At 36.5% G+C, this 72089-nt stretch overlaps 3 protein-coding genes across 3 annotated transcripts; 2 read left to right on the forward strand and 1 right to left on the reverse strand.

Annotated features, from left to right (window-relative positions):
* Positions 1-14386: 14386 nt before the first annotated feature.
* LOC110897405 (chloroplast stem-loop binding protein of 41 kDa b, chloroplastic) lies at positions 14387-19571 on the reverse strand. The gene is made up of 10 exons (XM_022144156.2): positions 19299-19571; positions 17778-17912; positions 17591-17677; positions 16278-16368; positions 16083-16137; positions 15925-15985; positions 15622-15843; positions 15420-15536; positions 15258-15347; positions 14387-14679 (listed from the first exon to the last, which is right to left on the reverse strand). Exons 1-10 carry the CDS (start codon positions 19410-19412, stop codon positions 14503-14505), a joined length of 1149 nt encoding a protein of 382 aa, XP_021999848.1. The 5' UTR covers positions 19413-19571; the 3' UTR covers positions 14387-14502.
* An 18617-nt stretch (positions 19572-38188) lies between these two features.
* Positions 38189-45278, forward strand: LOC110897406 (protein-tyrosine-phosphatase PTP1). The gene is made up of 9 exons (XM_022144157.2): positions 38189-39106; positions 40426-40522; positions 40609-40697; positions 41254-41394; positions 42272-42406; positions 43394-43542; positions 43652-43793; positions 44317-44402; positions 44928-45278. Coding segments are annotated over exons 1-9 (1062 nt in total). The 5' UTR covers positions 38189-38884; the 3' UTR covers positions 44929-45278.
* A 7054-nt stretch (positions 45279-52332) lies between these two features.
* On the forward strand, positions 52333-58107 carry LOC110897407 (protein-tyrosine-phosphatase PTP1). The gene is made up of 9 exons (XM_022144158.2): positions 52333-52521; positions 52614-52719; positions 54578-54666; positions 54904-55044; positions 55216-55350; positions 56073-56221; positions 56306-56447; positions 56654-56739; positions 58017-58107. The coding sequence occupies exons 1-8, from the start codon at positions 52390-52392 to the stop codon at positions 56723-56725; spliced, it is 966 nt and encodes a 321-aa protein (XP_021999850.1). The 5' UTR covers positions 52333-52389; the 3' UTR covers positions 56726-56739; positions 58017-58107.
* Positions 58108-72089: the final 13982 nt, after the last annotated feature.

Consider the following 72089-nt stretch of genomic DNA (forward strand, 5'->3'; position numbering starts at 1 on the left):
GCCGATACGAGAAGACTATAAGGTAGAAAAATTAGCCCGAATCTACACCAATGAGATCATTTGTCGACATGGGACGCCTTGCGACATCATCTCTGACCGTGATGGCCGGTTTACCTCGTGTCTTTCGGAAATGTTTCAATCTGCTCTCAGTACTACTCTTAATCTAAGTACCGATTTCCATCCCCAAACCGATAGTCAGACTGAAAGAACGATTCGTATCCTTGAGGACATGCTCCGTTCGTGTGTCATGGACTTTGGTGGTAATTGGGACGCATACGTACCTTTAGTCGAATTCTCATACAATAACAGTTATCATTCCAGCATTCAAATCGCACCATTTGAGGCATTATACGGAAGAAAATGTCGATCGCCTATTGTATGGCACGAGATCGGGGACTCGCAGATAACCGGTCCTGAGCTACTGCAAGAAACGACTGACAAAATCCTCCAAATTCGAGACAATGTGCTGAAAGCTCGGAGTCGTCAGAAAAGTTACGCCGATAGATGACGCAAGCCCCTTGAATTTGACGTTGGCGATCACGTACTCCTAAAGGTATCACCTTGGAAGGGTGTCGTCAGATTCTTCAAGAAAGGAAAGCTCGCGCCTCGATATGTTGGACCCTTTAAGATTCTGGAAAGGATCGGCAAAACGGCCTACAGACTCGAACTACCGGAGGGACTTAGCAATGTCCACCCGACTTTCCATGTTTCGAACCTCAGAAAGTGTCTGGCTGAGCATGATTTACAAGTTCCACTGGAGGATCTTCAAGTGGACGAAACATTACACTTCGTGGAGAAGCCTGTCGAGATCATCGACCGAGGAACCAAGCAGCTCAGGCGCTCACGCATTCCCATTGTGAAGGTCCGCTGGGAAGGCAAACGCGGCGCAGAGTTCACTTGGGAACTCTAAAGCGACATGAAGGCGAAGTACCCGCGGTTGTTTGTTACAGCTAAGGCCTAATTTCGGGACGAAATTCCCATAACTAGGGGAGGCTGTAACACCCCATGTTTCAAAAGTCAAAGTCAAAGTCAAGATTGAAGTCAAAAGAAGAAAAGATTGCTAATTGCGATCTGCCACTTCTTGCTCAACTACTATTTTGACTTCTTTGACTTGTAACTGAATCTCTATTTTATTTACTTTAGTTGTATTATGTGGAGTATCTGTGAATAATCGAGGTGTAATAGATATTTATCGCTTGTTTTATCGCTTTATCGCTTACCTCATCGCAATCGCATTCGCAACATGAATCATGCGTTCTGGATATTGTTTTACGTGTGTGTGCTATTTATGAGTTACTTGTGCATGTTTATTTATGTTTATGTGGTGGTGATTAATCGAAACGCAATCGCAACTCTATCGCAATCGAATCGCAGACGCTAAACGCCAGTTAATTATGATGATTGTATGTTAGATATAGTGTTTGTATGTTTATTATTAATCTATCGCATCGCTCGCTCGAAACGCATCGCAACGCTCAACACACGAATCGAAACGACAAGACTCAACACGCCGGACACCAGGAGCGAGTGGCCAACCGATCGAGTGGCCGTCCGATCGGATTGCCATCCGATCGAGTTGCCATCCGATCGGTGGCCAATCCGATCCATGAGCACTTTCCTCTTTTGGGAACCCTATAAATACCCTCCTGTCACATCATTTGTGATGTGACAGCTCCTCCACTCGACCAGCTCGCTCAAGCACGTATTTCTCTCGATTCCTCGCGATTCTTGTTAGTTTTCAACCTAAATCTTGTACTTCTATGAACTACACGCACTCCTCCATCTTTTTAACCTTTGAATCTTAACTTTTAACCGTGAAATCGGTGGATTTGAGGTGTTCTAGGGTGATGTCATCATGGAGTACTTATGAACTTCAAGTTTTGGTATCATTTCACTAAGAACAACTCAGATCTGAAGGATTTCCACATGAATCAACAAAGTTTTTGGATAGATCTACACATATTCATGGCTGAAAGAATTGAAAGATGGTTTTCTAACTTTCTTTCAACTCTTTTGCACTCAATGCACTCAAAACCGATGGAATCGAAGCTCGTTCTGATCTTCTACTCCTTCTTAGTGATGTGTTGGTTCAAGATTTGATTTCTATCTAAGAGACAACCGATTTCGAGTTAAGCATGAACCCCCGTCTCGAAACAGTTAACTGATCGGACTAGGGTGATTCCTGTTCTATCGGATCACTTGGGTCTTGATGGGGTTTCTGTTGTTTAGCACATTGTTGTATTGTCTCGAGCAAACCGCAAAACTTAACAACTTTCAAGTTAGCAACACCATCAGGTCACAGGACGGATTGCCGTCTGATCGGATTGCCATCCGATCAAACCACGATCCGATCGGATTGCACTGGAAGGATTCAACACTTAAACATTCTATTCAAATTTTCAAGAACCTGAACGTCGAACGGATTACCGTCCGATCGGATTGCCATCCGATAGAACGATCATCCGACCATGTGATGTTCGGAACTTCAACACTTAACAATTTTCAACATGTTCAATACATAGTCAGATCTAGCGGATTGCCACCTGATCGATAGACCATCCGATCGAGTGACAATCCTGCTGTGAACTTGTTCTCTGAGAAATGCCTTGCCGAACGGATCGTCATCCGATCGAACCGCCGTTCGATCGAACGACCTGAAAGGTAGAGATACTTCTCTGTTTTCAAAATGTTATGACGAAAACTTCAAAGCCATCATACACAAACACATCCTTACTAAACAAGATGTCAATCCAATTGAATGGTCATCCGATCGGATGACCATCCGAACGGATTGACATCCGATCGACTGGCCATCCGATTGGATTGCCATCCGATCGGATTGATCGGATTACCATCCGACACTTATCACTTTTGCACCATTTTACACGTCGCTCATCGTTTATGCTATCGTTAACTGTTCAGGCTAATCTCTCTCAGCGCTCCCTTCAATCCAAGAGAGTGTTTACTTGTTAAACACAATCTGTGAGTATGCTCGATCCCTTTTTGCTTTACGCACTTTTGGGTGTTACATACGTTATCTATATTCAAATCACATCAATCACACAATGCAAACACTATTTATGCGCTAACCATTATTGCATGCTACGTATTGTTCGATGAATGCTTGTATGTTATGTTAACACAGTGATTGTTGCATGACACCTTAGCAACGATAGTACTATAGTTTGGACTCAGCACCTGTCGTGGACAGGGGTTGTTAAGGGCTTTACTTCATGTATCCCAGTGGGGATATGTGTTGCGCATTCTACAACTCGCAGTCACGTCTGTGCATATTTCTCTGTCGATAACCTACTTGCCTTCATTTTATACATGTTCCATGCTGGTTATGCGTAAACAATTTCGAACTCTATTATGCTATATCAAACCTGTATGCTCACCTTTACACTATGTGTATTGACCTCTATTTTAACGTATGTGACAGGTGTTTGAGATGCTAGGATTGCTGTCCTCTACCTGCTTTTGAGGAATCAAGTAGGATGGAGTCTAGAAACAAACAAAAACAATTTAAATCTCAGTTGTCGGAACATGATATTTGTCTTTGAGATATTTGGTCTGTAATAAATGTTTACCTTGGTATGTTTATGGTATGGGACATAATATTTAAATATCTGGTAAAATAGTTGTTATGTATTTCTCCTGGACAATTTGTTTCACTCAGTGTCGTGCCCCGATGTTTCCATCATCGGTTGGGGTGTGACACACCTGGTTGAATAGTTGTTCAATCGGATGGTTATCCGATCGGACGGCTATTCGATCGGCGATCTGATGTTTTGCAACTTTCGTAAAATCAGCTAAGTTGAAAAGTTTTGCGGTTTAATGGAGACGACATGACGACGTGTTAAGCAACGGAAACCACACCAAGTTTAACCCAGCCGATCGGATGGGAATCACCCCGTTCGATCAGACTTAACTGTTCTTGAGGGAGTTTCATGCACAACCCGTGAATCGGTCGCCTCTTCGGTAGGAATCCATTCTCAGACCGGTTCTCCACTAGAGAATGAGTAGAGAGCCTGAACGAGTCCAGATTCTAACGGTTTTGAGTAAAAGTGAAAGATGTTGAATAAAAGTGGAAATCAGTTGGAAAATGTTTAGATTTAGACGAAATCAGAGTAAAAATATGTAGAAATCCTTTAGATCCGAACTGTTCTTGATGGGATGAGGTCACATTTAAGTGTTCATAAGAACCCGAGGTGACGTCACCCTAAAACAGCCCAAATCAGGTGATTTCAGGGTGAAAATTAGTGATTTGATGGAGAAGATGATGAGAAAGTGTGTAATGAAGATGGAAGTATAAGATTTCGGAAGAAAACTTACAAGAACCGCGAGGAATCGAGAGAAAAAGGGCCTGAGAGTGCGTGGGTCGGACGGAGCTGTCACATCAATGAACAGTTGATGTGACAGGAGGGGTATTTATAGGTGAAAGGGAGAAAGGCGGTGGAGGTTAAATGGGTCGGACAGTCGTTCGATCGGATGGCCATCTGATCGGATGGTCATCCGGTCGGATGTCCATTCGATCGAATGGTCGTTCGATCGGTTGGCTCATGCGAGTTAGTTTTCGACTTTCGTTTCGTGCGTTCAGCGTTGCGTTGCGTTTAGGCGAGTTGCGAGTAAGCGATGCGATAGTATTAAACAATAGTTACACAAATAACATAACTAACACATAAAAACATACAAGTATTGCGATGAGATTGCGTTGCGATAGAGTTGCGATTGCGTTTGCGAATAACATCCCACAATAAATGTAAGGCACACACACATAAGTAAGGCACATAAATACACACAGAACAAATACCAATAGTTGCGTTTCGAGTTTGCGTTGCGGAGTAACAATGCGATAAAGAGCGCTTTAGGTGCGTTAACTGTGTTTAATACAAGCGTTATAAAATGTGTTGTTAGTTTAAAATATCTTTTAAGTCGTTAACCAATATATCGTTTATCGAAAGTACAAGGAAATAAATAAGCAAGAAAAGACAGATCTGAATAGCAATCCGACTTTTACTTTGACTTTGACTTTGACTTGTACTTTGACTTTGACTTCAGAAAGTCGGGTTGTTACACCCCCCCATCCCCCACCAGGATAGAGTCGTTAACAATGATGTTGTCGCAGCCCCCGACCCCTACCCAGGGAGCGGGCACCGCGAGCATCCAGATGGGGGGTATCGGTGTTTATTAATTTAACAGCAGAATACATCAGGACCGTAGTTAGGAAATATTTTTATCAGAGTTAAACACCAAACTTTTTATAACAAATCATTGGGATAAACCCCAAGTTCATTTGACAATACATTTGTAGGGATAGACCCTAATTATTGAAAACAAAAACTCCTTTTTATTTAGATAACTTTTATAGCCACTTTTTCAAGCCTTCAGTGCTCTCCGGCTGGCTTCTATTGGCTTTCACATTGTGTTACCTGAAACGCGTTTAAAACATTTTTATCAGCAAGAAATATTGGCAAGTACATTCCATTTTGGTAAAACATCAGTTGTTTACACATTACAGTATTAAGGGCGATTACAATGTTTATATCTACACAATTACTCGGTCAGTATGTGTCACTCGATGGATCTATGACTATGGTCATATCACACATTGGATACTCGTGCCCAATTGTGAAGGTTATCAAGTACTGTATACATACCCCATAATACTGGCAGCAATTGTAGAATTACAAAGACTTAATCACTGTAATTGTATTTGAAAATATTTGAGGTTTTGGCAAAACATTTTGACTCACAAAAATGTACTCTCAAATAGTGAGAAAAAGTGAATGTACATACATTATTGACTTAGGTGATACTACTATAGCTTCCTGGTGATTCTCCTGGTTATTATCTATTAAAATTAAACAATGCACACGTGTTAGTAAAATAACCCAAATCATATTAACCGTATAACTCGAGACAGAACTCCAGTGACTTAGTCAGGCAGAGCCTTGACATGCATTACGGAGCCCTAGATCAATCGGGTGTAACACGAGACAGAATTCCAACGACTAAGTCGGGCAGAGCCGACATGTGTTACGGAATCCTAAATTGATCGTGTAGGGTAATAGCAGGGTTATAGTACTTACAACGAGGCTGAGCTTCGCTTTATAGTGGGTATTATGCCCGGGTATAATTTCTACCTACAGAATATTGAGAGAGAATTCGATTTTGAACGTTTGATCAAATGAGCCGATCGATCCATTTTATAGGCCAGATCTTTGGCGGCTCGCGCCCCGCGAAGAAGGCAAGGAAAGCCTTCGCGGCCCACGAGGACTGATGTGTCGATTATAGCCTTGACACGTGTCGACACGTGTCGGCATTGTGTGTTCGGCAAGTATAGGTCCTCGTGCCCCGCGACAGACCAAGGGGGTCTTTTGGTCGCGCCCCGCAAGCGACTGCCAAACTTTGTTTTTCTTGTTTTTAATAAGTATAAGGGTATTTCGGGTACGTTTTTCGTATATGGGCTATATTCGAAACGTTTTAGGGTTGTGTTAAGGGTTCTACGAGGGTTGTTATAGATGTGATTTTGGAGTTACGGGATGAGGATACACATTTTAGACTTTGATATGATCTTGGGAAACACATTGCTACCCTACTAAACTGGTTCACCTCGGATTCGGATGACGATTAATTTAATTGGATATTTAATTGTTTTGTTTAGTTTCAATTTGATTTATGTATTTTGTTTTTTAATTAATGAAAGTGTCTTTTGAATATATTTTTTTTCAAATAGATTTAGGTATTGTGTTGAGCTAGCTGACTGTTCCTTTGTATTTAGGTTAATATAAGTTGAATTAGGTTAAGGGGGTTAATAATAACATATGGTAATATCTTATTTTCACATGGTGTATACGTGCCATATAAGGTTATACGGCCCGTATAGAATAAGATAAACTAACAAAGGCTGTGGGTCATACACCATGTGAAAATAACCTTACACGGCCCAGATACTATACACCATGTGAAAATAAACTTTGGTCGTACACAACGTATACGATATTTTTATACGGGCCGTATAAGGTTATACGAGCCGTATAAGGTTATACGGCCCGTATACATCGAATTTCCTTTTTTTGGAGTTAATATTCACACATTAGGGTTTCTATTTCTTACTTTTTAATATTCACAAATTTCGATTTCTTATGGAAACGGTGACTATGGAAAGAAGGCTATTAGAGGGAACTATCCATTCTCATCTTTCACCAACAAGATCCAAATAGTCTATGTTCAACACCAAATCTCATTTGACCAACAATCAAGATGGTGGACCGCAACACCCGGGTTCCACCAATTTCCCTTGCGCCGACCAACGAAAGGCGACTTTTAACTATCAAGGAAAACTGGTTTCAGTTTTCTTTTTACTTTGAAAGAAATCCCATTTCATCAAATAGAAAGAAAACTCAGACAAAGACCAGTTGATAAACATAAAGCAACAACAACAGCAGTGGTGCATTTTTGTTACCATGAAGACGAAGAAACGAGGGTTTAAACATGAAGACGAAGAACCGAGGGTTTAACAACAACAAAAGCAGTTGATAAACATGAAGACGAAGAAACGAGGGTTTAACAACAACAAAGGATTCTGATTCAGATTCTTATGTCAATTTATCATAAATTTGATGTGTAGCCTTTACAAAGGTGGTGGGTTTGTTTACATTTGTTTTTACATACCATAAACCTTCACCTTTGTTCTTGGGTGTGGTTTCAATAAAGTTAATGAATTCCTTTGCCTGCTGAAAACCCTTTATATTTATTTCTTTGTCATGAATTTTCTTGTATAAATCTTTCGTTTCTGTTTCATAAAATTCAATTTTTGCTCTGTTATTTAAGCTCTCTTCAATCAGTAACTGGTTTTCAATTATAACTTTATTTAAGGTTCTTTGCAACTCATCAGATTTTTTGTTTTCTGATTTCTGTTTTTCTTGCAGGTTTAGAAAATCTGACATTAGTTTGTTTAATTTATGCTCAAGATTAAGATTATCTAAATTTACCTTCTGTTCTGACTTTTCAGGTTCTTGATCAGAAAGTGCCATGAGACAGAAATTTGCCCTCTCTTCTTCTTCTTCTTCTTCATCATAAGAGTCATCTGACAGCCATGTATCTGTCCCAACTATCAAACTGACTTGTTGTTGCTTTTTGGCTTCTTCCAACTTCTTTTCATAATAAGCAACATCCTTCAGTTTTTTGTTTTTTCACTCTGATGCATAGTGACCCTTTTGGTTACATTTGTAACATACAACTTCTGATTTTCCTTTATCCCTTGATTTTACTTCCATCCCCCCTTTATTACTTTTCTGATACTTGTGACTACCTCCCCTAAACCTCTGCTCAAAAGTTTTGGTGACCAAAGCGATTGCTTCAGCAAATGCAGAAAAATCTGATGATGTATCAGAATTTTCAATATTTTGGCAGTTTGAGGTTTGTGGATCACAGGTGGGTGTTCTTTGTGAGTTTGAGATTAGAGCTAATGACCCCCCCCCCCCTTTGGTTTGATTCTTCATATATTTCTTCTTCTCTGGGGACTAGAATAATATATAAGTCATGTAGACTCATATTTCCTAGTTCTAAAGTGGAGGATAAAGTCATGGTTAGACTTCTCCATTTTCTAGGTAGAGCATCTAGGAATTTTACATTCCTTTCATCATTTGATTTTACTATTCCAAATTTTTTTAGCTCGTTTAAAAGTTTTGCAAATCTATTATAAGTTTCACAAAGTTTTTCATTTGGTAAACTTTTAAATCTCTCATAAGAGGAAACATAATTTATTCTAATGTTCCTCTTCATTCTTTCCCCTCCTTTACAAAGATTTTCTAACTGATCCCATATCTCTTTAGCTGATGCACATGCATCCACTTGAGAGAATATGTCATTAGGAAGAGCCATAATCAAAAGTGATTTGGCCCTTTCATCTGCAGCCCCCATCTCCTTGTCTTCTTGGCTCCAGTGAATTTCACCTTTGGGAGCCAAGGAAGCAGGGATGCCTGGTGTTTGCTCAGTTCCTGGAATAGCTGGTATTTCAGTAGTTGGCATATGTGGACCCCTTTCAATGGATTGAAATAGAGCTCGGTCATGTCCATTAAGGAAGTTGACCATCCTGATTTTCCATTGTGGGTATTCCTCTCTGACCAAGGTCGGAGGTTTAGACATAGAACCAATATTGAAAGCATTATTCCATGTTTGAAAGTTTGCCATATTTAGAAAAAGGAATGAGCAATTGATCGTTTGAAAATAATTTATTCAATATGCTCTGATACCAATTGTTGGTCCCAGTTGGACTTAAAAACTTTCGTTTCTCGTAATATGGCAAGTGATTTCAACAGATGTGAAAATAATGTGCGGAAATAGAAATCAAACTTTCAAGAAACAAGAGCTACAGAATTTTCAAGTTTATATCACTTTGAAACAAAATGGTTTACAAGGTGATTGTGAGGTTATTAGCTATTACAAACGAATACTTGTGTAATTCTGAGGTGAAAGGGCAATGGAGTTTTGTAGTATGTATTGAATGCTAGGCTTAACTCATTGTTCTTTGCTGAAGAGCTTTCTATTTATAAAAAGCCTTGGGGCATGAATAAACATTTGTTTATTAATGCATTTGTCCTGCAAAAAGTAGCTTCTTAACATATTCATTGAATCCAATAATGTCAAGTTACTTCGCTAATTGTGGCAGGCTAGAACTCGTTCAGACAAGTGGTGTTTATCAGAATTTCTGATAACCATTTCATCAGAAATTTTGATGAACAAATCATCAGAAAGTCTGATGATCAGATTTACCAGAAACTGATGATATTAGAAATATCATCAGATCCATCAGAATGGTCTTTTCTGATAACCTTCTCTTGTTCTTGATCAGCTTCTAATTCTTTGATGAAGATGTGTTGTTCTTTTTAAGTGTCCTATCTCATTTCTTCTTGCTGTTTTGATTTCAGGACATTATCTTCTTCTTTAGATCAGACTGGTTATGTTTTTCTTCAATACTTACATAAAAAATTTCCTAACAGTAGGAGTTTTTTCTTAAAAGCTTAAAGCTAGAAGCTGCTAAAAGCTTCATGCCAAACATACCCTTATTAGGCATTTATTTAAAAAAACAGACGTAATACGATCAAAGGAAAGAAGTAATATTGTTTAATCAGTTGTAACTAAGAAAACAGGCTTCGTGTGTTGTATTGCTAAGCAAAGTTCATGTGTATAATCTAATTAACCAAGCATTATTTAACCAAAATGTTTCCCGCACATGATTACTATTCAATTTATTTGTGCTTATTTTAGTTGTACTTTGTGCTTTCTTGATGGTTAGTTAGATATCACTCTATACATACAAGCTTAATTTATAAGTTTTTATGGCATGTTGTATACTAGAGAAGTACTAGTAAAAGTACAAAATGATCCTTATTGCTTACTATTAAACTCTATTATATAATTTATAAATTTATTATTATTATTATTAATTCAAACCCGCTCAATAATGTTTTTTACTGTTTCAACTTAGTTGTTCTTTTATACGATAATATTCTATATTCCGCTCTAAATTTTACGAGTTAATACGTTACACCGCGCATGCGTGGTTCAACGTTTTACATCTATTTTTTCCGATTTAAGAGTCCACCGCAAGTTACGGGTCCTAAATACTAGTATAAATTAATACCCAAGTAAAATATATAAAAGTTACACAACCCAAAATCTGACCATAAAACCAAACCTAAAATCTAACCATAAAACCAAATCAATTACCAGTTTAAATAATTTCACAATTTCAAACCAAACCGGTAAAACATGTATCATTATTCCCATAACTAATGCTCATCCAAATTCTTAGGCTACATTATTAGTGGTATTTGGTTTTCAACGAAAAAAATAAGAGAAATTATTTGCTTGTTTGATGTTTTGGTTTTGTAAAAAAGATATATACACGTGTTGGGTTGAGATCCTGTACAAACAGTGCTAATTATAAGAACCGTAAGAACAGATCTGAACCATTGTTAATTTAAATCAAGGGTTGATATTGATTATAAATAAAACTCTTATAATTAAAAATTACTACTAACAAATTAGGGGTAATTTTGTAAAATTGCTAGTCATTTGACCATTTTCTATTAAATACAAATTCCACCAAGGTTTTTTAAACTAAAATAACTTTTATATACTTCATTATTTTTTTAAAAATATATACCATAAAATCAAGTATTTTTTTATCTTTAATATGGGTACCATATTGCTATACCTTTTTGTATTTATAAAAGTGTTTTTTAAAAAAAGTTAACAAAAGGTGTTTTATATTTGTGCTAATAAGGTGCTGATTATGTGTTAATTACAAAATAATACAAACAAACACCAAAAGTAGATATAATCAGCACATCTGGTGTGCTGATAATGGAGAACGATTGAAGATGTTGTGCTAATGTCGTTTATGTTGATAATGGAGAACGATTCGAGGACGATGTGCTGATAATGAAGAACGATTAATGATGTTGTGCTAATTATATAGTGTTGTGCTGATTATATTTTTTGTAATTATTTTTAATTAGTTATAAATAAATATGGTCAAAAAGTCTAAATTACCCCTAAACTAATTTTTTATTGATTGACACTTGTCAATTATGTATTGGTTCTTATGGTTCTTACAAACTTAAGTGTTTGTATTTGATCCCATTCCTACACGTCTTTGCCGGTTCTATAAAAAGAATATTTGTTTTGTTGGAAGACAACACGTGTAGATGTATCATTTTTATAACAACTTTTATGTAGAAAGAGATATGTTTTTGTTTGTATTTTCCACTATAAAAATTTATTGATCACCAATAATAAACAGGTGACCGAATAGGTTAGGTAACCGATATGACATGTGCAAAAACATCTTAGACTAGTGGGTATGGTTCGGCTCATCCCCACGGGGATGAGTCTTCACGTAGGCGCCACGTAGACGGCTCGTGGGGGATGAGCCAAATGAGGGATGGAGGGGGATGGAGGATGGGGCCCCACCTCATTATTTTATAATTTCATATTGTTTAATTTAATAACCAAGTTAATAAAAACTTTATAAAATTTAAAAAACACCACATAAAACAACATAAATAATTTCATTTCATAACATAAAAAAAAATTACATTCCCTAAAAAAAAAAACCGAAAATAAAAAAATAAAAATATTACGAAGGATCCATAGTCGGAGTGTAAGCGGGACTCGAAAAAAATTAGGTTGGTTCGGATTGGGATTATTCGGGTTGGGGTTGTTTGGGTTGGGGTTGTTTGGGTTGAATGGATTCATGTTTGGGAGAGAATGGTATAAAAAATATAGAGTATTTTTATAAAAAAGGATGAGAAATGGAGAAGAATGGGAGTAGAATGAGAGAAAATGGTATAAAAATGGATTGGGATTATGGTATTTATTTAAAAGGAAATTGAATTTTTTTTATTAAAATAGCCGTTAATCAACGGTCCTTTTTTTGAAAAGAGGAGCGGCACACCCGGCGGTGGGTGGCCGTTTGTGAGGGAAGCCGGGCCAGGGGGGCGGTGTGGGGGTCCGGCGCCGGGCCAAGCCGGCCCCCATACATTCCAGTCTTAGGCCAGGGGTGTGGCTTAATGTCACCTTGTCAACAAGGCAAACATAACGTCTCGGGGGCGTCATCGTCTACACCGAGCAAATGAAATGGGGGCGCCATCCTTCTTCCACCATGCTGCTAACGAGCAAAAAAGGGGACGCAGGTGGGCCCATCTCTTTTCAACCAATATTTTTTTTTATTTTGTTTAATAGAAGGGCTTTATTTAAAGGAATGAGCTTTAAAGCCCCCATATGACGTGACGCCTAATTGGATCTAACGTGGCGTGATAAAGCCCCTAGGGATCACACCCTCCAGCCTTATAGAAGTACTAAGATTTCTTATAGAAGTACTAAGATTTCTATTCAGAAGGGGATGACGGCACAGTTTGTTGCCCGTCTACCTGCCATCCTTATGTAATTTCCCTGTTGATTGGAATAAAAATATTTAATTTATTTTATAGCTAGTTATTATAAAATTTAATACTAACCATTTTTTAGGTTTTTTTATTTTAACTTATGCAACCATTGTTTAGGTTTCTTAATCATGTCAAAATGAATGTATTCTAAATCGAAACTAGTGCGATGCTATATAGGTTTACAAATTTTGGTTTGTTCTCGATTTCATTATTTGTTGTTACATGAGCTAAACATATATTTAGATGTTTAAAACGTATCATGATGTGGTGTTCATGTTAGTTGTTGCCAATATCAACCAACTAGTTGAGATAATTTTTAACTAGAGAATTTTGAAGTATATGAATATATATAAAAAAAAGTTAAATGTTCATTTTAGTCCCTATGGGTTGGGCTATTTTGACAGTTTAGTCCAAAGGTTTTATTTTTCGCCTGTGGGTCCAAAAAGGTTTCACCGTTGCCATTTTAGTCCATTGTGTTAACTTCATCCATTATGTTAACGGGAAGGGCAATTAGGTCGTTTTATGTGATTTTGTTAACTAGAAGGGCAATTCGGCAATATAAAATGACCGAATTGCCCTTCTCGTTAACATAAATAATTGATGAAGTTGACCCAGTGGACTAAAATGGTAACAGTGAAACCTTTTTGGACCCACAGACAAAAAATGAAACATTTGAACTAAGCTGACAAAATGACCCAAAACACAGGGACTAAAATGACATTTAACTCTAAAAAAAAAGAAAAGTTGGAAAATAGTTATCTATATAATTGTTTCCGGCTTAAACTATACAAGCTTGAAAACGGGTGTGATGAAGATCATTTGGCTAGGGTCGTCTTTGAGAATTTGGGGACTTTGTTCAAACCCCTTACTAAAGTCATGATAATTGTCAAACAGTCTTGACCAGTTTGACCCGTTTGAACCGATTTTTTGACTCTTTTTTTTTTCTAAAATCATTAGTTAGTTAAAGAAATTACAAATGATAAAGATGGTTCACAATTATAAACACATACATTATTACATATTCTCAAAATTACAAAAATATAATATAAATAGTAAAACTTAAACCGCATGTTTGGTTTACATGACATGTTCCAAGTTTCAAAACGAATAGAACTAAACAGTTAGAACGTCATAATCGAACGGTGAACCAAATCATTCGAATTCGAACTGGTAGACATGCTTCGGTTTGGTTACTTCGGCCAGTTTGAACGATTTCTGAACACCTCTATCCCAATCATCATCATCAATTTGAACCTTTTTATTATTATATAAATATTACACCTTTATTATAGAAACTTTGCTTATTTGACCCAATAGAAGATCAAATACATTTCAGATCCACCATTTTTTGCTTAAATTTGTCAAAATGACACATGTGTAAAGATTAACATAAAATTACAAAAAAAAAAAAAAAAAAAAAAAAAAAATTATTGCAAAGAACAACATTTTCATAGCAATTTGTCAAATGAATTAACAAACCCAACTTTGTTATACAATTACAACTGCTTCATAATCTTTCGATCGATGAGGCAAAACCGTAAAATCAGCTTAAAACAAGACTCTTTTCAAGAATCATATCGTCGGTGGTGAAATCGGCTGCTTTTCTAAACGTTCCTCGGCCAAAATCCAGATTATATGAATCAGTCAAACCTTCAACCAAACTATATTCAGGTATGATCCCCAGCTCCTCCTTTGCTTTCTCCACAGAAGCAAAGAAATGCTGCAACAAATAGTTTCCCAAAACGGGTCGGGTAACAGGTCAAACGGGTAGGTTAGTTTATTTGCTAGGGGTCAAAACCGGACGGGTCATGATAAGTTGATCCAAAACACTTTTTATTAATAATAATTATTAATATTAATATGTCAAATATGTTTATATTATTTCACCATTAATCAAAATATTTAAATAAAATGAGTTAGAATGCATTAAATACACGTTGGGTTACTTTTGACTCGTTTGACTCTTTTTAGCTAATTTTTATATTTGTCATGTTTGATTAGTTTGAGATTAAAATGAACCAAAGTGATTCATAGAAAAGTAAATGGGTCGAAACTGCCACCAAACCTTATAGGACTGGTTGGTCAAACTTGAATTGACCCGTCTATAAGCCGTGGATTACGATGTTGCGATATTGTATAGGGGTGTCCCGTGTCTACGATCGTGTTTGCAAATTGATTATTGTGTTTTCAAATTTTAGAACTTGCCAATGAACGATTGGATTTGAACAATGTTTATATCGATAACAAAAGTCAAACACAAGGTTGACTTTCCTCACGTATATATAAGTTGGTGTTTACCTGGTCCCGGAATGGAAATGCTTTCTTTTTACCGAAATCGAACTCCTTAGGATTATAGTGAATGATCTCGGGCTCAGGGAATCCACCAGCCTGCAAGATTAAATTGTAATATCATGTTATAAATTTTTCGGTTAAAACTATAAAAATTATAACGAAATTTACCTTAGCGCAAGCTCTTGCTAATCCGTCGAAAGTAACATATCTATCGCCCGAAATGTTGTACACTTGTTTGCTTGCTTTTTCGTTCCCCAAAACTTTTATAAAAGCTGTAGCCAAATCCTGCATTTGGTCAACGTTGACTCATCAAGACCGTTTGACTTTTGAAGTCAAACAAAATAATTATTAGTTTTACACTTTTACTAACCTTTACGTGACCGAGTTGGGTTACTTGCAAACCTGCGTTGGGAATGGGGATGGGTCGGCCCGCTTTCAACCTATGGAAAAACCACTCTTCGACAGGGTTGTAGTTCAACGGGCCGTAGATATAAACAGGTCTTACAGAAGTGTAGTTGACACCCTTTGACTCTAGTAAGGCCTCGGTCTCGAGCTTCCCCTTGTGTCGGCTTTTAGGGTCAACCGCATCAATCTATAGCATATTCAATTACATCAACTTGGTTATATGGAATAAGATGAGTAAAAGGTTGTTTAAAAAATGTTGAAAACGGACCTCACGATGTGGTAAAAGATCGGATTTAAGGTAAACACCGGCTGAAGAGCAGTATATGTACCTGTAATTTAGTAAAATATTTAAAAAAATATATATAAATAAAATAGGAAACAAATATAACTTATCATCGTCAGTTAATTCTTATGGTGGTAACTTACTGTTCTAGATTCGGCAGTGCATCTAGTATGGGCTCGACCTCTTCCGCCTCACGCCCTTGGAAATAAATAGTAAAAAGTCAAAATTAATAAAAGTGGTGTGGAGCATGGATTATGAAAATTTGACTATTATAACTTGTGAAAACTTAAACAATGATCATCATAATGTAAAGATAAAAACTCTAGGATTTTACACACCATTTATATCATAGACAACATCAAAACCTTCAGCAGCAAGGCTGGTCCTCACAAAATCATAATCCTTCCTATCTCCTTTCAAGTGCAATATCTACAACATGAAACACCTCATAATTATATTATATTATATTATATACTATAACTATAATACAATTATCAACCCACATGAGCAGTGGTATAACAATTTTTATTATTAGTTTTTTTTAAACATTTTTTACTATTTTTATTACAATTTGTTTGAACATATTTTGTTTTATTCTTATAACTTATAAGATACGATAGCTACCCTTTTCGTTATTCTAATAATGCAGTGTGACAATATTTACCCTTTTCGTCATTCTAATAATATAATGTTACGATGTTTACCCTTTTCTTTATTCTAATAATAAAATGTAATGCTTATAGAACTCTAAATATATGGTTGCAACGTGCTTATTTTGGTCTAACTTTAAATAAAAGTTTAGTTCAAAATCGAACAGGTCAAGTATAATTGATTTTGTTTCTTTAATGTGATGAAGCAAACTGATACCGTTCGAACAACTATAGGTAGCGATGCCACTATCGTTTTTTTATGGTTTATAGTATAAATTTCGTTCATATCTAGTATTCGAAATAGAGTGTTCTTTTGGTATCGTAACCTTTAGTGAATGTCAGTGTTGTAACAATACCATAATGAACTGAAATGATACCATCGAATCCCCCCCACCCCCACACACACACAAAGGTACGGGGAAGTTGACTAGTTACTTACGAAAAACTAGTTTTATAACATGCAAAATATAATAACTTGTTTTTACATATGATCAAGAAACCTTTTACTCATAACTTGGATTAACAATTATTACTAGACTCTAGTATGGACGCTCCGCTTGCGGTATGCGCTTATAATGTATTGGCGCTCGGGTGGCAAAAGTGAAAGTGCACTAATTTTAACGTTATTTTACTAATTTCGTGAACATAACATTAAAAGGGGGATGGTTAATCATGCATCATGTGGTGCGTTGATAGCCGAAAGACAAGGGAGTACATGCACTTATCGGCCTTTGTCTTAATTGCTGAGTGTTATGTGCCTTATGTCCAAGGCTTGATGCAAAACTACTATCGAGCCGGGGGTCTCACTGGAAGCAGCCTCTCTATTCCTATGGGGTAGAGGTAAGGCTGTCTACATCTTACCCTCTTCAGACCCTACGTTAGCTTTGCTATTGGTGAGATTTATTGAGTATGATGATGACTAGACTCTAGTATGTGTTTGTTTACAATTTTAAAATGGAATTATAATTTGTTTTTCTTACATTATGCAACTCTTAACAAACCTTGGATTTAAAAGCATTGTAAGCATCTTCTGCTTCACCAGGCAAGGGTTGTGTGACGGGCGCTTTTCCTCTAGTAAACAGAGTTACCTGCATACAATAAAACAACAGTCCAAAGTTTATCAATGGATTTCATGACATTATAATGTGTGAAGTTGCAATATTGATCATGTAAAATGTAAAAGTTAACCTGATGGCCTTCTTCGACAAGTAGTCTTGAAAGAAAGATTCCGATGAAGCGAGTGCCTCCCATTACAAGAATTTTCTTGGAGCTTGATGCCGTCACATTCAATGCTCCTTTCGGTTGACATACTTTCCTCTTATACTGAAATTATAACTCAAATGGCATTGTTCATACGAAGCTCATTGACTCTTATATGGACAAGAAACGGCCCAACTTAAAACGGACATAAGTTGTGAAATTGAAGTTTGTACACGTATAATGGATAAAGATCAACGACTCAGCAAAGACAAAGGGAGTATATGTGTTATTCAGTTAGGAAATTTGGGAATGATGAGAAAAACTGAACCAGTTGATAAACATGTTGTTCAGTGATGGATCTTCATAACCGATTTGGGTGGTTCGGTTACACTTATACATGTATAAGGAACCGTAAAAAAGCAAACCAATATACATGAAGAAGATCATGAGTTCCTATGGCATAGTTTCACAATTCACCATAGCAACAAGGGCGGATCGCGCGGGGTCCCGGGGGGGGGGGGGGGTCCTGGCCCTCGGTTTGAAAAAAAATGAAAAAAATTAGTGGAAATCTTGTATAATTTGGGAAAATATTGTGAGAATCTACCAAAAGGAACCCTTGGAAAAGAATTTCTGGATCCGCCACTGCATAGCATGTTAAACAAACATCATTTTCCAACTACAGAACCAAGTCCAAGAACCAGTGTTGCAAGAATCGCTAGGCGCTAGTCGGTCGGTGCCGCAGTGGCAAAGCTTGAGATTTCCGACCAGGGGGTCGAAAACGTATATACCCAAAAATTTCTATAAATCGGGGGGTCGAAAACGTATATACCCAAAAATTTCTATACGAAAACTACATACTCTCCACTGCTGAGCGAAAAGTTCGGGGGGTTGGCCGCCCCCTCCCGCCCCCATTATCCTTCGCCCATGGTCGGTGGGGTACCGACTAGCAGTTAATCGTGATTAATAGGGATTAATCGGATTTTTATATGTAGTTTTTAAAGTAGACATATTTTAACCCCTCATTGACCCATTTTTTAAAGTAACTGACGAGAATTTATAAGGTTTGGTCGAAATTTGACCGGAATCTGGCCAGAATAGGACTGTCTAGCGATTAATCAGTGAACCTCCGATTAGTGATTAATCGGAGACTAGTCGGGATTTTTACAACCATGCCGAGAACACAATAAGCTTTTCGAAATACAAAACTAAACAAAAAATTCATTGATAAAGAGATTCTGTTTCCCTTCTGTTTGAGTTCAAAGTAACAATTTTTACAGTTGAAGATTGATCTTGATTATGCAAAAAATCTGACACCAACATTCTTTCATATTTAATCATCACAACTATTCCAAGATTCCAAATTTAACAAATGATTTGGGGGTTAATTACTCCAATGTTTGTATCTTTTTCAAGATTATCAAAAGCATGATCATAACAATATCAAGAGTCACAATTTAACACATAATTCATCAAGGGTAATTTAGAAGGATTAAAAGGGGTGAAAAGTACCTGAACAGAGGTGGTGAATTTGGTCCCACAAAAGGTGGATTGAGATGATGAAATGAGTGAGACTGAAGAGGGTAACTTGAAGTTTTGCTGCAGTGTTGCAACACTGGCTGCCATTGTCACTGCTCCTCCTGAAGAAGATCAAGATGAAGGGTGTGTTTAATGATGGTGTGAAGATCATATCTTGTGTTGTTGTTTGTGAGTCTCAGTTTAGGATAACAAATGACCCCACCTTTCTTCTTTCGGTTATATCCATGAACTACACTCTCAACCATATCTTTGTTTTCTAGGTTGCTACAAAACAAATATTCACACACTTTTGAAATTATTTTATTAATATAATAAACATTATAATTAATTACTAACTGGCCATTAATTTACCTTTAAAAGCACGCGGCAGGTAAACGTGTAACAAGCTGTCCCATAATAGGATTTTAGATTGTAAAACTGATCTTACTAAAACAAAGCTTTGGGGATCTTACTAAAACAAAGCTTTGGGTCCTGAAGGTCGAATAAATAGAAATTTTTAATTATTTGAAATAACTTGTAAAATATGCCTTATGTTTTGGCCATAGTTATTAAAGGCATTAAGCACACTCAAGACGCATAGGCCTTGCCTGGGGCCTAGGCGCAAAGCGCAAAAAAAGCTAGGGCCTGAGAAAAATTAAACGCATAATTGAAAAAAATTAAAAATGTATTATATATTAGAAAAGGAATACTATTTTTCAAATAAAATAAAGCTATTAAAAAAAAAAAAGTTTCTTGTGGTAATGAAAAAAAGGTGGGACATATGAGCCAAATCATTGATCTGGTACTTATGTAACTTTCTGTCAGGCGATATGCCACATACACATACATACATACACACACGAGAATCTATTAATTAGGTCGTATGTAATGGGGCGCGGTGAAGGCCATAGCGCCGGTATGGAGCCCCCCACACCGCCCCCCCCCCCCCCCCCCAGCGCCATGATCAAAAAAAAAAAAACCGGCGTGAAAAAATTCGCGGCGCGAGGAAGAAGGGGATTTGTTCTCCATTTTCCACTTTGGTCCCTGCATTTTACAATTTGGTCCCTGCATTAAAACACTTTGGTCCCTGCATTTTACACTTTGGTCCCTGCATTTTACACTTTGGTTATGATGAGGTAGGGCTTTATGACTACGGCCTCAAGCCCCATAAAGCCCCGGGGTGACGTGGCATGCCACATGGCGCATAACGCCCCTTTGGGGGCTTTATGACTACACATGGCCTAAGGCCTTAAGGGTTGAGATATGCTAATGCCACTTACAAGATACATCGATTATTTAGAAACAATCGCCGTAGCTATGAATGTTAGAAACAATCGCCGTAGCTATGAATGTTATAAACAGTCTTTTTGTCATCTAGCCCTTAATTGAACTGCATGTAGACTGTAAAAAAATATTGATAACATTCTGATATTACTAACACTAACCAAATTACTTGAAAAATATCTACCAAACCCCATGATATTAATTAAAAATTATAGGCCTTAGCTAGACAACCCTCAAGTTATTTTGACACCTTGACTTAATATACGACTCATATAGTATATACGAACACTTTTATGCGAACTCTTTTAACCTTTTATTGAACGAAAAATTTCTTTTAATCTTTGTCTTCTGTGGGACTTGAACCCAAGACCTCCTCCCTCCCTCCCAAACCAAGGTGTTTAAAGGTGTTTTATACGAGTTATATAATACAAGTTGTTTTATACAACCAATATATATTATACAACCATCCCTTACGTTTCATTCCACCGTCTGAGGTTCTATATGACCAATACAAACTATACGACTCATATGTATGGTGTCAAATTAACCTTTTTAAACACTAACACCCAAATATTCACACCCCATGAAAAAAATTTATGGGTCCACTACTGTACATGATAAATGATATATTTTTAATATTTCTACCGATAGAGTTTGAAACACGTTGGAAGACTTATTCTTCGTTCATAAAACATCATACAAGTACTTCCTTGATTCTCCTCGTTCATAAAATTTCCATAGCTTTTGCAGTTATGCATAAAGAAACAGAGGAGAAATATCTTTGGGCATTAAATTGTTTAAAATCAACTCTTGATGAGAGCGTTCAACCACGTGTTATAGTTACGGACAGGGAGTTAGCTCCGATGAATGCATGCGAGAAAGTTTTTCTGAATGCTACCAAGTTCGTTCATGACCCAAGATACTAATGGACAATGTTTTTTTTTGACAACCTTTTAAACACACCAAACTATGATTTCATGGGGTTGAACAAATATATTGTCGGACGGGGTTCTTTCTCCAATCCTACAAGTGCGTCGGGTTATGATTTCATGGAGTTGAACCAAGATCAAATATCACAAGTGATACACGAATATATTGATCTAATTTCAAAAATCTTCCATGTGTATGTTACACGCATACATAACGTGTTAGGTGATGGGAATTGTGAGTTTCGGGGAAACAACTTCTGCTCTCGGGTACGGTAAAGATGAATGGTTATTTATTCGGAGATCGCTGATGGAAGAGCTAGTGGAGTTTAGAAATAAGTACACTAAGGCTTTCTGTGGTTCATTTGAAAATGTGTTTACGTCCTTGGCTTGGTCAGAGTTGAGGGTTGCACCAAAAAAACACTAGATGATTATGTCAGAGGCTGGATTCTTGATGGCGAACAAGTTTAATGTGGTCATTCATTTTTTTAATCTAGAGAAAAAAAGAAACAATTGGTTTTTCGCTTTAGAGATGCACTCACCAGTTCCCAAGGAAAAAAGAAATAAATACAATTGCACATATGAATGGCGACCATTTTATAATGGTAGAAATGTAGAATTGCAATGAGAGTATCCAATTGCCATCACAAACAACCTACGCATATTAAAGAGAGAAAATGATGCAGTTGAAATGGAGAATATATTTGAATCACGTCAAAATATTTGAAAATGATGCTACATATTCTGTTATAGATTAAAACTTGATATGTAAACATTGAAATGATAATAATTTTGTAAGAAGGTAATTATTTTTTTATAGCTTTTGTTACTACTATAAATATAATTGATAAATAATATCAATTAAAAACTAATAATAAATAATAAATATTACTACTACTAATAATAATAACAACAACAAATAAAAAAATACATACATTATTTATTAACTAGTTATAAAAGTAAATAATAAACGAATAATAAATAATAATTATTAAACAAAAGATTAAACAACAGATAACTAAAAAGTAAAACAGACTAAAAACAAAACAAAACTTATAGATTAATGTGATGTTTTTATAGGTTGATGGTATTATTAAAGAGTAGGGTGTATAAAAACCGGTTAAAAAATCAGTTTCGGTTTTTTCCTCAGTTTCGATCCTAAATTAGGTTTTTTTTACACCTCTAGGTGTATTCACTAGGGCTGTTCAAATCGCTCGTTGCTCATCGTTCGCTCGCCGATCGCTCGGAAAACGCTCGGAATATGCTCGCTCGATTTGGTTCGGTTTGCAAACGAGCCAAACATGAGCAAAGGTTCGCTTGGCTTAGCTCGGTTCGGTTCGAATTAATTTTTATTAATTTATTACATATATAATTATATATGCACACACAAATTACATGTATATCATATTTTATACATACCGCTCTATTAGATTTGGACCACTATATTCAAATATACAATTATATTTGTCCATACCAGCCTAATCAAACCAATAAAAATTTTAACACCAGATTTAAAACTAAAACTCTAAGTCGTGAAGCAACAATATCTGACATCTTTCTCTCATCAATCGTCAGTTGTCATTCGTCTCTAGCTTTCACCATAAGCCACAATGCGACCAATTGTTCTTTGTTGTATATTCATCGCCTCACATACTGTCACACCCCGATTTCCACGTGTCTCACCGGTGGGGCCGGTGGGGGATTATCGTGACGTAGTTGGCAACAATATAGTCAAACCACACAATTATGTGAATGCACAGCGGAAGCATAAAGATAAATATAATTCAACCATTGATTGTAATAGCGAATGTATCACAAATAGTCGAATGGTATCTACAGGGGGGTCAAAATAATAAAAATATTGTTCAACAGACAAGGCATCTAAAGTTTGCGAGACTCTTAAAGATGCTAAGGAGCTATAGCCAGCCGATTTCGTCAAGTACCTGCATTTAGTCTTTTTGGGAAAATACGTCAGTTTACACTGGTAAATACATTCAACCGACACTTTTGTAAAATGTTTATTAAAATTGATTTGAATGCACGAGGCACAAACTCTTTTATAACTTGGGATAATTTATAATTAAATCTTGTAAAGAATTACATGTTTGCTATGCGTTCGGTCGCCCGGGTCGTGCCGGGTTAAAGTTTAATAGACACACCACATAGCGTAAAACCGAGGTGGGTAAACCATCAGTTACACCTTTAGTTAATATAGACACAATGCCGGGTGTACGCCTACACCCGGATGTCGAGGTCGTGGCCATTTCGTAAAATGATGCCAAGGATATCCGGGACATGGTCATTAAGCCCCCAAAGGCGTTAAGCCAATAAAACAAGTTTTAAACGGGTCACATCGATAATACCCAACTACAAATGAGTTGGGGTCAATTGCCCGACCAAGCGGTATTTTAGTTACCGTAACCCAAGCCCGTATAACGGAAAATAAGTTAAAAGTATTTACCTTTGCAAGTATTGTCCTTAATTGATTAAATCACAGATATCTTTTACTGGGCTCCTATTCTGGAACGAAGGTTTTAAAATAACCTATTAGAATCTTAACGGGTCTTTATATTAGCCGTAGCCTAGACCGGTCAGTTTCAAAGGATAGATACGGTTTAATCGCGTGAAAGGCGAAAACCGGGAATGGAGTGTGATTCTGACCCAACAAGTTTGAAGGCTTGTTTATATGGGTTTGATATTCACACTCTGGATTTTGGGGTCAAAACAATATGGTTTGACCCGTATCGGCTAATTTATGTAAACTAGTTACATAAGCCGAACCGTGCGCGCAAAAAGGCACAACGGGTGACCGTAAGAGTCCTACACTGTTTTCCTAAGTCAATATACTTTAAAGAGGTTGTGGTATCAGTAGGATACCTTCCATAATGCCCGTAACGAGTTTAAGTTGATATTATGCCCCGTAGGGGTATTTCGGTCTTTTTAAAGATTAAGAAGAGGTTTTTAGAGTTCTACAGGAAATCTGAGTTTTCCGAACAGTTTATAAAGTCTAAAATACTTTATTTATTATTTAAAATCAGTAGCAACTGGAATCGGGTCAAAAGACCTCGTAGAACTCAATTTATGGCCAAAAAGGGCGTATTCGGTATTTACCGAACCGATGCCATAACCGCAGGTTATGAGCAGGTCAAAAATAATTAAAAATCTTTAAAATTCCCCAAATATTATTTTACAACAGTGAGTAAAAGGTTTGGTGACGAAATCTTGGTTTAGGTAGGCGTTATGCTAATTGCGCTGTTTATTACTAAAGTTTCCTTTAATTGCGCTATTTAGCATAACTCCTATTCTAGACCTCGGATTGACGTGAAACTTTAGGGACATGCTTAGAATTTAGTAGGCAAGGTTATGGTCCCTTCACGTGTCCGAAATACTCGTTTTATTTTAAAAAGGGCGTTACGGTCAACTTTTAAGCACTTAACGGAAAGGTGTAAAATACTTGGACAAACGACGAACCGGTCACAGAGGGTGATACCATCACGTGACCTGGTCCTAAGAGAGTCCTAAGGCATATCTACATTGCACTAAAACGGGTCAGAACTGAAGTCAAAGCAAAAGTCAAAGTTTTGCGACTTTCGGCTCCGAACCGGGTCAATATAGCAAATGGCCGGATCAAACAAGCTTAGATGTGTTAATATACTTATTATCATGTTTTATGAGTGTTCAAACAGGTTGCATACCATCTACATTACAGATTATATGTAAAATCGCAAAATAGCTTTCTGTTGACTTTTTCTAAGCATGTTTGACTCGTTATTTGAACTAGTTAGAGTGGCGATCAGAGGGAACCCTTTTAAGGGTTTATTACCCACATAAATACCAACACATAACTATCTTTGATTCGACAAATCACTGGACCATTCGTGATTTATCGCAAAGTCAATCGTTAATTACGACGGATTGACTTTTAAGCAAAACTAAGCAAAAACTAAACCACAAAAGAGTTAGAGAACTTACAGAAGCTTGCGCACGACTTAGGACGATATAAGAACACTTGAGAGCTTCAGGAATGATCAGAAGATGTGTTTTGAGGTGTGTTTCAATTGTGAACTAAGTATGGCCTTTTATAGCAAAGTTTGGTGCACAAGATCATTGCAACACATCCTACATTGCTCATGGATGATCAGCAGGTGTCCTAAGGTGCTAGGGGTCAAGTAGAGGGCGCCCATGCTTCATTGATTGCTCACAAGTTCGTTTATAAGCCAAATCATTGAATCTGCCCATGCTTTCTGCATCTGTGTGGTTCACGCGGCCCGCTTGAAAGTTCATGCATCTTGTACGCGGGCCGCCTGAGTTTTCATATCAGAACGCGTAACTGCAGGAGGCTCGCGGCTCGCATCAACTTACCCAAGACCTTTACGCGGCCCGCGTTAGGTCTAATTTCCAAGATTTTTGAATCTTTTGTAATGATTAACGAAATCTTCGGTAATTAATAACCTGACCTTTCGGGTTTGAAGGGGTAACTTTGCGATATGGCCCTCGGTTAATTACAATTAAGGGCCTCGTGCCATTTACCCGTACTGTTAAGTCCCTGGTTAGTTTAATTACTATCCGGAAAGCCTTGACTTTCATTGTTGATGCTTTTAACCCCTCACGTACGAATTTGATCATAACTTTCTCGTTTTAAAACGGAACTTCGCGGAATTTATATAGTACATTCTAGTGAGCGTATTTTACTGTTACAAAGCCTCGGGTTCGTCAAAGGGTCACTCAGAGGTATAATTAAACATGTTGACACAGTTAACCCCTGCAGCTTGTAATCTCTCACTTTCTTCCGCGTTTCGCTTCCGTACGATCCATTATTTATTCGTTTGAAGGTACGAGCATCGTTTAGGGTTATTATACAGTATATTTACCCTTTGTTGACATTTATAACCCTCGAATTTACATACTTTCAAGGTTTGTCAACATTAGTCCTTTATTTAATTTTTAACGCCACGTGTAAACTCATGACACGTGTCAACACATTATTGGACACAAAATTTCGAGGTGTTACATCCTCACCCCCTTAAAATAAATCTCGACCCGAGATTTACTCAAACAAATAAGGGTATTTCTCTTTCATCGTGGCTTCAACTTCCCACGTGAATTCGGGACCTCTACGGGCATCCCACTTGACCTTTACTATAGGTACATGCTTCCTTCGAAGCTTCTTCACCTGTCGATCTTCAATCGACAAAGGTTTCTCCATAAATTTCAAGCTCTCATCTATATAGACATCTGTGTGTGGGATCACCAATGATTCATCAGCGAAGCACTTCTTTAGATTGCAGATGTGGAACACATTGTGAATTCCATTGAGCTCCTCCGGTAAGTTTAGCTTATAGGCAACGGACACGATACGTTCGATAACCTCGAAGGGTCCTATGTATCTCGGGCTCAGTTTGCTCTTCTTACCGAAGCGCATCACCCCCTTCCAGGGTGATACTTTTAGTAACACTTTTTCACCTACCTCGAAGTGAAAATCCTAACGCTTTGGATCAGCGTAACTTTTCTGCCTATCTCGGGCAGCCTTGAGACGCTCTCGAATCTGGACAATCTTGTCCGTTGTCTCGAAAACTATCTCTGGTCCTGATAATTGGACCTCTCTGACTTCCGCCCAACAAACAGGCGATCTACACTTTCTACCGTATAATGCCTCGAAAGGCGCAGCCTTTATGCTGGTGTGGTAGCTATTGTTGTATGAGAATTCGATTAGTGGTAAGTTCTTATCCCAACTACCACCCAAATCGATAGCACATGCGTGTAGCATGTCTTCCAACGTTTGAATAGTACGCTCACTCTGACCGTCTGTCTGAGGATGGTAAGCCGTACTAAAGTTTAGACGTGTGCCCAAAGATTGCTGGAAACTTTTCCAGAAATGTGACGTGTACCTAGTATCCCTATCAGAGATAATAGACACAGGTATGCCATGTAAGGCTACAATCTTATCAACATATAGCTGGGCTAACGTATCGGAGCTATAAGTCTCCTTGTTGGGCAAGAAATGAGCTGACTTAGTCAGTCTATCGACTATAACCCATATTGTGTCATTTCCCTTGCTCGTCTTGGGTAACTTGGTGATAAAATCCATAGTTACACATTCCCACTTCCATTCAGGAAGTTCAGGCTGTTGTAGCAAGCCAGACGGCTTTTGATGCTCAGCCTTGACTTGCGCACAAGTCAAGCATTTGGCTACATAAGCGGCTACAGACTTTTTCAAGCCTATCCACCAATAATTTGCCTTTAGATCCTGATACATTTTATCTGCTCCAGGATGGACAGAATATTTGGAACTATGGGCTTCTTGGAGGATAACATCTCGTAATCCTCCATAAATAGGAACCCATATTCGCCCATTCAATCTCAAAATTCCATCCTTGCTAAGAGTTAACTGCTTCTCAATCACTCCCAGCTTCTCCTTAGCATAGTTAGCTTCCAACACAGCTTCTCTCTGTGCAGCTAACACCCTTTCAATCAGATTATTCTTTACTTCAATGCTCTTAGCATTGATTCGGATGGGTTTCACCCTTTCTTTCCTACTCAGGGCATCAGCGACTACATTCGCCTTGCCGGGATGATATCTGATTTCACAATCATAATCATTTAAGGTTTCCATCCAACGGCGTTGCCTCATGTTTAATTCCTTCTGATTAAACAGATGTTGAAGGCTCTTGTGATCTGAATAGATCACAAACTTGATTCCGTACAGATATTGCCTCCACAGTTTTAGTGCGAACACAACGGCACCCAGCTCCAAGTCATGGGTGGTGTAATTCTTTTCGTGCACCTTTAACTGTCTCGAAGCATAGGCAATAACCTTGCCTTTTTGCATGAGCACACACCCCATGCCAGTGTGTGATGCATCGCAGTAAACTACGAACTCCTCGGTACCTTCCGGTAGTGTCAGCACAGGAGCGTTGCTCAGCTTTTGCCTTAGAATATCAAAGGATTCTTACTGCTTAGGGCCCCAAGCAAATTTTATCTTCTTCTTGGTTAGAGAAGTTAAGGGCGCAGCAATCCTTGAAAATTTTTCAATAAATCGCCTGTAGTATCCTGCTAACCCCAGGAAACTACGGATCTCTGTAGGTGTCTTTGGCTCTTGCCAATTCATGACCGCCTCTACCTTAGCGGGATCCACCTGGATACCACGCTCGCTGACGACATGTCCAAGAAATTGGACTTCTCGAAGCCAGAATTCGCATTTAGAGAATTTGGCATAGAGTTTCTCGCGATGCAGCAATTTGAGAATACAACGGAGGTGTTTCTCATGGTCAGCTTTGTTCTTTGAGTAGATAAGAATGTCGTCAATGAATACGATGACGAATTTGTCTAAGTACGGCTTGCAGACGCGATTCATGAGATCCATGAACGCAGCCGGTGCATTTGTGAGCCCGAAAAGCATCACTAGGAACTCATAGTGACCGTATCGAGTCCTAAATGCGGTTTTATGTACGTCTTCATCTCTGACTTTCAGCTGATGGTAGCCCGACCTTAAGTCGATCTTTGAGAAATAACTAGCCCCTTGCAACTGATCGAACAAATCATCGATCCTCGGCAAGGGATATCTATTCTTTATCGTGACCTTATTAAGTTCACGATAGTCGATGCACAGACGCATCGATCCGTCCTTCTTCTTAACAAACATGACAGGTGCTCCCCAGGGAGATGAACTAGGTTTGATGAAACCTTTCGTTAACAGTTCATCCAGCTGGGTCCTCAATTCCTTCATTTCGGTTGGTGCTAGCCTGTAAGGTGTTCTAGCAATAGGAGCTGCTCCAGGGATGATATCGATCCTGAATTCCACTTGCCTATCTGGTGGCAACCCAGGTAGATCTTCGGGGAAAACTTCTAGATACTCCGAAATGACGGGAATGTCTTCTATCTTTGGTTTGGGCTTTTCAATAATCACCTATGCCATGTAGATGACACAGCCTCTTTTTAAACATCTTGAAGCCTTGAGCATAGTTACGTTCTCGGGCAATCCGTACTGCGTATCTCCTCGAATGGTAAGCGATTCACCAGTCGGAGTCTTTAGCACTATATGTTTTCTGTTGCAGACGATCTGGGCCTGGTTGTGGGATAACCAGTCCATACCCAGAACTATGTCAAAACCAGCCAGTTTGAAGGGAAGTAGAGATAGAGGAAAAGAGTGGTTCTTAATGGATATCACACATCCATCTAATATAGTGGAGACGGTTTCTACCGTGCCATCTGCTAGTTCTACCTCGTAATTCACATTTAAGGTTTTGACAGGCATATTCAGCAATTCGCAAAATTTTTGGTCTACGAAGGACTTATCAGCGCCTGAATCGAAAAGTACTCTTGTAAAGATATTATTTACGAGAAAAGTACCTGTGATTACGTTATCGTCTTGCAAGGCTTCCTTCACGTCCATCTTGAAGACTCTAGCATTGCTCTTCTTGGTTTCTTCAGGCTTCTTGGCGTATTTGGGGCAGTTGCTTTTAATGTGCCCCTTCTCGTTGCAGTTATAGCAGGTCGCATCTTTTATCTTCTTGCAGTCCACAGTCTTGTGGTCCTTGGACTTGCACAGTCCACAAGTATACGACCTCGACTGGGACTGTGAGTTCGACCCAAGCCTACATGTCCCAAAGTGATACTTCTGACAGTTTTTGCACTTGGGCTTCTCTCCAGATTGCTGCCCATCTTTCCTCAACTCTGACCCTCTCTTGCCATCACCGTTCCCATGGTGTTTCTTGCCCGACCTTCGTGAGGTATCGTCCTCACGCTTCCTCTTCTCGGCCTCTTTGTTCCTCAGCGATCGTTGTCGGACCGCATCCTGAGTGTGGGACAAAGATAAGTCGGTCACAGACCTGAAGGTCGTTGGCCGAGAGGCCTTCACGCTTGCCTAAATCTCGGGGGCTAACCCACCAATGAAACGAGCGATTCTCTTTGGCTCCGGGGTTACCAGATATGGAACCAAACGAGACATCGTGTTGAAGCTCGTTAGGTAAGCTTGGTAGTCGAGGTTTGTCATCACCAATGCTATAAAATCGGATTCTATCTTTTCCACCTCATGTTGAGGGCAGTAATTTTCTTTGATGAGAGAAATGAATTCCTCCCACGTCATGCTGTAGAGCACAGTCTTTCCCGAGGCCTGAACCAACGCCCTCCACCAAGCCAGGGCCTCGCCCTTAAACGATTGCGACACAAACTTTACCACGTCCCTTTCCGCACAGCCACTGATGTCCACCACGGTGTCCATCTCATCCAGCCATGTCATACAATCGACGGCGCCTTCTCCCCCGTGAAGTCTCGGGGTTTACAAGACACAAAGTACTTGTAGGTGCAACCCCTGGCACGGGATGCATCAGTATACTCCCTTTCACGACGAACACTGTTTTCATTGGACGAGTGATTATCGTCGTCCTTTTTGGGCTTGGACAGTAGTTTGCTGTGGGGTTTTGAGTGTGTTTTCGGCTTGGAGAGTGGTTTGGATACAGTTCTGCTCCGAGATTCGGTATATTGTCGATCTAGAGTTGCCTGAACAGCGTTGTCGACAAGAGCTTTTAATTGAGCGCCCGTTAAATGTACTTGGGCGTTATTATATTTGTCTTCACTCGTATGACTATTTTCTCCATTAGGATCCGCCATGGTAACTTGAATCTGTTACAGAAGATAACGAAAATTTTATTTTAGGAGTTTATTATGGAATTGTCTTTTATGGCAATTCATTAACCATGGTAACAGAGACCATATCTGGTTAATTTGTTACTCACTTTTATTTAGGATTTGAACATACTTATCCTAATTACAAATAATATTGCTAGTGGCATAAAAGCCTAGTCACGAGGACATTATTATAATATTAGCCGAGATTACAGAGAATCAAGGTATGAAGGTTTGAACCGTAGTTCTCTTACCCTTTCTGACAGGGAGTCATAGACCACCACTGTCTTTTGTCTTATTTGACAATAATTATGGCCCGTAGGCACTACATCTCTAATGGATGTTTAATAAAGTTGGCCCGTAGGCACTACATCGCTAATGGATGTTTAACAAGTGATCACCTTTATTGATGATTTAACCCATGATTTACAAATCATTAATTTGGGCTCTGAAATCCTTTTAGAGGATTCTTGCATAAGAATGGCGTGCGCAATTTTAACGAATCACATCTGCCATGAATGTTAACATGTTCACAGAGGTTAACAGGGAATCTGAATCTTTTAATTAGGTCTTACCATCTTGGCCGGATCTTAAAAGACACCTGGCTAGGTTTCACTCTTAAGATTTTTTATTTAGGCAGATCAAATTAAAAGGAATGATTTTGATTTATTTCATATATAGTAAGAACAAAATGAAATTCATAACATAACATTCCATAACTTCAAATACGATTACACGCTGCCCTAAACGGGACTTTTAAACAAGTACCTAACTACAAAGAGGTTAATAAAGAGACAAGTCCACGCAGGGACCAATACAAGATAAGTGTCCGCACAGGGACTATAAGGATAAGTCCACGTAGGGACTGAGATATGATAAATGTCCACGCAGGGACTAAATTGCAAATACAATATTACATAAGGAGACTAGTGGTCTCGTTTCTTCTTCTTGCCCTTCAATAGGTTTGCTAGACCTTTAAGGAATCCCCTGTTGTTCTTTCGTTCTTCCTCAAAATCCCGTTCCACACGAGTTAAGCGGTGGAGGATTTCTTCTTGTTCAGGAGGAGAGAAACGTGGTTGTGGCGCCGGTTGCGGAATTGGAGGTCTAGGAGGTGCTGGATACCCATGAGCTGAGTAGTCCGGTATTCCCATGTTTCCAAGAGCTCCGTCGGGATAGCGGGCATTATACCTAGCCGCTATCACATATGGGTCGCGATCATAGTTGTAATTGTAATGTGCATGCGACGACGGTTCGAACGGGTTGTATGCCGTTGGACCCGTGTACGCAGGTATTGGGTGGTCATACCCAAATGGTGGCGAAGATGGTGCAACTGGTGCGGAGTTCGCCTCTTATACTGGACTTGAAGGTCCTTCTTCAGGTACTGACGGATAGTGACTAGCACTCGAGTGGCGAGGGGTGCTAAAATGAAATTCCCCTCCTCGGGTAGACATCCGTGCGCCTGATCTTCTACGCCTTGGCGGATCTGGAACTACTGGTTGAACCGGTGGCGGTGGTGGTGGCGTAACTGCCACGAAACGTGGATCCTCGGAGGGATCTTGCTGTTGTTGCTGCTCGTGTTGCGATGTCTGATGGGAGGGTGTGAAGTACCACTCGTGCTGGTTGAACAACGCTTGAAAGCTATCTGGCCCTTGATAAGGTGTGCCATGAAAGGAAGATCCATCAGAGATCTCGATAGGATGTGTGCGCGTACCACGAGCAGGTTCTATGGGATCTGTGTCCTCGTCCATATGGTCTTCTGAGAAGTAATCTGCTGGGTTAAACTGGCTTCTGAAGTAAGGAGTGGGATCGTCAAAAGCACGGTGCGATACCGAACGCTGCAGAGGTATGTAGGATGGTTGAGGGTTATTGGGATCATTTTCGGAATCTGGCCTGAACGAGTGACGGTATGATGGTGTTGAGCTGTGCGAGGTAGAATGTCTCGCAGGTTCGAAAGGGTTTCTCCGTCTTTGTGGTTCTTCACTCCTTGTGGTCGAAGGAGCTCGCGTATTCGAAGGTCCAGCTTCGTGATCATTGTGAGTAATGATCTCTCCTCTGCCTCTTCTTCCCCTTCCTCTTCCTCGGAAAATTACAGGTGGCATATTTCCTGCCTTCAAAAACTATTAAAAAATCACAATAACAATAAAAAGACAAACTGGAATTACAATTCGAATTTGTCCTATGTTCTTGTCTAGACTCAAGTATGTGCAATTGTGTCACTGAGATTAAACACATTAGGATAGTGTTTAATTCACTCAATGTTGGCTCTGATACCAACCTGTCACACCCCGATTTCCACGTGTCTCACCGGTGGGCCCGGTGGGGGATTACCGTGACGTAGTTGGCAACAATATAGTCAAACCACACAATTATGTGAATGCACAGCGGAAGCATAAAGATAAACATAATTCAACCATTGATTGTAATAGCGAATGTATCACAAATAGTCGAATGGTATCTACAGGGGGGGATCAAAATAATAAAAATATTGTTCAACAGACAAGGCTTCAAAAGCTTGCGAGACTCTTAAAGGTGCTAAGGAGCTATAGCCAGCCGATTTCGTCTAGTACCTGCATTTAGTCTTTTTGGGAAAATACGTCAGTTTACACTGGTAAATACATTCAACCGACACTTTTGTAAAATGTTTATTAAAATTGATTTGAATGCACGAGGCACAAACTCTTTTATAACTTGGGATAATTTATAATTAAATCTTGTAAAGAATTACATGTTTGTTATGCGTTCGGTCGCCCGGGTCGTGCCGGGTTAAAGTTTAATAGACACACCACATAACGTAAAACCGAGGTGGGTAAACCATCAGTTACACCTTTAGTTAATATAGACACAATGCCGGGTGTACGCCTACACCCGGATGTCGAGGTCGTGGCCATTTCGTAAAATGATGCCAAGGATATACGGGACATGGTCATTAAGCCCCCAAAGGCGTTAAGCCAACAAAACAAGTTTTAAACGGGTCACATCGATAATACCCAACTACAAATGAGTTGGGGTCAATTGCCCGACCAAGCGGTATTTTAGATACCGTAACCCAAGCCCATATAACGGAAAATAAGTTAAAAGTATTTACCTTTGCAAGTATTGTCCTTAATTGATTAAATCACATATATCTTTTACTGGGCTCCTATTCTGGAACGAAGGTTTTAAAATAACCTATTAGAATCTTAACGGGTCTTTATATTAACCGTAGCCTAGACCGGTCAGTTTCAAAGAATATATACGGTTTAATCGCGTGAAAGGCGAAAACCGGGAATGGAGTGTGATTCTGACCCAACAAGTTTGAAGGCTTGTTTATATGGGTTTGATATTCACACTCTGGATTTTGGGGTCAAAACAATATGGTTTGACCCGTATCGGCTAATTTATGTAAACTAGTTACATAAGCCGAACCGTGCGCGCAAAAAGGCACAACGGGTGACCGTAAGAGTCCTACGCTATTTTCCTAAGTCAATATACTTTAAAGAGGTTGTGGTATCAGTAGGATACCTTCCATAATGCCCGTAACGAGTTTAAGTTGATATTATGCCCTGTAGGGGTATTTCGGTCTTTTTAAAGATTAAGAAGAGGTTTTTAGAGTTCTATAGGAAATCTGAGTTTCCCGAATAGTTTATAAAGTCTAAAATACTTTATTTATTATTTAAAATCAGTAGCAACTGGAATCGGGTCAAAAGACCTCGTAGAACTCAATTTATGGCCAAAAAGGGCGTATTCGGTATTTACCGAACCGATGCCATAACCGCAGGTTATGAGCAGGTCAAAAATAATTAAAAATCTTTAAAATTCCCCAAATATTATTTTACAACAGTGAGTAAAAGGTTTGGTGACGAAATCTTGGTTTAGGTAGGCGTTATGCTAATTGCGCTGTTTATTACTAAAGTTTCCTTTAATTGCGCTATTTAGCATAACTCCTATTCTAGACCTCGGATTGACGTGAAACTTTAGGGACATGCTTAGAATTTAGTAGGCAAGGTTATGGTCCCTTCAGGTGTCCGAAATACTCATTTTATTTTAAAAAGGGCGTTACGGTCAACTTTTAAGCACTTAACGGAAAGGTGTAAAAGACTTGGACAAACGACGAACCGGTCACAGAGGGTGATACCATCACGTGACCTGGTCCTAAGAGAGTCCTAAGGCATATCTACATTGCACTAAAACGGGTCAGAACTGAAGTCAAAGCAAAAGTCAAAGTTTTGCGACTTTCGGCTCCGAACCGGGTCAATATAGCAAATGGCCGGATCAAACAAGCTTAGATGTGTTAATATACTTATTATCATGTTTTATGAGTGTTCAAACAGGTTGCATACCATCTACATTACAGATTATATGTAAAATCGCAAAATAGCTTTCTGTTGACTTTTTCTAAGCATGTTTGACTCGTTATTTGAACTAGTTAGAGTGGCGATCAGAGGGAACCCTTTTAAGGGTTTATTACCCACATAAATACCAACACATAAGTATCTTTGATTCGACAAATCACTGGACCATTCGTGATTTATCGCAAAGTCAATCGTTAATTACGACAGATTGACTTTTAAGCAAAACTAAGCAAAAACTAAACCACAAAAGAGTTAGACAACTTACAGAAGCTTGTGCACGACTTAGGATGATATAAGAACACTTGAGAGCTTCAGGAATGATCAGAAGATGTGTTTTGAGGTGTGTTTCAATTGTGAACTAAGTATGGCCTTTTATAGCAAAGTTTGGTGCACAAGATCATTGCAACACATCCTACATTGCTCATGGATGATCAGCAGATGTCCTAAGGTGCTAGGGGTCAAGTAGAGGGCGCCCATGCTTCATTGATTGCTCACAAGTTCGTTTATAAGCCAAATCATTGAATCTGCCCATGCTTTCTGCGTCTGTATGGTTCACGCGGCCCGCATGAAAGTTCATGCATCTTGTACGCGGGCCGCCTGAGTTTTCATATCAGAACGCGTAACTGCAGGAGGCTCGTGGCCCGCATCAACTTACCCAAGACCTTTACGCGGCCCGCGTTAGGTCTAATTTCCAAGATTTTTGAATCTTTTGTAATGACTAACGAAATCTTCGGTAATTAATAACCTGACCTTTCGGGTTTGAAGGGGTAACTTTGCGATATGGCCCTCGGTTAATTACAATTAAGGGCCTCGTGCCATTTACCCGTACTGTTAAGTCCCTGGTTAGTTTAATTACTATCCGGAAAGCCTTGACTTTCATTGTTGACGCTTTTAACCCCTCACGTACGAATTTGATCATAACTTTCTCGTTTTAAAACGGAACTTCGCGGAATTTATATAGTACATTCTAGTGAGCGTATTTTACTGTTACAAAGCCTCGGGTTCGTCAAAGGGTCACTCAGAGGTATAATTAAACATGTTGACACAGTTAACCCCTGCAGCTTGTAATCTCTCACTTTCTTCCGCGTTTCGCTTCCGTACGATCCATGATTTATTCGTTTGAAGGTACGAGCATCATTTAGGGTTATTATACAGTATATTTACCCTTTGTTGACATTTATAACCCTCGAATTTACATACTTTCAAGGTTTGTCAACATTAGTCCTTTATTTAATTTTTAACGCCACGTGTAAACTCATGACACGTGTCAACACATTATTGGACACAAAATTTCGAGGTGTTACACATACCTCAACCAGAGCCTCATCCTCGGACGATCCAACCTCAATCTTAGTGTCATCCTCAGACAGTTGGACCTTAGTCGTGACCCGATAACAGAGACATCGAAGGAAACATACTAAATCTATGGTTGTCCAATTTACTCGTCGCTCGCTTCTCGCTTGTTGCTCGCTTGGAAAATTACACGCTTGAATATGCTCGTTTGGATTTCGCTCGGTTGTAAATGAGCCAAGCACGAGCAAAAGTCCGCTCGGTTCGTGAACAGCTCTAGTATTCACACTAACCCAAATTATAGAGTAAATTGCCATTTTAGCCAATGAGGTTTGTCAAAATTTGCCATTTTAGTCTAAATAGTTTTTTTTCTCATTTGGGTCCCTGACTTTTCCTTTTGTTGCCATTTTGATCACATACCCTAACTCCGTCCAAAAACCCCATTTTTAACCAGGGGTATTTTGGGGATTTTCAATTTAAATCTTTCCAAATGCCATTTTGATCCATTCTTTTTTTTTCTATTCATATTCAAAAAACCCTTTGATTGTTAAAAACATAAAACAACCACAACCTTCCCCCAACCTCCCCCTTTCTACCTCTACCTCTTTATGCATCTCCCACCCAACACCACCATGCACCACCACCACACACCACCGTTTCACAACCCCCACTCTCTCTCATGTCTCTCCCCCTCAACCACCACAACAGTCACCACCACAACCACTGCCTAATCAAAACCTACCACCACTAACATCCCCAAATCAAGAGACACATATGAAAAACTTTCAGATCAAAAATCAGATTCAAGTTTTGTTATCCAGAACTAACCAACAACGATGCGATGACCGGGAGCCGATACAAAGGTCGGAGGGTCGCCGGAAATGACAATGGGCTTTAAGGTGTCGCCGCCGTAGTTTAGAGACGTTGATGTTGGAGCGTCAATGGTTTTGCGAGAGTGTTGAGAAAGATGTTGCATAGGTAAGAAAATTGAGTGATAAAGAAGCCATCACCATTGTTGAATTTGAGTTTGTGGAAGCTTGAGTAACAATAACAATGGCGAATGTCCACCCACTACATATCCATTCAAATCGAGCATTATTTCAACTAATTTAACGCGTTGAGATCAGAATTTACCAAATTTGATCATCAGATTGTGCTTTATTCCTAAGCAATGCTTTCCATGAACACATCCAGGTTTGTTATACACGTAAGCCAGTCGTTTAGATTTTTTCATCATCTGATTTGGGGATGTTGGTGGTGGTGGGTTTTGATTAGGTAGTGGTTGTGGTGGTGATTGTTGTGGTGGTTGAGGGAGAGATACATGGGAGAGAGTGGGGGTTGTGAAATGGTGGTGAGTGGTGGTTGTTGTTGTTGTTGTGGTTGTGGTTGTGAGTGGTGGTGCACGGTGGTGTTGGGTGGGAGATGCAGAGAGAGGTAGAGGTAGAGAGGGGGAGGTTGGGGGGGAGGTTGTGGTTGTTTTATGTTTTTAATAATCAAAAGGTTTTTTGAATCAGAAATAGAAAAAAAGAATGGATCAAAATGACATCTGGAAATATTTAAATTGAAAATCCTCAAAATACCCCCGGTTAAAAATGAGGTTTTTGGACGGAGTTAGTGTATGTTATCAAAATGGCAACTTGTTGGGAAAAGGCAGGGATCCAGGTGAGAAAAAAAAACTGTTTGGACTAAAATGGTAAATTTAGACAAACCTCAGGGACTAAAATGACAATTTACTCCAAATTATATATTCTTTGTTAAATAAAGAGTAAATTGCCAAAACCGTTTTAGGCATGTTTGCCATTTTCATCAAAAACAACATTTTGTATAATAAAGTCCTTCACTTTTATGATTTTTTACCATGAAAATGACAAAATACCCAAAATTTAGGGACGATTTTGGTAAGGTACTCTTAAATAAAAATGTTAAAAAAAAAAAAAATTATGTGTTATAACAAAAAAAAAAAAAAAAAAGGTGAAGGTGACTCACCCCTTTAAAGCAGCCAAGACCAATTCCATTTCAGGAGTTGCTACATCACCATTATTACCATTCTAACCTTCAACCACCGTGAACCGCCACCACCACGGGCAACGCAACCTCCTCCCGCAGTCGGAGCCGTAAATCGGCGATGGCTGCTTCCGCCTCCGCCGCTTCCAAAACCCTAACTTCTTCCTCATCCTCATCCTCCACTTCCTCCGCCCTAACTTCCGTCGATACATCCACCGGATTTCCACCAAAGCCGTCTCTCAGCTCCGATCAACTCCGTCACTGCGCTCAAGCTCTCAAGTTCCTCAAGGAGAAACAGTCCGATCAGTATTCGGTTATCGAAAAGGAGTTCTCGATTTTGCAGGTTTTTTGCTCGTTTATTTTGTTTTTTGTGCCCTAGGTGGATTTTATTGACGTGCGTTAGGTTTTACTTGTTCGAATTTGTGTAATCGATGTTGTTTTGATCGATTATGGAGTGTGATATTGTGTTTTTGTGCCCTAGGTGGATTTTATTGATTTGCGTTAGGTTTAACTAGTTTGAATCTGTGTAATCGATGTTGTTTTGATCGATTTTGGAGTGTAATATTGTGTTATGTAAGTTATGTGTGAAATGATGTTCAGTGATTATTGTAAATGCTAGGAAGAAGATCTAATAGGTCGTATGCATCAACTTTAAGTATGCGAAACAGTCTGATTAGCATTTAGTATTAGGTTTTTGAAACGTAGTTCTTGATTTTGCAGGTTATTTGTTCGTTTATTTGTAGTTTTTTGTGCCCTAGGTGGAGTTGATTGATGTGCGCTAGGTTTTAGTTGTTCGTGTTCATATAGTCGATGTTATTTTGATCGATTATGGAGTGTAATGTTGTGTGATGTAAGTTAGGTGTAATATGATATTCAGTAATCACTGTAAATGCAAGGAAGAAGAAGATCTAATCGGCTGTATGCTTTGAATCCAAGCATGAGAAACAGGTTTTTTGTCGTTTATTGTGTTTTTGTGTCCTAGGTGGATTTGATTAACGTGCGTTAGGTTTAAGCTGTTCGAAATTGTGTACTCGTGTTGTTTTGATCAATTATGGAGCGTGATATTATTGTGTTCTTGTGCTCTATTTGGATTTAATTGACATGCGTTAGTTTTTGATTGTTCGGATTTGTGTAATTTATGTTATCAGTTATGCAGTGTAATATTGTGCTCTGTAAGTTATGTGTGAGATATTGAATTGATGTTAAGTAATCACTGCAAATGCAAGGAAGAAGATCTAATTGGTTGTATGCTTTGACTTTAAGCATGAGATTTATAATTTTAGACTCCTAACTGATTTGAACTCTAAACCATAACTTTACCTACACTACATATTTACATTTTATCAGGACACTATTATGTTATGTTTAAGTTGCAATAAATTCTTTCTGAATTATGCATCTGGAGAACTAATTTTGAAATTTAACAAACAACCCTATCAGTATTCAATTTTTAAGAAAGAGTTCACAAATTTGCAGGTTATTGTCATATATTTTGTTTTTGTGTCCAAGTTGGATTTAATTCATGTTAGTTAGGTTTAACGTGTTTGAATTCGTGTAATACTGTAATCAATGTTGTTTGATCAATTATGCAGTATATGTTATAGCTAGGTTATTTTCTTTTCATATATCGAATGTAATCATGGTTTGTTTATTTTCTTACAGGATCATAGAATGAGAGCATCAGAAGTTAATAGTAGTTGCTCAGTGGCTAAACTTCATGTTAACTGTAGAAAAAACCGCTACTCAGATGTCGTACCATGTATGTTTGTCAATTCTTATTTTCCGCTAAGGTTATTACGCATTTGTGTACAGTGAAGAATTGATATTGAACTCTTCTTATCTCAGTTGACGCAAACAGGGTTGTTATCGATCCATGCAAAGATCACAGGCCATCAACAATGGGATACATCAACGCTAGTTTTATCACAGCAGAGGTCAATGATTTTCTCCTATTTTCAAATTTATATCTTCGAGTGCTATAAATTTGTATTAATTATAAGTGTAAAATGCCATTTTCGTCCCTGAGATTCGGCCAGTTTTGCGACTTTCGTCCAAAGGTTTGTTTCTCCACACCTGGATCCAAAAGGTTTGAAATCTTGCCATTTTCATCTGGCTTGTTAACTCCGTTCATTTTCCCCCGTTAAGTCAGGGGTATTTCTGTCTTTTTTAGTTAACTTAAAGGGCAATTCGGTCTTTTCTAGGGCTATTCGGTCTTTTTACATAAAGTGAAAAAGACCAAATTGCCCTATAAGTTAACCAAAAAGACGGAAATACCCCTGACTTAACGGTGAAAAATGGATGGAGTTAACGGGCTGGATGAAAATGGCAAGATTTCAAACCTTTTGGATCTTGATGAGGAAAAACAAACCTTTGGACGAAAGTCGCAAAACTGGCCAAACCTCAGGGACGGAAATGGCATTTTACTTTAATTAGAAAGCATCCAAGTTTTAGATATTTGAGCTTGATGAACGGTTTCATCTGTGATTATAGGCTAATCCATCTGAAAATGTTTCTCGGTTCATAGCCACTCAAGGCCCGCTTCCCGAAACGTTTGAAGATTTCTGGGAAATGGTACTCCAAAATCATTGTCCAGCGATCGTGATGCTCACTAAGCTAGTTGATCACAGCAGGGTATCATATTCTATACAACTTTCACTCTTTCAGCAACTTTTATAATTATACAGCATCTTTATTTTTAATTCTCTGATATTAGTTTCCATATATCATAAGATTTTGACGACTAATATGCATAGGAGTAGAATATTGAATGATAAATGCTATTGTTTTCTATTAAAACCTGATAAGAGGTACCACTTTGCCATAGTTATCGATAGCGAAGATAGCGTTCGCTATCGCACGCTTCATAGTGTGTCGCCCATATCTTGCAATCTGTTAATTAGCGACTCTATAGCGTGATTATAGCGGGACTCCGAAGAAGAACTCCGGCTCTGGTACTGCAATTTTTGCCGGAAACAAGGAAGAAGAAGAAGAGTGGGCGGCAGCGTTTTAGCATTTTTAGGGTTAAAGAACTTTATGGATTTTAACATTTAACCTCTCCATCTTTTACTAGCTTACATTTAGTCCCTAAAACTTGTAACAATCTACATAAAAAGTGTAAAATTAGTTTGTGTATTTTAACATATAACCCCCTCTATTTTCACTAGTTTACAATTTTCTACGACCGTATCGCTATACACGTATTTCATCGCTATCGCTATGTAGCATATAGGTGCCTTGTCGCTATTCGCTATCGATAACTATGATCAGAAGATTTTGCTGACATATAGGAGTAGAATATTGAATGATAAATGTAACTGTTTTCTATTAAAATCTGATAAGAGGTACCGCTACGTCAGTTGCCACTGTTGTCTTTATCATTCGTATCATCTCAAAGGCTGTGTATTATTATAGCTATATGTTTGTGTACATCTGCATTTCTTATATTCTATGCTGTCTTTATAATCTTAATGCCCCCTCTGCCTAATTCTACATTCCATTTCATATCCAGATCCAGAAATGTGGAGACTATTTTCAAGCAGAGAACGGTCCACGATTGTTTGGAAATATCTGTACTGTTACCAAAAAAATAACTACAACTGACACCTCACTAGTTTTGCGTCACATGGAGGTGAATCGTGAAGAGGTTAGCCGCTCATTAAAACTAATATATTGCTTTTAATAAAAAGGGCAAATTGCATAAACGATTAAACGCCAAGTTTAATCTGATTTCTATTTAGGGTAGCCTTCTTTGGTTTCACTCATCAAAAGGTAACCAACTTCTATAAGTTTTGATACAAAAGGACCTGAACTTATAGAATCTTAACATATAGGTCCTTAGTGATTACGTGTCTATACTTTATATAAAGGACCTTTTTATTCATTCATTGAGTTTTTATAAGTTGAAGGACTTAATCATGCAAAAATAAAGTTCATGGATTTATGTAAATTCAGCTAATCTCCAGAGGATTTGTTCGATAATTTCCCTTCTTAAATTCAGCTAATATGCGATTGGCCCTTAATAAAACTCTTGGGGATTAGTTATTTTGGTCACTGGTGTGATACATTGTGCAATTACCTGTTATCAAACAATGTGTGTATATATGGAATATATAACTAATGGGTTACCACCTGCGTGCCGCAACGGGTTCAAAATGTAGATAAAAATAAGCAAATCGCGAGAGTTAAAGCTGTTTGATGTTTTAGTTAAGGGGCTAAACATGTCATTATTAAAGTTGAGGGGCTAGAGTTGTTTATTATTAAAGTTGAGGGGCTAGAGTTGTTTATTATTAAAGTTGAGGGGCTAAAGTTGTTTTATAGTTAAGGGTCTAAACATGTCATTGGTAAAGTTGAGGAGCTAAACATGTCATTGTTAAAGTTGAGTGGCTAAACATGTCATTATTAAAGTTGAGAGGCTAAAGTTGTTTATTATATATGTTGAGGGGTAAAGTTGTTTAATGTTTAGTAAAGGGTCTAAACATGTCATTTAGTAAAGTTGAAGGGGTAAACATGTCATTATTAAAGTTGAGGGGCCAAAGTTGGTTGAAGTGACAAAATAGCATATTTATAGTATATATAGTTAGAAAAAAAGGTATGTTTTGGCACTGACTACATAAAATTTGTGTGTATTCAGTCAGAGGATCCACCTCTACCTGTCTTGCATATTCAGTATCCCGAATGGCCAGATCACGGAGTTCCGTACGACACCTTGGCTGTTCGAGAGATTTTTAGAAGATTACGTCATATTCCATCATCAAAAGGGCCAATTGTGGTGCATTGCAGGTTGATCTTGTTTTTCACAATTATATTTTGCATTAAAGGTTTTTTTTTTTTTTTTTTTTTTTTTTTTTTTTTTTATAAATGTATCTGACAAGTTTTATATGCTATACAGTGCTGGAATTGGTAGAACCGGAACATATTGTGCGATTCATAACACCATCCAAAGAATTTTAGTTGGTGACATGTCAGCCTTGGATCTTGTTAAAACCGTAAGCAGTTTCAGGTCTCAGAGGATGGGGATGGTCCAAACATTGGTATGACCTAATGACATAATTATGTTTGTTTTGCCATTTTATTTACATATTAATGACATAATTATGTATATGTAAACTGGTCTAATATTTCAGTATTCGGTTCATTTTAACTATATTGAGAAGATCTTTTTAATAACATAATTTAAAAAAAAATGCCATATTATTGTGTATTATTTATTCATTAAACTAAGAGTATGGGAAATCATCAAGGTTTGAAATGAAAATTCTAGATAGAGGGGTGTAAATAGTATTTGTATGCATTAAATATGATTATGAAAACAGTATTATTACGGTAGTGATTTAAATTTTTCAATAAAGCTATTTAGGAGTTTGTATGCATTTAAAAACAAGATTGGGCAAGAGCCAGATTCAACCTTTTTGACCCTTTTCCATATTTGGAAGCTTATATTTGAAATGAAGTATTTGTATGTGTCGTGTTATTTGTATTGAAAGATTTCTTGATTGTTTTTTTTTGAGGAAGATCTTAGTTAACGGATCATAATACTCACTTTTAACTTTTCAGGATCAATACGTCTTCTGTTATGAAGCTATTATTGATGAACTCGAAGACCTTATCTCCGATTCCAACGTTCAGAGGAACAAAAAATGGTAAATTCATCCAAAACACTGCCTGTCCAATTTTTCTGTTTTTACTTCAATTTTTTTTAAGTTTTTGATGTTTTATAGTGTTAATTAGCGTGTCAAATGTATAATTACAAAATCCATCTTATCAATTATCCAATTTTTATTTTTATTTTTATTTATTTTTTTTTATAAAAAAGCTTGAGAAGTTTATCCATATAAGCTGAATTAGTCAGCTTATTGAAAACATCTTATTTTACCCTCAAGATGCAATTTTGAATCCACCAACAATAATCAGTTTGAAATAACCATAAAAACTTTTCTTCATCCAAACGCTCCTTATTTGCTTTAATCCATGGCCCCTTTTCTACCAAGCCGTGATTCGCAGTTTCAAGAATTGAAATAAAATTACTTCAACAAGTTTTACCCGTTCGACCTATTAAGAAAACATAAGTTTCCCATTCAACAAATTTTTGAGATAAAACATATGTACAAGGGTCAAAGTTGTCACGACAAAAAATATTAATTAATAAATTAACATCTTTAATGCAGATTGGCGATGACTCGACCTAATCTAAGCTAATGTTCATGAAGAACCGGATATCATCGTTCCATTTTTAACCGATTTCGAGTTCAGTAACATGATTGGTTCTAGTGTTTAGGCAAGGCATTCTTTGTTATCCAGTGAAGTGACATGTTTAACCCTTTTCTCCTATGGTCTAATTGATATATTTAGGTGTGTGATTAGCGATAATAGCAACATGGTTTTAATTGTGATTGTGGTCGGTGTTTTATAAAACTTTTTTTAAGTTCTTGTGTGGTAATTTCATTAGTTTATATGCTACTTTACGAGATGAGTGAAAACATCATTTACCAAAGTGAATACATGGTTAAAGTTCATCATTTGGCTTTATTGTAGTTATGTTTTGGGATTGAATTTGACACATTATGATTTCGTTTAACATATTAAAATCAGTCTAAATCTAATTTGGAGTTTTACTGTTCTATGTAATAGTGTTACATCAAAAAGCGAGAAATTGCTTCCGCCTAAGTTGGTAAAACAGGTGGGTCAAGTATCAGTTTGGTTTATGTTAGAATATGGTTTAACCAAAATGGGTGTAGCCTGCATATTTGTTGTTATGGTGCATGCGGTAGGAATGGTGATGGAGTTGATACATAGAGGTGACGAGAGTGTGGTGACATTGATTGCAACAACACCGGTGGTGCAATAAGCGGCGACTGGTAGTGGTGCTCCTGTTCTAACATCGGAGTAGTGGTGCTCCTGTCCAAGTTACAAAGCTTATATGGTTAAGCTGCTAAGACGCATTGTGTAACCAATGGGGTGGTGGTTCATTGACAAAGACAAAACCTTTAAACATCTGGTTTGCCGTAAAAGAAAGACGCACAATGTAATTTGAGTAAATCAAAATAAAAATTAAGAGAAATATGATCCTAAAGTCCACCGACAGTAATTTTTTTTTTCAAGCACAGTCAATGTTTTAAAAACCGGTAATTTAATTGTAACGGGGTAAACTCAGAAATGGTTCAACCGGTTGAACCGGGTTGTACACTTGTACCGGACGGTTCAACCGTGTTGACTAATTAACTCTATAAATCCATAAAATATAATTTCCACTTAAAAAGTAATCCAAAACTGTATCAATTCATAATAAAAAGAGTTAATTACACAGATGGACCCTGTGGTTTATAGCTAGTTTCGCTTTTGGGTACTAACTTTTTTTTAACAGGTTCGGGTTTCATAGTTTCAATTTCGTAACACCTTTGGGTACCAACACTAAACTTAGTTAATTTTTATGTTAAATTTCAGTAAAATGATTAAAATACCCTTCTATTTTAAAAAGGACCATTTATGTCATTTCTTTATTTTTAATTCCAAGGACCATTCGTGTCATTACTCTATTTTTAAACCCCACCACCTCCACCACACCTCCACCGGAATTTACGAGTGCCGGTCGTGAATTCATTAATCAGTGGAGTGACGACGCGATATGGATGCAATCAGTGGATCAAGATGAGCAAGTTGCAGTTGACCATTCATCAACACCACAAGGATCTGAAGCTTTGAAGATCAAAGATTCACGAGCAACATCCAAGGAGGAGTTTGTTGATGCACCTCCTGATTGTGACACGTGAACGCTTTCGAAGATCCTGTAGCATGAAGAACGAACCATCACCAGCAACATCTAAGGGCGAGTTTGTTGATGCACTTTTGTGTGGATGTGGCTTGGTTCGGTTCAAGTATGTAGTCGACGGCATTCCTCCGTCGTGCGACCCAGAGAACGACACACGAATGACGAAGACACGAGAACGAGATAGCTGGTTAATGACGTCATCACGACATCATCATGGGAATTCAATTGCATGCATGCTATTTCGATTGTATATGAGCATGAGCATCGAAATAGAATTTCTATCTTGTATCAAAATAGGATTATCGAAATAGGATTCCTTGTGCATTCTATATATCAAAATAGACAATGAAGTCTATTTCGATACATAAGAGGCAATATCTATTTCGATACATTCATGAGAAATCCATTTCAATACAGTGAATGCTATTTTGATCAACATCATGTATTTCGTTGTATTTTGTATATGTATACGTTCTGTTTCGATGTAACTCTGTTGGTTTGAGTATAAATACCAGTAGTGGCTCTGTTTGACTTGAGCTTGCAAGAGTTAGAGAGAGAGTGTAATGAGAGAGAGTTCCGTGAGTGCTTTGTATTTGTCGAATATTATACCGAAACTCTGTCGAAATCAGTACACGGAACCGTAACCGTTGATATCTTTGCGTATTGTTCATTCTCTCGCTCGGTTTGTGTCGTAGCTTGGATTTGCACTCGCTACGGCATCCGAAACAAGAAATCACGTTCGTCCGGCGATCCGTATCGGGACCTGCAGGAATCGAACCCATGACCTATTGGTTCCAACGCCTTATCCCACCCTCAACATGTTAACTTATTTATCAAAGAGTAAATTACAACCAGTGTCCATTACATTTGTATCAAATTACAACCGGTATCCTTTAACTAAAGAAATTACAGGCTCTGTCCTTTATGTTACCAGTTTTTAGCATGTTATGTCCTTTACCCCTAACCTAGTTAAGTTTTTTGGTTAAGTCTTACCATGTGCCTCTCACATGAGGGCAACATGGTCTTTTCATCTCAATTTAATATGAATTTCGATTTCCCCCTTGCATCCGATAACATCTGATTGTTCATATTCATCTTAAAAACCTCTCAAAACTTCGATAAAAAAACCCTACAGAAAAAAGGAACGTGAATCAAACCTTGCAATGGGTGCCTTCTACATACGACAAGCACTAGAACAAAACGACATCGATGAAATTTATGGTAAGCTTCCAACATCATCGTAGTCAGTTCTTTTGATTGGTTTGATAAAAAAACAAAGATTAATTCCAAAATATTGTTTATTTATTTATTTTTTGGTTTGAAAAAATGGAGGGATAAAGGAGATTTGTTTATTTCGTTTTTTAATATAAAATTGGGATGAAAAGACCATGTTGCCCTCATGCGAGAAGCACATAGAAAGACTTAACCAAAAAAACTTAACTAGTTTAGGTCTAAAGGACATAACGTGTTAAAAACCGGTAACATAAAGGACAGAGCTTATAATTTCTTTAGTTAAAGGACACCGGTTGTAATTTAATGCAAACGTAAAAACACCTGGTTGTAATTTACTCTTTATCAAATAAATCATGTTTGGATTTACCTGTCTAATAAGAGAGTAATATTAATATATATTAATATTTGGTATAATGGTTTGCAATCCAGGCTAAGTCTGAGAGCAGGCCCGGCCCAAGGGTAAGTAAACCCAAGCAAGGGCTTTGGGCCACCACTTAAGAAAGGCCCCAAATTTAAAAAAGACTGCTAGTTTTTGTATATATATTTAAACTATGGCATTTAAACATAAAATGCAAGGTTGGCTTAGTGGTAAACTTCCTCTTTGTTTACCAAATAGGCAGGGGTTCGAGACCTGCTCAGGCCGCTTTTTTCCTTTTTTTTTTTTATAAACAAAGCCAAAAATCCAATTGGTACAAGCCCAGCAAAAATAACCTTATTTAGTAGGCCCCAGATCTCTAGTTTGCTTTGGGCCTCTAAAATGGTTGAGCCGGCCCTGTCTGAGAGTTTTCCAACTAATCTTTGTTTGCTTTTATACAATATATATTACTAGATTATTACCCCGTGTATTACACGGGTTGAAAAAAAATGTTATTTTACATACTAAATAATAAAACAATATATCTTTAAAAACCTCATTTATTACACGGGTTGAATAAATGTAATTTTATATATTAAGTAACTAGGTTAAAACCCCGTGTATTACACGGGTTGAATAAATATAATTTTATATACTAAATAATAAAAAAGTTACATCTTTAAAAACTCGTGCATTGCACGGATTGGATAAACACGTGTATTATACGGCTTGAATACATATAATATAATTGGTTAATACAAACACTCATTAATATATGTTTTTGAAAAAAAATGAACTTTGATGTATTATATACTTTTTATAACATTTAACTTTGTTTTTTATTATTATTATTAGATTAGAAACTTGTGTATTACATAAGTTATAATATTTACTTTGTTTTTTTATTTATTAATAGGTTGGAAATTTGTTTGTTACACTTGGCTGAATCAATGAAATATAAATAGTTATAAATAAGCAGAAAAACAAAAGAAATAGTTTAAATAAAGAAATATTAAATTAATAAGAGATAAGAGAAAAAATAAAATATAATATTCTTATTTATTTAAAAAAACTTATAATGTTTCGATGTTGGATATATACTATGTTGCTTCATATAAAGATATTTGTGATCTCAAAACTTACTTATTTAAAAATATTTTAATATATTTTTCATTCTTATTTATTAAAAGAAATTTATAGTGTTCCGATGTTGGATATATATTATGTTGAATACCCATAAGTATTAAATTTAAATAAAAATTACTCTCTTTAAAGATAAGTATTATAAAGAACCAATAAGTAATATAAATTAATAATAAGATATTTTATGGAACTTTATCCGTAAAAATGTTTGAAACATATATTAAATTTAGAGTAAACTGTCATTTTGGTCCTTGAGGTTTAGTCACTTTTGCCACTTTAGTCCAAAACTCAAACCTTTTAAATCTGGGTCCCTGTGGTTTCACTTTTATTGCCATTTTGGTCCAAAAATGAAATCAGCTGATATTTGGCTAATAAAATCATATTATTTTGTCCTTTTCCTCATGGGCAAAACGGTCAATATAATTTTATTATAACACATTATTAATTAAATTAATGAAATCGGCTGATATTTGACCATTTTGCCCATGAGAAAAAGGACAAAATAACATGATTTTATTAGCCAAATATCAGCTGATTCTAGTTTTGGACCAAAATGGCAATAAAAGTGAAACCACAGGGACCCAGATTTAAAAAGTTTGAGTTTTGGACTAAAGTGGCAAAATTGACCAAACCTCAGAGACCAAAATGGCAGTTTACTCTTAAATTTAATAATTTAAATTAAATAATAATTATAAGGATAGATGGCCTAGAATAATGACAAGTGTCCCAAAGTTGGTTTCTTTTATTATATAGTATAGATAAAAATTATATCTATAAGAAACATATTGTACGGGTTGAATAAATGTAATTTTATATAACAAATAAAAAAGTTATATCTTTAAAACCACATATATTACACGAGTTTAATAAATGTAATTTTAGATTAATAGTATATTAAATAAATATAATTTTGGATTAATGGTGTATTAAATAAATATAATTTTAGATAAAGTCTTATATATAAATTTTAAGTAATCAGTATATTTGATAAATAATAAAAATACTACTAATAATAAAAAATCTAATTTATATACCAAATATAATAAATATAAAAGAAAGACAGAAAACCCCAAAAATAGGTGTCTCCAATTAATGACACGTGTCACATATTGGTTTCTTTAATTATATAGTATAGATATAGATATAGATGTTCATATCATCGGTTGTTTCAATCGATAACATAATTTGTTTTCATAGCATGAATCCATAACCAAAAAATACCTCTGCTTATAACCATATTTTTAGACTGAGTTAGACAATGTGATCAAAATGGCAAGAAAATAGAAAAGTCAGGGACCCAAAGGAGAAAAAAACTATTTGTACTAAAATAACAATTTGGACCAAACCTCAGGGACTAAAATGGCAATTTACTCTAAGATTTATGAATATATAAAACTCACTGAAATTAAACTAATAATATTTATCTATAAGATATTAAATTAATAATATTTAGTAGGAGGGTTATCTATAATATAGTATATTAAAATAAATTGATTCTGAATATATTTTTTGGACTTATTTTTTAAATGGTTAAAGTCACCGTATCTTCCTTTTATAACTTGATTATAGAATACACTTTACTATCAATTATTTTTGGAATTAATAGATTTTGTTGCTGGAATTAAAATTTCACTTCTTATAAGTTGAAAGAATCGGTAATAATTATTTTGCAATTAGTTATTTAATAATAATAATAATAATAATAATAATAATAATAATAATAATAATAATAATAACAATAATAATAATAATAATAATAGGAGGAGGGTTATCTATAATATCTATATCTATACTATATAATAAAAGAAACCAATATAAGGACACATGTCATTCATTGAAGCCATCTTTTTTTTTATAGATAATTAATATCAATTATAGTATATATTATAAAATTAAAATTATAGATAATGACGACGAAGTTGAAGGAATAAGGAATTTACAAAATACATTTTTTAATATATAAATATAATTGCTATGGTTATGGATCGAACTTATAGATAAGACGACGAAGTTGATTTTAATATATAATTAATAATTTCTATGGTTATGGTTACAAAATTATTCCTAAAATCAAATGTTATTGCAGGGCATTTTGGTAATTTAAGCAAAATTTAACAGAAAATTTAACGGAAGCTGACAGTAAATATAATTTTAAAATTAAATAATAAAAAATTATATATTTAAAAGCCTCGTGTATTGTACGGGTTGAATAAAAGTAATTTTATATAACAAACAATAAAAAAAAGTTATATTTAAAAAAAAAGCCTGTGTATTCACGGGTGGAAGAAATGTAGATTTATATACTAAATAATAAAAAAAATTATATTTAAAAAAAAATCGGTGTATTGTACGGGTTGAATAAATTTTATTCTATATAGTACAGATAATAAAAAATCTTATATGTTTAAAAACCTTATGTATTACACGAGTTTATCTATTGTTAAATAAATCTTTCTAACCATAAGCCCCGAACATGTTACAAAAAAAAGTTAGTACCCAAAGGTGTTACTTTTGGTAAACCACAAGGACTATCTTTGTAATTAACTCTTGCATTTATTCAACCCGTGTAATAAACGATATTTTAAAGATATATTTTTTATTATTTAATATATAAAATAACATTTATTTAACCCGTGTAATACACGGGGTTCTAACCTAGTAATATATTAAACTGAATAATATTTAGTAGGATGATTATCTATAATTAATTAGAAAAAATTAAACTAAAATAATAACTATCTGTAAGAGATAGGCCTAATAGAATGACAAGTGTCCCTAAAGTGGTTTCTTTTATTATATAGTATAGATATAGATTCTCCTTAAAGCTAATTTATATTAATTATAAAAAAAGACCTATTAGTGGCGGCTTCTTTAAAGCATGATTTTAAATCAAAGAAATGTATTTGGTTTGCTCTGATTTATTCCACTTTCCACCAATGACTTTTTTTGTCGACATTTTCAATAGATCAGTAATCATTGTTTTTAATAAAAATACATTTTCCTAATTCCTTGTTAAAATTAAAGGGGTGAAGGTGACCAGCCCCTTTAAAAACCATAGTTGGGACATCACAAATTCAAGGTTTCCAACCATTACCAAACATCCACAACAGCCAAGACCAAATCTTTCGATATGTCCACTGAAGTTCCATCATATCCGTCTCTCACACCCGATCAACTTGGCTACTGCGTCGAAGCTCTCGAGGTTTTCAAGGCCAAACGGGCTGATCAACCACTTATTGTGAAAGAGTTCGAATACTTTAAGGTTTTATGTTGTTGTTTAACTAATTTGCCATGATATTTACATATATGGTTTCATGTATCAAATGTGATCATGACAGCTTAATTTTCTTACAGAAACATGCTCATGGTGAAACGCGCGAATCAGAAGTTAATGGCGGTTGCTTGGTGGCTAAACTAGATGTTAACAAGGCAAAAAACCGCTGGCCAGATGTTTTAGCATGTATGTTTATTGGAGATATATAGAAAACTCATTCCATATAGTAAATAAATTAAATAGTCAGAAAGTTCTATCCAATTCTTTTAAAAAAAAATCAATTAGTTTCAACATTTCATTAATTTGAACAAAAATTTTTATATATAACCTTCCTGAGAAACATAATAATTTCCATTAGAGTAAATTACGTTTTTGGCCCCTGTGGTTATATCACTTTTACTATATTAGTCCAAAATAAGAATTTTTAACATATCTGCCCCCATGGTCTCTATAACTAACCATTTTGGCCCCTAAGTTTAACCATTTTAGCCCCTATAGTCTCTATAACTAACCATTTTGGCCCCCATGATCTCTAGACTTAGGGGCCAAAATGGTTAGTTATAGAAACCATAGGGACCACTACAAGAAAAAGCCCTTATAGGGAGGACATCTATAGGGACAACATATGTCTTTTCTATAGATCACCCTATAGAGACGACATGTTGTTTCTATAGGGTTTTCGTGCCTTTTGTATGTAATTCTGTTAACTAAAAGGGCAATTCAGCCATGTAAAATGACCGAATTGGCCTTCTCGTTAACAGAAAAAATGGATGAAGTTAACCCAGTAGACTAAAATGGCAACTGTGAAACCTTTTTGGACCCACAGGTTAAAAATGAAACCTTTGGACTAAAATGGCAAAAGTGCCCAAACCACAGGGACCAAAATGGCAGTTTACTCTTTATGATATTTAGGTGTGTAGTTTTGTTTAACATTTGTTAACAGGTTTAAATTTCTTTATTATTGGTATTTTTTTTGGTTTAAAAACCCGGAAAAACAAAATTTTTAATATTTATTTTTTTATATTTTTTAAGACTTATAGAGAGGACATGTCGTCTCTATAAGCGAAAATTTTAAATTATTTTATTTAAAAGAATATCCTATAGAAACGAAAAGTCGTCTCTATAGATGAAATGATTAAATTGTTTTATTTAAAAGGAAATACTATAGAGACGACAAGTCGTTTCTATTGGTGAAAAAGGTGAAATTATTTTATCTATGCTAAAATGCTATAGAGACAACAAGTCGTCTCTATAGGTGAAAATCTGTTTTTTTTTTTATAAAGAAAAACCTATAGAAAGGATAAGTCGTCTCTATATGGCTTATATGATTTTATTTTTATTTTTTAAAGATAACCTATAGAGACGACATGTCGTCTCTATAGGTGAAAATATATTTTTTATTTTTTATGAAGAAAAACCTATAGAGAGGACAAGTCGTCTCTATAGGGCTAAAATGTTTTTTTTTTATTTTTTAAAGAGAACCTATAGAGACGACATATCGTCTCTATAGGGTTTAAAAAATATTAGAAAAAAACATTTCTTTTATTTAGTAAATATTAAGTTTGATTTTTAATTTTTTTTTGCCCAAACTTGTAGGGACGACATGTCGTCTCTACAAACTATTCTATAGCAAGGACACCTATAGAGACGACTTTTGTAACTTATAGGGACGAGGCTGTAGAGACAAATTTTATAGAGACGATATGTCGTCTCTATAGGTTAAAAAGGCCTATAGAGACAACATGTCCTCTCTATAAGCTGAAAAAATGTTGTCTCTATAAGGTTTTTTTTCTTGTAGTGGACAGATATGTTAAAAATTCTTATTTTGAGCTAATATAGTAAAAATGATATAACCACAAGGGCCAAAAACGTAATTTACTCTTTCCATTAAATCAAAGGTAGATGGGAAAATAGAACTCCCCACCACCCAAATTTGAGTGAAAATATACTAAATATAAATAATAAATGTTTTTTATTATTTTTTTTTTGTATCGCGCTAAGATATTATGCGGAGAATGCAATTGATATGTTGTTCTTGTCTTAGTTGATGGAAATAGGATTGTTATTGATCCATGCAAAGATAGCAGGCCATCATCAATGGGATACATCAATGCTAGTTATATCACATCAGAGGTCAATGTTTCACTTATATCCATTTTTAACCCATAAATACCGTATAAACCAATAAAATCAGGTAAAACGTAGTTTTCTTGGGGCGAGTGGCCTATTAAACGAAAACTAGTGACACCTGGATTCGAAACAAAGGCCACCTCCGCTAGAGGGACTCAATTAAGCTTTTAAAATTGTGCTATTTATATCTAGGAATTTTATGTACTTGAGCTTAAGGCGGAGTTTGACCTATGATTATAGGCTAACCCATCGGAAAGTGTTTCGCGCTTCATAGCGACTCAAGGCCCGCTTCCTGAAACCTTTGAAGATTTCTGGGAAATGGTACTCCAAAATCATTGTCCAGCAATTGTGATGCTCACCAAGCTAGTTGATGACAACAAGGTATTAAATTCTTTATAATTTCCAACAACTTTATAATTATACATCATTTCTATAAAGTTTTCTACTAATTTTTTAGCGACGAATTTGTGAAGTTTTTTTAATTTCGTAGCGACGAAGTTGCGACGTTTTTGAAGTAGTGTCTGCCTGATTTAGTTTCCATTTGATATCCAGAAAGTGAAATGTGGAGAATATTTTCAAGCAGAAGATGGTCCAAGAATGTTTGGAAATATTTGTACTGTCACAAGAAATATACCTACAACTGATAGCTTACTAGTTTTGTGTCACATGCTAGTGAACCGTGAAGAGGTGTGTTATTCATTTAAAACATGTTGTGCGCCCCCCTTATATATATAGAGAGAGAGAGATAAAGTATAATGTACTTCAAGACTTAACCTACATTAACATACATGACAAAAAATATAACGTGCGTTATTATCATAGAACGTGCGTGATTATAGTCCCATGCGTGATTATGTGGTCCCATGCGTGATTACGTGGTCTCATGCGTGATTATACTCCTGATCCAACGGTTACCATATATATATATATATATATATATATATATAGGGGATGTTTCAAATGAAAACCACTTTTATTGTGAAAACTCGAAAACTAACTAAAAAAAGCCTAAAAAACATACAAAATTTTTTTTTTCAATTTTTTTTTATAAAAATCGCTAGTTTTTATATATAAAAAAAAACTTTTTTTCAAAAAAAAAAAAAATTTGTGTAGTGCACATGTGTAATAATACACATGTGTAGTACACATACATATGTGCAGTATTACACATGTGCACTACACAAAAAAAACTTTTTTTTTTTTTTGAAAATTTTTTTTTATATTAAAATACCTGCGAAATTTTGATTGCAAAAAAAAAAAATTAAAAAAAAAAATTTTTTGTATGTTTTTTGGCTTTTTTTAATTAGTTTTCGAGTTTTCACAATAACTAGTGGTTTTCATTTGAACCTTCCCCTATATATATATATATATATATTGGCACTGACAAGTGAAAGTTTGTGTATACACAGTCAGAGGATCCACCTCTACCTGTTTGGCATATTCGATATCCTGAATGGCCTGATCATGAAGTTCCGCCTGACACCTTGGCGGTTCGAGAGATTTTTAAAAGAGTATGGCATATTCCATCATCAAAAGGGCCAATTGTGGTGCATTGCAGGTTGATCTTATTTACCACATTTATCTTTTCTTTAGAGATTTTTCTGATGTGTATATCTAACAAACTTTTGTGTATGTTATACAGTGCGGGAATTGGTAGAACCGGAACATATTGTGGAGTTCATAACACCATTCAAAGAATTTTAGTTGGTGACATGTCAGCCTTGGATCTTGATAAAACCATAAGGACTTTTAGGGATCAGAGGATGGGAATGGTCCAAACATTGGTATGTTGTGTGTTACGGCGCACGAATATAAAGACTAAACATGTTAAAGATGATTATATGATTTTGTAAACAATATTATTATGGAATTTTATATCATTTAATAACATGATTCAAGAGGTTATGTGAATTAAAAACAGTTTGATATCTTTGATTGTTTTTATTGAAGAGGATCTTAATTATTGTAATACTCATTATGAATGTTTCAGGATCAATATGTCTTCTGTCATGATGCTATTATTGATGTACTTGAAGACCTTATCTCAGAATCCAACATTTAAGAGAACGTAAAATGGTAAATCCGTCGAACCTTTTTGTCCATTTTTTTATGTTTAATTGTTACCTAGTATCGAGTCAAATATGATTACTTAGGTTATGCATTTAGAGGTGTTTGGGATTGCTTAGCTCAGGGCCGTCTTTGAGGGGGTGCGGGGTGGGCGATGGCACGGGGCCCAAACTTTTTAATTTTGTATAGAATTTACGTTGTATAAGCTAGAATATATATATACTGAATCGAAAGATGACGAAAACAAGCTCTTGTCGGGGTGGTTATTGCCTTGCTTAGACAACAAGAAGACGTTGGTTCTAATCCTGGCGTCTCTAAATTCTTTATTTTAGCTTCATTTTTTAGTTTTTTTTGCTGTATATGACATTTAATGCCTAATTTTGTCAACTATATCTTTTCCTATAATTAATAAATTACTAACTACGCTTTGTTAGAAATAACCATTTAAATTACTTTCACATAAATTTTAGTGATTAAATAATTGATGGGTTTATAATATATGAAAATTTGCGAATAGGGCCCAAAATTTTGTTTTCGCACAGGGCCAATTTTTTTTTGTTACTTTCGGAGACGACCCTGGCTTAGCTTATGTCTATAAGCATAAGTAGTTATCTTATTGAAAAAAAACATATATATACAACTTATTTCACCCTAAGGGTAATTTGTAATTTTGAATACATAGAACATAATTAGTTAAAAATAAAGATAAGCATAAATAGTTTTTTTTTCATCCAAACACTAATGATTGGGTTGCTTAAGGCTAAAGCACAACTAAAAATCAGCCTGGAAGGGGTGTTCATCATAAGGGGACTAGGGGTGGTTCACTAGTGATGGAATTCCATCACTCCCACTATCCAATCAAGTAATGCCATGTCATCAATCCAATTTCCATCACTAGTGATAAAAATGTAGGAGGGGTGGTCACTAGTGATAGAATTCTATCACTCCCAAATTTTTATAATTTTTATTTTAAAATTAAGCTTCCACATGCTCCCCTTGCATGCCACATGTTCCCCCTGCATGCTTCTATTTGGCCACGAACACCCATGCATGCCACATGTTCCATTCTCTTTCCCCCTGCAAGTTTTCAACGCGTTATATACAAAACGCGTTACAATTTACACGCGTTATAAAACAAGGCGGCGGCGGTTTCCGTTTTCATTCCACGCGTGATGGGGGGTCGATAACGGACCACCCCGGGTCCTCTAATGTTTACTTTTAAGCTATTATTGTTAAGTTACTCCTTTAGAGATAAAACATTAATATATGGGACATTCTTAATGCAGATTGGTGATGACTAAAGTAAATGCTCATGAAGGGCCAAAAGCTCCTTACAATTGTTCCATTTTAAACCGATTTGTCATAGTAGCAACTTCATTGTGATTGTGATCGTGATTGTATACTACATGTTCTATCAAGAATAAATTTACGTTTTCCATGTACATACGTGTGTTTTTCGATATTTAACATATAATGGGAGAAGTAACCACCCTAATGACTTATATAATCAAGTACATACATGGGTTACTAAGATAATACATCTCATTACAATTCAGAGGACTTCCATGAACGACAAGATCCAATGGTAAATTGTGGGTGAAGATACAGAATGATCATTTCATTGATGTTTCACTGATGAAATATTCACCACAAATTTACATACACGGATCACCGATGACCTTATTAGCGACATATGTTCTCGATGACAGTTGATTTTAGTAAAATATCGAAATAAATAATATTTATAACTTTATGTATATAAAATATAGTTGTAAAATCTGTAATGGTTTTCTCTAAATCAAAACTTGTAATAAAATATAAAAAAATGTTTTTACAATACCAACATATTTAGCTAGAAAAGCGATAGGGTTGAGTGATAGTTTACTAACCCAGAAAGGCATTAGAGTACTACTAGGCCTCAAGGTTTGTATCATGTTGTCGTCGAGCTGCCATCTAAGCGTGACAATCATCTACAAACATTATACAAAGTTACAAACGATTATTATTTGGTGGTCAAAACTAATAACCATCTATAAGAAACATACGTCCGGGGAAGGACCTAGAGCATAAGATCGCTCAATGCTGCAACTATCTGATGTCCGATAATCAAGATGACCCGAGTTCGGGCCAAGTCGCAAAGAAGAAAAAAAAACGCAACAGCTATATTATGTTTTATTAGTTTAACTAGAATTACCACCCGCCGCAATGCGGCGGGGATGCGTTATTTATATATCATATTAGATGAAAGGCAAATGTTTCTTAAATGACCGGGAGCCTGTGTGTAAAATATAGAAAATAATAACTGAGCCGATCTATGACCCGCGCATTGCAACAGACCTATCAAACGGAGAAAAATAGACGCGTTGTGACGAGCTTGTCAAACAGGATAAAGTAGATGAAAAAATGTTGAACTCCACACGCACGTTGTGGCATGTTAACTCGGAAAATCTAGAACGAAACGTTAAACACAAAACTTGCGATAGATGAAATGTATATGGGGTCAAAGTTGCAAAAGTTGAAAAGCTTTAAGTTAAAAGTAAAAAAAAAAAAAATCAAAGTGGTTAAATCGTAAAAGATGAAAAATTTTGAATTAAAAAGTGAGGGTCCAAATTAATTAAAGGGGTTAGACTGTATAAGATGGAAACTTTTGAAGTAGAAATGAAAAATAAAATTAATCAAGGGGGTTAAATTAACAAAGATTAAAACATTAAACTAAAATTGTCAAAGAGTGATACTTTAGGGTTAGAAAGTGAAAATACCAATTTTTTTTGAAATACTCCCAAAGCTAAAAGTACAAGACATATATGCATAAAGAACTTGCTAATTTATATGTTTATAATATAATAAATGGGTCAAAACAATTTAATGTATTGTGTTTTATTTAGGATTTGGGCCTGAGGCCATATTATGTACTGGGTCAATACTTATCTTTAGAAGTCAATTAGGGTTGTCATGTTTGGGCCTATTTTTTTGAAGAGGCGTGTGTATGTGTATGGGATAAGTGCATGTACGGTTATGAAGAATCGACACACCCCTTCACGTATCCCTTCACAACATATCTCTTCAACACATATAAATAGGGCTGCAAACATCTGGTTCTGTACAGTTTGATATTCAAAGTTTGTGCAAGTTCTGATTATTCAAGTTCGGTTGTTTCAAGTTCGGTTACGGTTAGTTTAATTCTGAAATTCAGTTTGTTTTTTATTCAATGGTTATTATGAAGACAACTTGGTGCGAAGTGTGTTTCGATTACGTGTATGATTGCCCTCATGCTCGTTCCCGCGCTCAACGATCCTGGGAACCCGAAAGTCCTGATATCAACATTGGGAGCTCCGGTAGTCATCCAATATACGCCCCCCAGCACTAAAGGCTGATTCGGAAGCCACGGTAGTGATTAGGATGCCAAAAATGTCTTTCAACATCTTACTCAAAACCGGAAACTTGCTACAATGTTGACTCCACCACTTCAACACATCAAATTTTGGATCCATACATTTTAGGTTCGACTCATCCAAATACTCCTCAAGTTCAGATTTTATTTCAATCGAAATGGTTCTTGAATTGATTCATCAATTATTGGATTCGGGTCGTCCTCTTCATCAGTCAAGTCAACATGCGCAACCGGATTCTCGTTTGATTCTTTGTAAGAAGACATTCTACAAAAAAATAACACAATTATAACTACACAATCGTGAAAAATATGGAGAGGTTAATCGAATATGCACATAACAGAAATTTTGTTAACCTTGAATATGCAGAACAACAGACAGAAATTTACAAACTGAGCGGGAATCGAACGAGCATTTTTCGAGTGATCCTCGATCGTCGAGCAGTTTGGACAGCCCTAGTCATATAGCACGAACAACGACGTTGAGAGCAGGAGACGATCGACTTAGGGTAACGATATGAAACATTGAGACGACGAACAGACTGTTGTTTATCGGTTTAGGGTTTAACTTTAAATTTGATATTAACATTTTATTAGCGTGATTTGGTAATCAGTATAGATATAGTTGTAAATTTGTATATATAGTGGAATAAAATCTATTAGAGTGGTATATATAAAACGATAAACTTAATTTATATTCAAGTATATATATATATATATGTGTGTGTATATATATTCTAATTAAAAATAATAATTCGAGCCAAACTGAGCCGAGCGGACCTTTGTTCACGCTTGGCTCGTTTACAAACCGAATCGAGCAGAGCGGCTCGTTTACAACCGAGCGTCAAATCAAACGAGCATTTTCTGAGCAATTTCTGAACGAACGTCGAGCGGTTTGAACGATCCTAAATATAATGCTTTAAATATCGTAACTTTATAAGGTTTGGACAAATAATCATGCCCCTTATTATTTCGCTGTAAGTCAGGGTATGACAGCCACTTAGTTGACTCTCATAATTTACCTATATATTAATAATTGGACGTAATGAACAGTAACAATATATTGTTTTTCTTTGAGCAAATGGGTCATGTCTTGATAATGTTCATCGAAAGTGTAGTTGTAACATAAAGTCGTCCTAACCACTTGGACGGTTGCTACAATTTTTGTTATAGATATTTCCAAAATGGCTGACCTTTTGACGTATCTCCCCCAAAACCCGTCATCATGACGGGGCAAGCAGTGAACTCAACCCCACATAGTTTCATAAAATGGTCACCGACTCGTGCCCAAAAGTCAGCTTTGTTTTGGTTATCCCCTAAAAAAATAGAAACATATTATTTAAAATAATAAAATAAGTAAAATTTCTTTTTTAAAAAATAAACACAAACATAGACTGATAGACTATCCGCATCAGTGAAAGGCTATCCTTTCTACAAACAGCCTAATCAGCATGTCACATCAGCTTTTCACTTATTCTTCCCACAAACACTTTTTACCCACAACAATAACATATATATCCTTCCCACAAACAACCTTATTATAATTATTTTATTAAATTTAAACTAAATAAAAAAAAGAAAGGACCCACCCTCCATGTCATCCTCTACAACACCCACTAATCCATCCCTCTCACAAATGCCCTCCACATAGGCCAAGAATCACCTACAAACATCCTTGATGTGATAGTTTTAAAAACAAATTTACTGATTTTGGGATCCTCTGTGACAACCACCCACACTCGAGCTAACGCTATTTCTTCATCAAGTGTCCAACATGTCCGTTTTCGTTTTTCGGTTGGGATGATGTTTCATTTTGTCATATCTTCGTTTTGGAGCCGATTTTGGGGTTAATTTTATTACGAGTGTAAGACTAGGATTGAGATTGTGTTTCGTGTACCCAGTGGGTTTGAGACGGCATTTCCCATCCACCCGAACCATGTTGTTGGTATTGATCGACTTCAACAATAGGAGACTAGCAATTGGTATAATCCATGGAGGTGTTACCTCGTGGGTCGCCATCGACATGGCCCAGTTAAACCCTAGGCCAACTAAAAGTTAAGACGAGTCTAAACGAAATTTGCGGTTCAATAATAATAATAATAATAATAATAATAATAATAATAATAATAATAATAATAATAATAATAATAATAATAAATTTCCCTAGCGTCTCGCCAGATTTACTCAACAGTGTAGGTTAGCGTGGACTTGGCTGCATCTTCTTCTTAGTTGCTGCGTTGCTTCATCTCGGGTGTAGTTTAAATACACACACACACACACACACACACACACACATATATATATATATATAGGGGAAGGTTCACATGAAAACCACTAGTTATTGTGAAAACTCGAAAACTAATTAAAAAAAGCCAAAAAAACATACAAAAAAATTTTTTTTTAATTTTTTTTTGCAATCAAAAATTCGCAGGTTTTTTAATAAAAAAAAAATTTCAAAAAAAAAAAAAAAAAATTTTTTTGTGTAGTGCACATGTGTAATACTGCACATATGTATGTGTACTACACATGTGTATTATTACACATGTGCACTACACAAATTTTTTTTTTTTTTTTTTTGAAAAAAAGTTTTTTTTATATATAAAAACTAGCGATTTTTATAAAAAAAATTGAAAAAATAAAAAAAAAAAATTTGTGTGTTTTTTAGGCTTTTTTTAGTTAGTTTTCGAGTTTTCACAATAAAAGTGGTTTTCATTTGAACCATCCCCTATATAGGTATATATATATATATATATGTTGATACATATGATTTCCAAATTCAAAACCCATAATCAGCAAAATGAATCAAGCTATGTCGTTCTCTAGTTCTGGTCAGTCTTATGTCGGTGCGCAACCACCTTGGGGAGGTGTGAGGCCACCCATGGGTTCACAAACTTCAGGCAATCACAACTCTTCTGGTAAACCACCGTCTTGGGGAGCTGTGAGGCCACTCGTGGGTTCTGAAACTACTGGTAATCAAGTTTCTTATGGTCAACAACCGTCTTCGGGAGCTGTGAGACCACTCGTGGATTCTGAAACTACTGGCAATCAAGATTCTTATGGTCAACCACCGTCTTGGGGAGCTGTGAGACCACTCGTGGGTTCTGAAACTACTGGCAATCAAGATTCTTATGGTCAACCACCCTCACTTAACGACGTACGTGAACCACAAGCATCTCAAACCAGTTCATCGTCCAAAAGAAAGAAGATTTATGGTGCAGAAACACAATCTAGTATGAGTTTGACACCATTTAGGGTTGATGTGAGGCCACTCGTGGATTCTGAAACTACTGGCAATCAAGATTCTTATGGTAAACCACTGTCTAACGACGTACCTGTATCTCATACTAGTTCATCGTCCAAAAGAAAGAAGATTTATGGTGCAGAATCACAATCTGGTAGGAGTTTGACACCATCTAGGGTTGATGTAAGGCCACTGGTTGGTTCTGAAACTACTCGCAATCAAGATTCTTATGGTAAACCACCGTCACTTAGTGGACCACAGGCATCTCAAACCAGTTCATTGTTCAATAGAAATGAGATATCTGGTGCAGAATTACAGTCTGATATGAGTTTGACACCTCATGATTTCATGATGGTGGATAGTGGCGAGGAGGGAGTTGTTGGTGGATTTGAAGAGGAAGCCAACTATCAGACAAGGACGCCTAAAGGCCCTTGTCTCGTCTGGACAGCGGATCTGCATAAGCATTTTGTGGAAGCTGTTCAGCGTCTTGATACGATGCTGCAAGTTGTGAATGTTGAAGGATTAACGCTGGAGGACGTCTCGAGTAATCTTCAGAGATGCAAGCTTTCTCTTTGAGAATGCAAAAGATTTGAAGCTTTCTCTTTGAGAATGCAAAAGCCTTTGCAATTCATGTTGAGTCGGTCGCATAGTTGGTCTTTGTATTTACCGGATTGTTGGTAGCTGATGATTGTTCGTTAGGGTTAATTAAAAACGTAAATAAACTATGTAGATAGCGTAAGTAAGTATCGTATCCACAGGGAATTTGTGGTCAGTGTAGAGATTTTAACTTAAAACTAAATTATCTAATTTGGGGGTTTGATTAATTGATTTCAAAAACGAAAAAAGTAACTAAGAAAGTTATGATCAAGATGAGAAAAAGCAACCCCCACCCAGAATCCTGATTGCTCGTTTAAACACAAAAACTCGTTTAAAGATTCATAACACCACATAGACATGGTCTTGGGATTAATGAATTTTATTAATTATTAGGGATAGTTTTAAGATTCACAATATAACCTAATAACTCGTTTAATTATATCAATTAACCACCAATTTACCAACCCGCTAGCAATGCAAGGAAATTGCCAATACGCTTGATAAACGACAAACAATTCAAATATAATCAACGTTGCACAAATTCAACACAAGTGGTCAAGATTTACCAGTAAAAAAAATCTGAAAAACAAATGTAAAACGAAACAATCTTTCATCCGGGTGGAAGTTACAAATGTTTAGCCGCTCATGGTTGTCATCTCAGCTTCAATCTTGATCGGGGATGGATTAGACATGAAAATCAGCTTAAACGGATGAAAGTTATGGTCGAAATTGCTGGGAATCACCTTTGAGTTTGTCTGGGACGGCTGGAAGAAGAATAGATGACCGAAAAATCAATTTGGGCCGATTTATAACTTTTCCCGCAACTGGACTCTCCCGCGCGTCGCGGGAGAGTAGGAGGCATCTGTCGCGTGTCGCCTGGGCTACCAGGTTGACTTTTTCTGCTACCAGCCTCGCGTTGACCTGTCAAACCCATTTTCAGCTCGGTTTCTCTTGTTTACCCTTTTTAACACCTGTTAAGCCAAACACACCAACACACGATAAGTGTTAAATTATAATGGGCTGATTATTATTCAGACATATATTGGGCCTTTTATAATTCATTCTTCTTAATTCATCCAGTGGGTCTTTTATTTATTTATTGGGCTTATACACACGTTGGGCTGGTAGCCTGTTACTGTTGGAGATATTTGTGGTTGCAAGTGGTTGCAACTGATTTTGTGCCATAAATGTAATTCATATGTTTGATAGGGGCTGTTGTGGTATTTCCAAGGGGTTCCGGTTAACATTGGTTATAAACTGGGGGCTAAAGAGAAACCTTTATACTTTCATCATATAAAAGGCAGCTTCTAGGGTTTCCAGATCATTCTGTACTCTCTCACATTACTTTCACTTGTTCGCTCATATCTCTGGGTTTGTGTTGAAGATCAAGAGGATGTTGAAGATCTGCTGTTGATCTTGAGGATCTGCTATTGATCTTGTTTTAGTTGTTTGTTGTATTGATTAGATCCTGTGGATCTTCGTCTGTTTTGGTTGTATCGTTTCTTGTGATCAACTGACTTATCATCAATTGATCTATTGTTCTTGTACTGATTTTAGATCTTACATTTTGTAAGATCAAGGGTGGTTGGGTGTTTTTTCTGGGTTGGTAAATAATAAAAGTTTTATGTCACCGTTTTATCACTATTTCTGGTGTTATTGTTGTTGATTGTTTTGCATAAAACTGTTCGTACCATTTTTACATGGTATCAGAGCTTCATCGCTCCTGATCTGGTATCTCCGCTGTTTGATTCTGATATTTTTTGTTATTTGTGTTTAGGTTATACCCTGGTGTTCTAGGGTTTTGGATCGGCTTGATCTTGGGCATAGTAGATCAGATCTGTTTACTGAAACCCTATCTTAGGGTTTCTTGGATTGTGTGAAGGTTCATTTGCTGCTGGTGTTCACATTGCGTTGGTCTCTAAAACTCTTGAAAGTTTTAGGGCAAACTAACCTGTGTGACACTTGGTTTTCTGGACATCAGGTTTGTAGTTCTTGAAAACTACAAATCTGGTATATACTCAAGGATTTGCACCCTCTGTAAGATCGTTCTATCCTATTTTTGTTTCTGTTGTTGGATAGTTGAAGTCGGGGTAGTGAGGACCGGCACATATTTGTATTGTTTGGTTTTTTGGTTGGTTATTGTTACTGTTGTTTTAATTAGGGTTCGGCTCCTGAGTAAAGGCTTGTCCAGGCACCTTGAGTGATGAACCTGGAATCTGGTCCCTGACTCAGTTTCGCCTTGTCTTTGGTTATTTGGGTCTGTGTGAGTTTTGTTGATAACCTGTTGTTGTCTGCTTGTTTTTTTGGTGTCTATTGTTGCTTGTCATTATGCCTGCTGAGACTGCTCCTAGCACTTCTCAGACGTTGATTAGTAAATTGGATATAGGAGATCCATTGTACTTACATCCTAGTGATTCCAGTAGTTTAACTATTGTTAGTGTTAAACTCAAAGGAACTGAGAATTATGCTGTGTGGTCTAGTGCCATGAAATTAGCTTTAGAAGCTAAAAACAAGTATGGATTTATAGATGGTAAAGTTGAAAAATCTAAAGATGATGAAATTTTGGCAGCCCAATGGGATAGATGCAATTCTGTTGTTCTTACTTGGTTATTAAATTCTGTTTCAGAAGAATTGTTTCTTGGTCAAGTTTTTTCTAAACTAGCTTCTGAAGTTTGGACTGATTTAAAAGAATCCTTTGATAAAATTGATGGTTCAGTTGTCTATGATTTGTATAAAAAAATAAACTGTATTTCCCAAAATGGTAGTACAGTTGCAGAATATTATAACAGGTTGACAACAATGTGGAAGCAGTTTGATGCAATGCTTCAACTGCCTTCATGTTCTTGTCAGGCTGCTAAGGATTACAATGATTTTTCAGCTCTTATAAAGTTAATGCAGTTTCTTATGGGTCTTGATGATGTGTATCAGCCTGTGAGAACTAATATTTTGACAAGAGAATCTTTTCCTTCAGTAAAAGTGGCCTTCTCTATTGTATCTAGAGAAGAGTCACACAGGCTTTCTAGTAATGGATCTAAAAGCCAGAATGTGTCATTTGTCTCTAAGGCTAGCCAAAGTTTTGAGAATAAGAGAAGACCAACTAGAGGACCTAACAATCTTAAATGTTCTCACTGCAATATGTTAGGTCATACCGTTGACAGATGTTTTGAGATTATTGGTTATCCATCAGGGTTTAGAAGAAGAAATAACAATAATACTAATAATAACTCTTCTAATAGAGTTAATTCCACTAGTGTTAATAGTAACAATAATAAGTCTAATTCTTCTGTCGGTAAATCTGCTGCTTCTTCTGTGTCTGGATTGCCATTTACTTCTGAGCAGATTACTAAGCTGTTAAATCTTGTTGGTGAAAGTTCTCAATCAGAGTCACAGAATCCTAATATAGGAGGTGAGTGCTTTAATGTGTCTAATTTTGTGAGTTGTTCAAGTTCCAATGTGTTTAATAATAGTCATAATTGGATTGTTGACTCAGGGGCGAGTCAACATATGGTTAAGTCTGATAAATATTTGATAAATGCTGTGGATGTCTCTGAGTTTAATATTACTGTTAGTCATCCAAATGGTACAAAGGTTAAAGTGTTAAAGATTGGTAATCTTGAGCTAACTAAAAATGTTGTGTTACAAGATGTTTTCTATGTTCCAGATTATTGTGTAAATCTGTTGTCTGTACATAAGTTAGCTAAGGATAATTGTGTGTCTGTTGTGTTTAATGAGGATAGTTGTTTGCTTCAGGATTCCAAGTCAAAGAAAATCCTGATGAGTGGTAGGCAAGATAGTGGGTTGTATGTTGTAGGAATGAATGGTAATTCTACTTATGCTTGCTTTAATAGTGCTGTGAAATCTGTTACTTGGCATACTAGATTGGGACACCCCTCTGATCAGGTCTTGGCTGTGTTGAAACAGTGCCTTAACTTAAATTTAAATGGTCATAGCCCTTGTGATATTTGTCACAGGGCCAAACAAGTTAGGGTCCCATTCCCTTTAAGTGAACATAAAACCAAGAGTGTAGGTGATCTTGTTCATCTGGACTTGTGGGGTCCATACAAGGTCACAAGTTATGAAGGTTTTAGGTATTTTTTGACAGTTGTTGATGACTTTTCAAGGTCTGTTTGGTGTTATTTTATGGCTAGTAAAACTGAAGTGTTTGAAAACTTAAAAGGGTTTTATGAATTGATTCTAACACGGTTTAAGAAAAAGATTAAAGTGTTTCGAAGTGATAATGGGACAGAGTTTGTAAACAACAATATGAACATGTTTTGTAAAACTAATGGTATTTTACATCAAACAACGTGTTCTTATACACCACAGCAAAATGGTGTGGTGGAAAGGAAACATAGGCACCTTTTAAACACAGCTAGGGCTTTGATGTTCCAAAGTGGTGTTCCCTTGAGGTTTTGGTCTGATTGTATTCTAACTGCTGTATACCTGATTAACAGGTTACCCTCCTCTGTGTTGAATAGTAAGAGTCCTTTTGAGGTTATGTTTGGTTTTAAACCCTCCTTGTTGCATTTAAGGAACTTTGGATGTTTGTGTTTCACTACTGTTTTAAATGAACCTGATAAGTTTGCATTTCATGCTGATAAGTGTGTCTTTCTTGGTTATTCTAACATAAAAAAGGGTATAAAGTTTGGAGTTTAGACAGTAAAAAAATTTATTTTTCAAGGGATGTAAAATTTTATGAAGAAGTGTACCCTTTTAAAATTAAAGGAATAGATAATCAAGAAAGAGGCTTTGAATTAAATCTAAATCATTTGAATTTTTTTGATATAAAAACATCTGAAGTTCCTAACACGCCCGATGATGAAGAGGGTACAAGTGGTGCACATGATCCAGCTAGTGATGATCAGCAACCACTGCAGCCCTCTACATCAGCCCCTGTATCCGGGTTTGAGTCTAGTCAACCAGTGGAACAGGCTGGCAGTAGTAGGTTAGGTAACAGTGGTAGGGCAGAGGACACTTCTGGGTCAAATGATGACACAAACCAATCTGAGGGCATTCAGTCTGTTAGGCGGTCTTCTAGAAATGTTTCTATGCCAAAAAGGTTTGATGAGTATATTGTTGAAGGGAGGGTTAAGTATGGCATAGAAAAGTCTGTTAATTACTCTAATTTGTCTGTTGAAAACATGTGTTTTGTATCAAACTTAAATAAAACAACTGAGCCTACTTGTTTTAGTGAGGCTGTTAAGGATCCTAGGTGGGTAGAGGCCATGAATAAGGAGATGGAAGCATTATACAAAAATGGTACTTGGGTTCTTGTTAATTTGCCTAAAGACAGAAAAGCTATAGGTTGTAAATGGATTTATAAGGTAAAATATAAGTCTAATGGTGAAATAGAAAGGTATAAGGCCAGATTAGTTGCTAAAGGTTTTAGCCAACGTGAAGGTCTTGATTTTGGGGAAACTTTTTCTCCTGTTGTAAAAATGGTAACCATTAGATGTGTGTTGAGCTTAGCTGTTAAAAATAATTGGCAAATTTATCAGTTAGATGTAAACAATGCATTTTTGTATGGGTCCATTTCCGAAGATGTGTACATGAAACTTCCACCAGGTTATTTTCCAGAAAATGAAACTCGTGTTTGTAAGTTGGTTAAGTCTTTATATGGGCTTAAGCAAGCCCCGAGAAAGTGGAATGAGAAGTTGAATGATGTGTTGGTTAAAATGGGTTTTGTTCAGAGTTTATGTGACCATTCTATGTATGTTATGTCTGCTGATTCAGTGTTTGTTGTTTTGCTTGTCTATGTTGACGATATCATTGTTACTGGTAATTCAGAAACTGATATTGTTAGAATTAAATCGGTTTTAAGTAAAAATTTTCAAATTAAAGATTTGGGAATTTTGAAATATTTCCTGGGAATTGAAGTATTATATGTTGATAGTGGTATTTGTTTGAATCAACGTAAGTATTGCTTAGAGCTGCTTAGTGATTTTGGGTATTTGGGTGTTAAACCAGTTAGTACACCTATAGAGCAAAGCCATGTTATTAGTAATAAACTAAATCAAAATCAAACTGTTGTGAAAGATATTACAAATTTCCAGAAACTGATAGGCAAGCTAATATATCTGTCTATTACTAGACCTGATATAAGTTATGCCGTTCAGTTTCTAAGCCAGTTTATGCATTCTCCTAAAGAGTGCCATTTGCAAATTGCATTACGGTTGTTAAAATATTTGAAACAATCTCCTGGGAAAGGGATTTTGTTCAAAAGAGAGAATGATTTTGTGTTAAAAGGTTTTGTTGATTCTGATTGGGCAAAATGTTTAACATCTAGGAAATCTGTAACTGGGTTTAGTATATTTCTTGGTAATTCTGTTGTGTCTTGGAAGTAAAAAAAACAGAGTGTTGTTGCTAGATCTACCGCTGAAGCGGAATATAGGGCTATGTGCTCTGCTTGTTGTGAAGTTATGTGGATTTTAAATCTGTTGAAAGAACTGTGTGTTGAAAGTGTGTTACCAGTAAAGTTGTTTTGTGATAGTCAGTCAGCTATTTCAATTGCGTTTAATCCGGTTTTCCATGAACGGACTAAACACTTTGAGCTGGATTTGCATTTCTTAAGGGAAAAAATTTCAGCTGGTATTGTTATTCCAGAAAAGGTAAGTTCAGATGATCAGTTGGCTGATCTGTTCACCAAAGGGCTGAATGGGTTACAGCATGACACTTTGTGTCATAAGATGGGTATGTTAGATGCATTCACTGTATGAATTATGGGGGGATGTTAAATTATAATGGGCTGATTATTATTCAGACATATATTGGGCCTTTTATAATTCATTCTTCTTAATTCATCCAGTGGGTCTTTTATTTATTTATTGGGCTTATACACACGTTGGGCTGGTAGCCTGTTACTGTTGGAGATATTTGTGGTTGCAAGTGGTTGCAACTGATTTTGTGCCATAAATGTAATTCATATGTTTGATAGGGGCTGTTGTGGTATTTCCAAGGGGTTCCGGTTAACATTGGTTATAAACTGGGGGCTAAAGAGAAACCTTTATACTTTCATCATATAAAAGGCAGCTTCTAGGGTTTCCAGATCATTCTGTACTCTCTCACATTACTTTCACTTGTTCGCTCATATCTCTGGGTTTGTGTTGAAGATCAAGAGGATGTTGAAGATCTGCTGTTGATCTTGAGGATCTGCTATTGATCTTGTTTTAGTTGTTTGTTGTATTGATTAGATCCTGTGGATCTTCGTCTGTTTTGGTTGTATCGTTTCTTGTGATCAACTGACTTATCATCAATTGATCTATTGTTCTTGTACTGATTTTAGATCTTACATTTTGTAAGATCAAGGGTGGTTGGGTGTTTTTTCTGGGTTGGTAAATAATAAAAGTTTTATGTCACCGTTTTATCACTATTTCTGGTGTTATTGTTGTTGATTGTTTTGCATAAAACTGTTCGTACCATTTTTACAATAAGTATATAAACAAATACGAATTAACATGTTTAACACACTAAAAATCAACGTGAACTACTACGAAGTACAACGTGTTTTGACCCAACATCGCATCCCGACACTTATCTTTTTTCGTCCCGAAAAAATTCTCTGCAATGGAATCGCAATCAGAAACATTGGCACTCAATATATTCAATTAATTTTTTAATAAGTCAAACCACATGTTAACCAAGATTATAGGTATAAGATCCTCCTAAACCCAACCGCCAGCTTTCGAGCCCTTATTCACGATTCATTAAGTTCAAGTGATTATAGTCATCTATGGGTCTCACACTAAAAAGACTACAACGCCACATAATCCCACTTCAAGCTTATAAGGTTAAATGATTTAATCTACCGTCTTATATAAAAAACTTTTATGCAATTCCAATTAAACTTATTATGGATGGATGACGTCGCGAGATTTACATGCTTTTGCTTATGATCAGTTCAGCGGACATTCCCCACTCGAGTCACCATCCCAGTGGTTAATGCCATAAACTTCACGTATTTTTTCTAACTCCACCTAGCGGGTATACCCCACCTGATTCACCATCCCAGTGGTTAATACCATAGGCTTTGTTTTTCTCCTTTTTTATACATGTAGCTCAAATGAGTGAATGGAATGCTTTTTTCGGGCGCCACCTAGTTTCGGATTTATTTTCATAAAAAGAAACAGATGTGCC

The sequence above is a fragment of the Helianthus annuus genome, chromosome 13, assembly GCF_002127325.2.
Source record: "Helianthus annuus cultivar XRQ/B chromosome 13, HanXRQr2.0-SUNRISE, whole genome shotgun sequence".
In the NCBI taxonomy this organism is placed as follows: domain Eukaryota; kingdom Viridiplantae; phylum Streptophyta; class Magnoliopsida; order Asterales; family Asteraceae; genus Helianthus; species Helianthus annuus.

Bases quoted from the DNA above. Each gene is read 5' to 3' on its own strand.
- LOC110897407 (XM_022144158.2), top strand. From the start codon at position 52,390: ATGTCCACTGAAGTTCCATCATATCCGTCTCTCACACCCGATCAACTT. The intron at 52,522-52,613 runs GTTTTATGTTGT...ATTTTCTTACAG, and splicing joins AAGAGTTCGAATACTTTAAG to AAACATGCTCATGGTGAAAC. The intron at 54,667-54,903 runs GTCAATGTTTCA...CTATGATTATAG, and splicing joins CTAGTTATATCACATCAGAG to GCTAACCCATCGGAAAGTGT.
- LOC110897406 (XM_022144157.2), top strand. From the start codon at position 38,885: ATGGCTGCTTCCGCCTCCGCCGCTTCCAAAACCCTAACTTCTTCCTCA. The intron at 40,698-41,253 runs GTCAATGATTTT...CTGTGATTATAG, and splicing joins CTAGTTTTATCACAGCAGAG to GCTAATCCATCTGAAAATGT. The intron at 43,543-43,651 runs GTTGATCTTGTT...TATGCTATACAG, and splicing joins CCAATTGTGGTGCATTGCAG to TGCTGGAATTGGTAGAACCG.
- LOC110897405 (XM_022144156.2), bottom strand. From the start codon at position 19,412: ATGGCAGCCAGTGTTGCAACACTGCAGCAAAACTTCAAGTTACCCTCT. The intron at 17,913-19,298 runs GTACTTTTCACC...TTATAATTTCAG, and splicing joins AATTCACCACCTCTGTTCAG to TATAAGAGGAAAGTATGTCA. The intron at 15,537-15,621 runs GTTAGTAAAAGT...GACCAAATGCAG, and splicing joins CCCAACTCGGTCACGTAAAG to GATTTGGCTACAGCTTTTAT.